Source organism: Rhyacophila brunnea, unplaced genomic scaffold (assembly GCF_057557595.1).
Source record: "Rhyacophila brunnea isolate RB1 unplaced genomic scaffold, BYU_Rbru_1.0 scaffold_1, whole genome shotgun sequence".
Classification (NCBI taxonomy): domain Eukaryota; kingdom Metazoa; phylum Arthropoda; class Insecta; order Trichoptera; family Rhyacophilidae; genus Rhyacophila; species Rhyacophila brunnea.
The window spans coordinates 57,221,160-57,293,248 of record NW_028232751.1 but is presented as its reverse complement, the minus strand read 5'-3'; the positions used below and the strand labels follow the sequence as shown (position 1 = coordinate 57,293,248).

General features: G+C 35.3%; 1 protein-coding gene across 1 annotated transcript; it reads left to right on the top strand.

Annotated features, from left to right (window-relative positions):
• Positions 1 to 12,708: 12,708 nt before the first annotated feature.
• S1P (membrane-bound transcription factor site-1 protease) lies at positions 12,709 to 40,898 on the top strand. The gene is made up of 17 exons (XM_085947520.1): positions 12,709 to 12,790; positions 12,917 to 13,231; positions 14,292 to 14,600; positions 17,056 to 17,158; positions 19,246 to 19,466; positions 19,763 to 19,903; positions 21,045 to 21,203; positions 22,176 to 22,263; positions 25,170 to 25,354; positions 25,817 to 25,981; positions 29,696 to 29,937; positions 31,418 to 31,623; positions 34,232 to 34,430; positions 35,560 to 35,764; positions 37,589 to 37,940; positions 38,931 to 39,131; positions 39,965 to 40,898. The coding sequence occupies exons 2-17, from the start codon at positions 12,980 to 12,982 to the stop codon at positions 40,237 to 40,239; spliced, it is 3,303 nt and encodes a 1,100-aa protein (XP_085803646.1). The 5' UTR covers positions 12,709 to 12,790; positions 12,917 to 12,979; the 3' UTR covers positions 40,240 to 40,898.
• The last annotated feature ends 31,191 nt before the right edge of the window (positions 40,899 to 72,089 follow it).

Sequence of the window (72,089 nt, the reverse complement as noted above, 5' to 3'; positions counted from 1 at the left end):
TGAATATTGTTTAGAGGTCGAAGGTTAACCATGAAAATATCTAAATTATCATTTTAACTTCTAAGTGGACCGTTTAGGTCAGTGTCTGCCAAACTATGTGCCAAATAGAAGTGTCAGGTGTGCCGCGAAGGAAGAAGCCCCCAAACGGTTAATTTTAAATAATACCTACACATTTAAATGTTCTTCAATTTTAAATAAATTCAACATCAGCTACATATTCAAATAAATGTTTGTCACTTCACTATCACTGAGTGAAAATATGGATTCTGATTTTAAGTGTTTGCTACTTCATACTGAACTAGGTTGCCTCTCAAAAGGAAAAGTACCTACTATCACGATTAAAGTACTATTGCAAAGAGGCGAGCAGAAATAATTTCTTTCTTCGATGCTGAGAATATGGGTTATGATTTTCTTCACGAGGACAATAATTATTATTGTTAGTGGCTGGAAGTAACATTTTTTAATTATCTTTTTGAGAAATTAAACATTTTAAATTTAAGCCTGCAAGGAACGAACGAAAATATCATTAAAATTACAGGAAAATTAAAATCTTTCGCTGACAAGTTAGACCTGTGGACCAGAAAAGTTAAAAACTCACAGCTTAATTATTGCTTCCCAGGTGTAGACGCTTCCTCAAAAAATTTTAAATTTTGTCAGTTTTAAAAAGTGCAGAGGACATTAGAACTCCTTTCTGCATAATTTTCAAAGTATTTTCCATCACTTGATTATCAAATAATGTAAAAGTGGGTTATCAATAATTCATTCGCAAGACGGTACACACCTGACACGAACAGAGGAGGATATTTTAATAGATTTAAAAAACGACCCTGTTCACAAAGCCTCATTTTTTGAACTAGAGTTGTTAGCATTTTGGATATCGCTTTGGAGTCAATATCCTCGATTGGCTACAACAGCAATTAAATATCTGTTGCCATTTGGATCGTCGTATCTTTGCGAATTTGGTTTTTTAGCGCTCGTGGAAATGAAATTTAAAAAAAACTCTGTGATTTGCGCCTCGTTGGGGGGCTTCGCCCCTCTGGGCCCCTCAGATGGTAGTTACTTAAACCCTGACGGCTATCATTATAAAACATGGAAAATGCTTTATCGTGTTGGCTGCCGAATATCTGATTTTCTGCCTACTGAATCTCTGAATGCTGGTTTTTCAAATTCGAAAGAAAATTTATTTGTGAAAGTAACCGAATCCAAAGGATTCAAACAATTTAACTTTTCTAAATATTAAAATTTATGAACAAGTAATGGACAATATGTATTTATGATAGCTGAAAAAATTTATGTCATTTTTAGAATGAATTTTGTCGATATGGCGAGCGAAGATCAAATCGTTGCACGACCCACCACGAGTAGTGGAGAGAGCCGGATTCGTTATCCACCTTATCGAATTCCATACGAATTTGTTGAAGCCGCGAATTGAGAGCTTCCAAGAGCTCGGCTCCATCATACTAACCTCATCTATGAAAACGATTTCGATGTATCTGAAACCATTGCGAAATGGATTCAAAGATTCGATATATAACCCGTGGTCCGTTTTGGACAGCGAGATTTGAAAAGCCGAATGTACAGTTATTCCATTGATAGCAGTAGCCGCTTTACCAGTGGATGCACAAGCGAAATACGAATTGTAAACATAATAATTATGGTGTTGACTGAATATGTTCTACGTCTCCATCTAAAGTTTCATTATGAACGTTTTTCACAACCCGCAGGCCCAGTTAAAAATATCTGAAGGGGTTCTGAATTGGCATTGTTGTGCATTCTATGCTATCATTCTATCTTCCAATATTAACTCTCGTTGCTCTTTATTTGTCATTCTCATCTATCGACAGTACTTTTCAGACGACACTACATTCTCTCGTTTTCGAATAACGGAGGATAAGTCTGACATCCGCAATAATTTTATGTCATCGTTGTTGGCCGAAAGAGACTGCAAGAAGTTGTTCGAAACTTGTTTGCCTTTCGGGTAATTGTCTTGTTGCCCTTGAGTCTCATTTTGCTCGTCAGTTTCGGTACACAATATTGTTTACAATATTCCATTGTTTTATCAATATCTATACCAAATAAATTGCGCCAATATTACTTCCGCTAAAGTATCGCGTGGTCGTCGCTCGTATTTGCATTTTATTTTATCCCGAACACCAAACTTTATTTTCAATTTATTTCTTCTTTAACACATTGAATATTGACTGACGACCCAATAAGATTAAAATTGCAAAAAATAAAAATATTATAAGATTATACTGAAACTTTTTAATAAACACGAAAATTGCAAATAATATATTCAAATTACTCTGCGGACCACCAAAATTCTCTCACGGACCACCGGTTGGGAATTGCTGGGCTAGGTACTGAAAGTACGTAAGTAATCGAGGCGGGGCGCGGGCTGCACGTCTAAGGTTTTTCTAGGTCTATTTTTCGTAACGCTTTTGCGTTGGAGGCCATCGGTAAAACATGTTCCATGTTAAAAACGAGAGCGGTTACAGATGGTAGATGAGGAGTCACCTGTTTGTTTAACTTATTTCGAGCCGCGTTTTGACAGAATTATTTCTAAAAAATCAATTACACCCTTCTCACTAATAAAATTATTACCTCATATGTGCATATATGTTGATAAAATATTTTTAAAAAGTTGTTACCTATACTATAATTTTCTTTATTCATATTTATATACTATTCTCGCCTTGAGAAGAGGGCGCTCTGCAAGACTGCTCAATAGGACAAAGACAGCTAGAAACACGCCAATAGTAGTTTCCACCCCAAAATAACCCCTCCCAAATAAAATAGATATGTTATTGAAATAATCATTTTATTGTATAACAAAAAGTATGTATGACGTATTTTACCTATTATTTATTGATTTATTTAAAACAGTCACATCGAGCTATTAACAAAATATAAATTCAAGACGTCCACAACATGACATTTAGAATAAAAAGTACGGATAAATTTAATAATTAATTAATTAATTTAATAATAAAAAACTTAGTAGAGAAAAAAACAAAGCAAAAAAAAAAACCAACAATGATTAAAATTAATAATACCTACAAATTAAACAATAAAATTGAATTTTAAAAACAAAATACATAATCCATCGCTAAAATGTCTAAATCTCTAGGATCCAAACGATCAGCCTAATATAACGTTCTGAATTATAATGTAGGTAGGTAGAGCATCTAAAATCGATATACTTACCTACTTGTATGTGATTAATGAAGCACGGAAGCACAATTTATAAAAAAAATACAAAATAAAAAATGACAATAATTATGGAAGTTAATATTTTTTTAAAGTTCATTTTATGTAATTGAATAACATAATATATTTTTTCGGACTCCTGCCACGCCTGAATCCTGCTGCACGGGTGTTTCGCACCCCCCCCCCCCCCCCCCAACACCCCCGCTATAATTATAATTAATGTATTCCTATTCACATACACATCAATCGTTAAGACACCTTTGTCAACAAAAACAAAACAAAATAATTTACATATATACTTATATATATATAATATATCTGTGTACTGTATATAGATAATTATTGACAATTAATAAAATATAAATAAAATGTAATACATGAACTGCTTCACTATGGATTTTAAAAATAACCACGTGTAAGGCTCGGTTTAGACACGGCAGATTCCGCGCGGAAATTGATAGCTGTTCAGAAAGACGCGGTTTTCACGCGGAGCTTCAGTGTTAACATGGAAGTCGAGGAAGCAATATGTTTATCAGTTTGTAAAATGGAGTTCTACCAAGTAAATGACAACCACAATAATTATTATAATATGTTATTAACTTGCAATAAACAAATGACTTACCATGGAGACCTTTTTTTATAACGTGTCCTCTCCATCTGCAAATATTTCTACTAATTCCTGCCAAGCTCGCTTTTTTATTATTTTATTACAATAATCTGGGCTATGGATATCCCAAATTGTATTCCTTTTCTCCATTTCATCAATAAACAATTCTGTGTCCAAGCGCTCCATTATCACAACACGTCCGAAACGCGCGGTTCCCATGCTCAACTGAGTGAGTATCTTGCGTTTGTATACAGCTGACTGATTCGCACATGCACGTTGGGTATACCCCGATTAACGGCCAACTTCATCATGTCGCGCTTCCGTAATGGTGTGCGCGCGCAGCTCTCAACTTTACCCTCTACTAAACGCTCCAAAAGAAGTATAACTTAAAAAAATATATATATTAAAAAGTGCAAAGGGTTAATATAATATATTATTTATAATCCTAATAAGTTACCAGCTACATACATTTATTCTCCAGAATATTTTCTAGTTTATACATAATTGTAATGCAGTTATATAGTTTATAGCGTAATAGGCAGTGTATGCGTGTAAGCCATTAGCTAAAAGCGGCATTTTCAATGGGGCGGGAAATCGAAAAACAATTAACGCAAATGAGCATAATATCATAATAATATGTACCTAACAACCAAATTAAATTTATCTTCCTAACGAGTCATTCGAAATAATCAAATGTATAAATGCACTGATTACGTCATGCATACATTACCTACGTCATAATTCGCCATATTTTGAATAATTTTGACTAGAGCGCTATCTTAATTTTTATATTCCAAGTACAATCCACTAAGATTTAAATAGATAATCCAAGAATATCTTTGTAATGACATTAAGCATCAATATGTAACTCACTAGTATCTATTACATAAGTGTCTAGGTACATACGACAAAAATATATTCGAAGCCATCGACAGGGGCATTTTTTATCCCAGTCATACATTGTTGTAAGCTATTATTTCGATTGGTTTTGAGTAAACCTCATGGCCCCCACATCCTGAAGCGGGCCCCTAGGCCAGGATCATTGTCGGGCCCCTCTACCTATCCCTAGGGTTAAAAATAGACGCTCTACAGAAACGTTTCCCAAATGGTATTCCAGGTAAAATTCAGGTAAAAAAAGGATATTCAGTGTATCTTAAACGATTTTTTTGTATTTTTCAATAAATTCATTTGTGTTATGAAGTTTTCAAATATCGACATACAATATTCAAAATTTACATCACACAATCACATACTTACCTGTTTTAAAATGGTAATTTTTTTTAGAGTAAAATAGCGCCACAGGCGACTTTTTTACCATTAGAGCAAATTTGTGATGTGTGTTTATCTCACTTATAATGTAGACGCGCAACGCGGGCCCCTCCAGGCTATGTCAGCCCCCCCTTGTGGGGGCCATGGTCAACCTAGATTCGAGTATGAAGATTAAATCCAAATAGATTGCTGGATCTCAACCATTTTCGAATCACGGCCCTTTTTATAATAACCAATTACCCTGCTATCACCCCACTACGCTTGTATAAAAGGGGATTTTTAATTGGCTGAAGAGCACCCAATAAACTTAATTTGGTACTTAAATTGGCGCTACAGACTATCCAGATCCATGACCGACTGCACAACCGTCCTCCAGATTTCTCTATCCGGAGGTTTCTCTTTCCAGTCTCACTCAGGCTCTCTGTGTGTAGTCCAGGGGCCATGTGCTTATAGGGGTTCAATCGTACATTTTATAGAGAGCGCTGGATCCATAGCATCTAACAACGTGATCGGCCAGCGCCATCTTTAGAACTAGATTAATACAGCCTGAACATATCTTCTTGCACATCAACGAGTGGTCCACTGTTTAGCTGTCAAAATCAGATCCCATATTGCTTGACATATTGATTCGCCCTTTCTCGTTTCAAATTGAATTTAAAAAAATCTCAAATCAAATATATCAACTATCAGTGTCATTTATAAATAATATACATTCCTTTTATTCATCAGCTGCCAAAGTCAGACTAGTCATTTACACAAAACCGGTGGTAATATCGACTTCCAAAAAATATGTAGCTTTGATTTATGCATTACAATTGTAGAAGGTGTGTTAATGCAAGTGTATTATTTATCATTTAACTCATCTACCAAAATCAAACCATTCCCTGTGTCAAGACAGCTGGAAATATCGATCTGTAATAGCATTTTAAAACTCGTATTTTTATTAACAGTGTATCCATGTACTAGTGCAGGAATATTATGGCTTGTAATGAATGAAACTGAAATCAAGTACCTACGTCATACGTTTGAAAGATTAATCTTCACATTCTCTAATTACACTTATCGCGTTTCTTGTGTAAATAAGTGAACACGACAGATGCGTCAGTATGAGAACTTAATGACAAGCAATGACAAGTCATCCATAGACAACAACGGGAGGGGCGGAAAAGGTAGGACCAGTCGTTGTGAATGTATCGGCTTTCTACTTGAGTCGGCAATAGATCGGCCCATCTAAGTTTTCGCGCCCTCAAGATATTGACTATAATTGAAGGTGTTATTGCAAGACAATGATATGCCACAGAAACATAGTTTGGAGATATGAGAAATTTAATGTTCTAGTTCGTTCACTAACAGGAAAAATTACTATCCTCATTAAAATGTTCGGTTTATCTCACATCTAATTATTTTGTTTGGAGCAGAAGGCGTGGGTGACTGGATATCAATTTTGACTAGCATGGCATATCATATTATTGTATATATTTTTTACGTTTTTTAAGTAAAACGTGAGTGTGTGCCCTGGGAATTGGCTTTATTCAAAATCAACAAATTCCTAATTAGGTATGTGGCACAGTGGCGCACCCAGGATTTAATATGGGGGGGGGGGCAAGTAGGAGAATGTAAATTGTGTTTTAGTTCAAATTAAGGGTACTTATACAGTGAATTATTGGCGATTTTTAATACATCTACTTTAATAATGGAGCTGTCTTTAATAATGGAGTATCGACACGTAATAATCAAAAAATATATAAGTAAGTTATTGAAAATGTTCACGGCCATGAAGTATAATAGCGCCGCAGGCGACTTTTTTACTATTAAAGCTAATTTATGATGTGTGTTTATCTCACTTATCTGGTCAACCCGATACGCCGGGCCCCCCACAGCCCGGGCCCCCAGGCTAGAGCCCTGTCAGCCCTCCCCAGCCATGACCTACACCACTCCGGAATTCGGGTGGACACCTAGAATTTTTTGACAGTTCCATTAGGGATTGTGTTTCTAAAAAAACCTGACATTAGTGTTTCGAAATTTTTGTGTTAAATATTAAAATCTAAGAAATTTTTCTAAAAAGGGTGCTGGAGAATTATTACAGATCATATTTTTGCCGTGTTGTTATTTGTCTAAGCCCAAAGGTATAGTTTATTGGCTTTCAATTTCAATGGTTAAAATCATTCTGATAATTTTCATGTTTGGGGGGTGCCAGGGCCCCTTGCCCCCCCCCCCCCCTGGGTGCGCCACTGATGTGGCATATCATTGTCTTGCGATAACCCCTTCAATTAATAAGGTTGAAATCGTTCGCAAAGAAGTCTTCTGAGAATTTTGTTTTCAAATACATACTTGGATAACCTTCTTTTGTTTCTCAGTTAGGCTTAGGGTTTCACACCCATACATAGCGATTGGATTCACGGTGACGTTATATTATGTATACTGTAAGTTTTGTCTTTTTGGACAGTTTAGTTTGGATCTGGATAGACTCTTCGGTGCGAAGAACGCTGCATTTCCACCTTTCAGTAGTCTGCTGGCGAGTTCAGGTTCATCTCGTTCTTTTCGTAGATGGTTTCCAAGTACTTTCGCGTTGTTTTCGAATGTTGAGTTACCCATTAATATGTGTACCTATCTACTGTTCCTCGACACTCTTAAGCATGGCCCCCACCAGGGGGGGCTAACAAGGCTCTAGCCTAGGGGCCCGGGCTCAAGGGGCCCCGGCGTGGCGGGTCGATCAAATATTTAAGATAAAGACACATCACAAATTTGCTCTAATAGTAGGTAAAAAAGTCGCCCGCGGCGCCATTTCAAGAGAAAGTTTTTCATTTAAAAAAAATGAGGTGTTACATGCAATTTGATCGTTTTGTGTTGATACCTACTTGACAACTAGATAATTCAAGTAGATGTATTAAAACTACATACAATCCCTAAAATAAACAGAAGGCCCTTACTTTTACCTCTAACACAATTTTGAAAACACTCCTGTTGTGCGTCACACATGCCATTAAACTTAGCGATAGGTAGGGGGCCCGCCAAAGATCCTGGCCGGGGGGAGGGCGTTTTATAATGTGGGGGCCATGCCATTCTGTGGTTGTAGGGTAAAAGTTCGTCACGAAATTAGAATTTTAATGCCAACGTGTTTACAAAACTCTCTTTTTTGTGTATCATAGATTTTGTCACATGTATGCAAAATAAATAGATAAGGTATTTTCATTTGTAGAAATAGCTTAAATTGAGAAAATATTTTTCAACTCTTAGTGAAATTACTTATTCAAAGCATTGAATATAACACAATATCAAAAATTTTATTATACATAAACAATGTAAAAGAATTTTAAAAAAAGACACACCAATTGACTTCTAAACAAGAGTATTTTGAAAACTGTGATTTATTTCAATACCGATTATCTCAGTTGAAACCAAATTTAAAATAACACGTTTACCCCGAAACTACAGAATTTTTAATAGGTATTATTAACATAATCGCATTTTTATTCACTTTACTTGTCTCGATTTGTTTAACATTTCACGTTTTCGCACGGGGTTTGCTACTATCTTTAAATTAATTAGCAAACATTACATTTGGTTCCATATTACTCGTCTGTTTGCTACTGACAATCATTACCAACACTTTTATAGTTTCTTGAAGACTAATTTTTATATCTTCCACCAATAACTGATTGTTTGTGTATATGGAAATTTGATTAATTGCATACCTATTTACTAAAACAGTTCATTCCCACTCTCAACCGAATACTCCGATAATCGGTCGACCAGATTGATCCACTGTCGATTTCCCGAATGCTATAATATATCATTCTAATATAATATATCGTCGTATATAAGTCGGGTTAGTTACACCATTTATAACCCATGAACGGCTGGACCGATTTGTATGATCTTTGATTTGTTGGATTTGTCTCCGCCCCGAATAGCATAATAACTATTAAAACATCTGAATAAATCACGGGAAAAAATAATGAAGAAAATTCATTTTCTCATACATTTCGTATGGAACGGCTTTTTTTAAGATATTTCGAGAACTGATTGACTGATTTCGATGAATTTTTTTTTGTTCGTCTCGGCCTCGAGAAGTTTCCTCGCGCATTGGAAAAGTGAGAAAATCATAAAAAAAAAACAAATCCAAAACATTCAAGGCGCATTGTAACGTAGAGTATTGCAATTCAGTGAAGTCCATCAAAAAAATTTACAAATATGTCACCAAAGGCAGCGATATTATGGGGATTTTTGGCGTTCAAACTCCCAATACCAACGATGATATCACGCACTATCAAGTTGGTCGATATGTGAGCTGCAATGAAGCGATTTGGCATATTTTCTCATTTCCCATTCATGAATGTCATCCTACTGTTGTACATTTGGCGGTGCATCTGGAGAATGGTCAACGAGTTTATTTCAACGCATCAAATGTTGCTCAACGTGCTGAAACACCTCCAGCGACAACATTGACCAGTTTCTTTTCGATTTGCCAAAGCGATCCGTTTGCACGAATGTTGCTTTACTCTGAGATGCCACGTTATTACACTTGGTAGGCTTCATCGAAGAAATTTCAACGTCGGAAACAAGGCGATGCGGTTCCTAATCATCCAGATGTGCGTGGTTTTGGTCGCATTTACACAGTTCATCCTAAGAATGACGAATGCTTCTACTTGCGGTTGTTGCTGATGAATGTTCGTGGGCCGGCATCATTTGAATCACTTCGAACTGTCAATGGTGTAGTGTGCCCAACATTTCGTGCTGCATGTCAATAGCTCAATTTACTTGAAAGCGATACTCATTGGGACATGACAATCGCTGAAGCAATTGTTTCTACATCTCCAAGTCAGATACGCACATTATTTTCTATTAATATTTCGACATGCTTTCCATCGAATCCACCTGAACTGTAGAACAAGTACAAGGATAACAATATGTCAGAAGACATTTTACATCGAATTCCTATCAGTTCAGGGAATCCCGATCTCTAGGTGAATGAGGAGATACATAACCAGGCTTTGCTTTTGATCGAAGACATGTGTTACCTCATGTGCGGCAGTTTGTTAGTCAAGTTAGGAATACCAACGCCACATGGTGGATTGAACGACGCTTTCAATCGAGAATTGCAACATGAGCGTGAATATGATCGAGATGCATTGAACCAATCAGTTCGAACGAATGTACCACTGTTGAACCCCCAACAGAAGGAAGTGTACGATACGTTAATGAAGGCAATTGGTGATGGAAATGGTGGCTTATTTTTCCTCGATGCGCCCGGTGGAAGTGGGAAGACATACCTCATGTCATTGATTTTGGTCACTGTTCGTGCGAGATCCGAAATTCCTGTAGCAGTTGCTGATTATGGGATAGCGGCCACTGCAAGAAGGATGCCGAACGGCTCATTCAGCGTTGAAATTGCCGTTAAACCTTCAAACGACTGAAAAACCGACATGCAACATTGCGAAACACTCAGCAATGGCCAAAGTTTTGGTAGCAAGTAAAATCATCACCAATGCACAATGGCGCACAAACGCGTATTGGAAGCACTCAATCGATCTATGAAAGATCTGCGCAATGACTCAAGATGTTTTGGAGGCGCAATGATTCTACTATCTGGCGATTTCCGCCAAACACTACCAGTCATTCCAAGATCGACCGCTGCCGATGAAATAAACGCTTGCCTCAGATCATCGACTCTATGGCGGTATGTAAAGAAACTTCAGCTGACGACAAACATGCGAGTTGCATTGCTAAACGATCCATCTGCCAAAGATTTCTCCTAGCAATTGCTGACTATCGGTAACGGCCGTGTTCCTGTCAACGAATCGAACAGATTGATTTCGTTTCCGCTGAATTTTTGCAATTTCGTCTCAACGAAGGCTGACCTCATCAACAAAGTGTTCCCGAACATCATTGCTAACCACAAAAATCACAATTGGTTGAGTGAACGAGCAATTCTTCACAATTCAAAATCAAATCGTTGGTCCACCGCATTCCTTCAAATCTATCGACTGTGTAACAAACGAAGACGAAGCAGCCAACTATCCAACTGACTTTTTAAACTCATTGGATCTACCTGGCTTGCCACCGCACAATTTACAACTGAAGTTTGGTTCGGTAGTCATCATGCTTTGAAATCTGAACCAACCAAAACTATGTAACGGAACGCGTTTGGGAAAACTCATGGGCAATGTGATTCATGCGACGATAATCAAAGGAATGTTCAAAGGTGAGGATGTTCTCATTCCGAGAATTCCGATGATACCGACCGATATGCCATTCGAGTTTAAATGAATTCAATTTCCGATTCGCCTAGCATTCGCCATGACGATCAACAAATCACAAGGCCAATCCTTGAGTGTTTGTCGCCTGAATCTAGAAAATGAATGTTTTTCTCACGGTCAATTGTACGTAGCATATTCACGGTCGGCAAACCATCCGCTTTGTTCGTATTCGCACCTGAAAACAAAACGAAAAATGTCGTATATCACAAGGTCCTTCAATGAAGGGAATCGACCCGAGTGCAACCCATCCAGCAAATAGTTTAACAGAAAGTAGTGCAACAATGCTACGCGAATCATTTCGATTCCCTTCAATAAAGCAAATGCCTTGCTGCCACGTGAATTACACTAATTTCAATGTACACTCTCCCAAAGTAACACCAATCAATACTTATGCATTTAGGTAGGTACCTATGCTTATTTAAATTGTTATTTATTTATAGGTAAGTAGGTATATATGTAATTTATAAATTTACCAGTTAAGTATAATAATATGAAATTTATAATTTACCTTTTTGTTAAATACCTACAAGTCTTAATCAGTTAATATCTTGGTATGTACCTATGTAGGTATATAACTAGTAAGTACCTATGGCAATTCAGATCCTGTAAAACAGTGTAAAACTTACTATCAGTGGCCAAGTTGAGTAAACCGAAGACCTATGCAATTTTTTGTAAATTCTGCATACCTAGGTAGATATTTGTTTTTAACATTAGGTAGGTGTATCTATGTATAATGAGGTCTCATTTTAAAAAGATTCTTTATTACTAATAACTAAGTATATGAAAATATTGATATGTAGGTAAGTAGGTTTTATTGAAGTTATATTGAAGTTTCATTGAAGTTAAGATTTTGTGACATTTTCGTATTATTTTGTTTAATTGTGTAAAAATAATTTAACTGCGTATAAATAAATATCATTTTAATTTGATTAGGTATGCATTTAATCAACACTTTATTAATTGTATTAAATATCTTTCTTCAATTAATTATTTTATCGTATTTTCTACTTACGTAAATTATTGGCACGCGGGATATTTTTTTTTGTTTTGTTACTCCAAATAAGTATAACTTCTAACGCGCGTACGTACACACATCAATTTTTTTTATAGATTTTCGTATAATTTAATAATGTTGTGACTGGTTTGAACTATTTTTAGGACCCCTTTTAAATTTTCTGACGAATCGATAGTGTCATTTGCATTTAAAAAAATCGCCGCTTATTGCATCATTTCAAATCCAAAGGAGTCCAATCTCTTTGCCTGTGAATGTCTTATTTATTAATAATTTTAAAAACCTGTGAAAATTAGCCGATGTAATTTAATAGGTAGGCAACACTTTTATTATCTATGCCTGTCTGACGTCTGAGTCAGTATATTAGTGACTTGGACCATTTCGAGTTTCATAAAAAATGAACGTAAACATAGCTTATGAAAGCGCCGAAGTGTAAGTATTTATAACACACACTTAGGATTGGGCTAACATCAAATACTTAATTTAAACTTATATATTGTAATATACACCCAGTGAATACCGATTTTCTAATTAACGGTATTTTTGTGGTTTTGACAGATGAAAAGGCGGCATGTTTTGGATATCTAATCAAAAGTAATTTTAACATCGGCGATTTGCAGAATGACGATGAGACTTATATTTATCATCTGTATGTTCTGGGGTTTATGCTTTTTTGCAAATAATGGAAATGCCACCGACACTAACGACCCTCTTCAAAATATCGAGTGTAATACCACCACCACCCAAGAATCGTTGATTGAATTCGAATATAATACAAACGAAGTTCACAATGAGTACATCGTCGCTTTTAAAGGATATTATAAAAGTCAATCCCGAGCTCACTTCATCGGATCCGCCTTGAACTCTTCAGGGGTCAGTATGCCTATATTCTACTATTTTTACTGTCTATTTAGATGTTAGGCCAAGCGCAGACTATAGTCAAGAGTCATGATTGTAGTTAGACAGTCTACGTGTTTAGTCCGGACTATGAGAACAAATGGAGATGCTCACATTGACAACGAGATGGCTCATAGGCAAAATGGCCATGCTGTCTGTTTTCCTTTGAAATGTATACTAGCGCACAGACTACGTCAAAGCAGTCTACTGTCCAACAAGAAGATTTAGACACAAGCCGGCAGGCACTGTGGTTAACTAAATGGGAAGAGCTTGTTAGTTTATAATGGAAGTGCGGTTAAAAATGGGAGGAGCTTGTTAGTTCACAGTTTTAACACGTAGCCAAGAAGATGTTGTTCGACAGTACTGGCTGCCTCCTTGCTGCCAGAATCATTTGAGTTGACTCATATTCGACTCTATTTGTTGGACCGTATTTACGGAAGAAGTAACAAATAAAAATTATACAATGAGGTATTATAAAAGTGGCCAGTTCTTTACAATAAATTGGTAAAAGAATATTCAGATGTTAAATTTTAAAAAAACATGGGAAGAAGTAATTCAAAATACTTGTAGGTGGCGTCCGTGTCAATTTGTATGTATGCAGTTCGCCGTATCACACTTTAATTTTGTATCGAATATTAAAGACCGTCCAACTTCTTTGGGTCGTATAGTACTGAGATAAAAATCATGTCTAAATAAAACATGTTTCTTGTCGGTTTACAGGAAGTCAGCGGCAAACAAATTTTGAAAATAGTTCTTACTGGATTATTCGTTAAGTTACATTAGGTTTTCATTCTTGAAGGAACATTGTTGTCTGCAATGCTCCACAAACAACACGTAATTTTTTCATCTCTTCGAAAAGGATACCATTCTTTGAGGTTTTTAATATCTATGTAAATTCAAACTTTCCGATAAGGAAGCTCATGGCGAGCATTGTAATACGTACAATTTACATATTACTGGTGGCGTCGCCTTCCTGTACTATACATAATAGTAGGATGTGCTGTTCATCCTGTTTTCATAAATACTTTTATTACAGATTACCAACTGGAAAATAGTGAGTCGAGATAATCCTGCCCAAGATTATCCGAGTGATTTTGATTTAATATTGCTCGATAACAGGAATAAATTATCAGGACTGGTTGCACTGGAAGATCATCCCATTATTAAACGGGTGACCTCGCAACGCATGGTGCATAGAACCATCAAGTATACCGACATAGAAAATGATGAGTACCCTTCCAATGGAGACACTTTTAATTTCTACAAAGGAGATGATGCAACACAATATTCGAGCACTAATCACAGAGGAAGAGCTATCAAATCAAGCGGTGACAGCAGACAAAAAGTAAGGATTTGGTGTAACTGGTGTAAGGTATCATAGAATATAAATCAAGGGTGATATGCATATAGGTCCTTAGTGACATTATAACAAGAATAACATAGGTATTGGGTTAGATTATTTAGAATGTCATGTTCAGTGTTTCAAAAATTTGTCAGCAAGACTTGGAACGGTTTCACACAGAAGATTCATATACGAATAGCGCAGATATTCGATACAGTTGAACCCCGATATACCGTTCTCACATAAATTGTTTTCCCGCACGGATCATTCATTTTTGAAAGACCCGCCAAACACTCATAAGAACAATGTTAAATAATCCCGCATTGACCGTTACCCAATTTATCGTTTTCCTCGATCTATCGTCTAAATATTATGGTCCCGTCACAGATATTATCCCGATTGACCGTTTTTGTTGAATACTTTTCATTTCGCTTTCGTAGATTTGTTTAGTGAATACGGCAGTCACTGGCAGCTCCATCCAACCAGCGAATCTTTGGCATGCGCCTCTTCTTCTACGCCCATTCATTGTCATTCATACGGTGCACATGTCCTAGCCATCGCAGTCTCCCAATCTTAATTGATTGAACTGCGCTGCAATCTTCGTACAGCTCAGCATTATAGCTTCTCCTCCAATTGGTGCCGTCCCTGATCGGTCCATGTATATGGCGGAGAATTTTCTTTCAAAAATGTTCAGGGCTCGTTCATTTCACAGAGTTAATGTCCAGGTGTCCGAATGCATAGGTGAGCACTGGCTTTACAAGTGTCTTGTAAGGAGTGCTTTTAGTTCGTCGAGATAGTATGCGGGACTTAAAATGTCTTAACAGGCCAAAGTAGCATTTATTCGCAGACATGATTCTCTTGTTGATTTCTTCTGTAATATCATTATTTCGAGTTACAAGACAACCAAAGTATATGAAACTGTCAACCGTATCAAACTTGTATGCACCAATATCTAACTTTGGTGCGCCTTCTCGTGTAGTGACGTAGACTGGCATGTATTTAGTTTTTGCCTCGTTTATTTGTAAGCTCATTCTTTTGGCAGAGGCTTCTAGTGCTGTGAATGCCTTTTTCAGCATACGCCAGCAGCTGCATAGGCTTAGTAAATATCGTGCCGCTGCCACGGGCATCGATCTTTGCATTCCGTATCGCCTTTTCTAGCGCAATATTTAAAAGAAGGCATGCCAGAGCGTCACCTTGCCTAAGGCCATTCAGTGATATAAATGGCTCGGATATTTCCGCTTGAAGCTTCACCCGGCAAATTCTCGCATTGCTTCGTATAACCGGTTTCGATTAATGCTATCATAAGCTGTCTTAAAATCGATGAACAGGTGATACGTGTTAATATTGAATTCAGTGGTCTGTTCTAGAATCTGCCTTAGAGTGAATATTTGAGTAACACATGATGTTGTTTGACTGTTGTGTTGCTATTGTCTATTAACTTCAAGGAATTGTGCTAGTCAACAAATGTCGCTTCGGTCTAATGGAGGTGCCACATTACAAAGTATTGAATTGACACTTCAAATACATCTTGTACAAAACACTAATATGACCAGTTACCATGTATGGCTCGGAGACCTGGAAAGACACTGACATTCAATCAGCCGGAAGGCAAATGGATCTCTTGACAAGATGGAATAATAGTGTCGAGTTGGATTTAAAGACCTTGATGGAAACAGGAGGGAAGCGGCCATTGTAGTTTGCCTAAAATAATCCCAATTTTCGTTAATTTTAATTTGTTATTAATAGATTTAATCCTGACCACTACACCAGTCAGTTTTTGACAGGCCTTGGTGGATTCGCTGCCAAGTTCTATGAGCTTGGACTTGTTACTCGGCCAACATGTCCATGTGGCATAGAACTACAGGATGCAAACCACATCCTCTGGGAATGTTCGAGAATGTGCTCCGAGAGGGAAGAGATGCTTAAGTCGGTCCGACCAGCTGTTGGCACATCGGGCCATCCGGCCTGGTCGCCATAAAAGCCAATTATATTGCATTTAAAAAATTTGTGGCATCTTATTGCGGACGTGAAGATCTCTTCACATATATTTTATTTTTGTATCTTATATATTATTAAATTCATTTATTTCTGTTAAATCTCCGTGCCTTTCTCTCCCATGGCACTTTTTATTAAATTACGCCTTTCAGTAAACTCAGTCAAAGCTCACTCCTGCTCCTGAGACATTCTCAGGTGTAAAAAACTGCTGATGCTTCACACCATACGTAGGGCCTCGTGATAAGCTCAATTACGACCGAGTGTGGTGCGGGGCGGGTTGATCTGGAGGGGTCCATGTTTGTGTTGTGTTTTTAGTTTTATTTAATTGTTTGTGTGTAACATTTTGTACTGTCCCGATTACATTACGATATCATGGCGTCAGTTCAATTATTTTACGAATAACATTAAAAGTCAAACTTTAACTGTGTTAATTGACGTTTACATTGAATTTTGAATTATTCAGGGTTCATCGAGTCGATACAGTTCAAGAAAGTTACTTCGATCAGCCCCCCGGAAAATAACTGCAGTTTTGCAAGCTGATATTCTTTGGGGCTTGGGAATCACTGGTAACTATAAATTTTCTATTAAACATTCATTTTAATAGGAATGGTGTAATCTATTTTCAATAGGTTTGTTCCTGCAAGCATGTGATGGTCATAGACAAAATGCCGCCGATTCCGAATGCCGTCATAGACAAAAAAGCAGATTCAAAATTCGCCCCTTATCCTCTGCCTCTTTGTCCACGTCCGCTCCTTAGTTGGAGCATATGGACAACATTTGTTGCCTTCAAGAATCTCTGTCACTTGCCAGTCTTCTTGCGTTTTTCTAAATCGTTGGAGCATCCCATATCTCCACTGTATCACACTGTGGAGGGTATTTAGGGGCCATCCAGTTGGCTAGAAGAACAGACCGGCCAGGTTGAAACTCTGTAAGTATCTGAAAGTGGCCAAGCCAGGACTAACATCGCTTCACTCTCAATATGATGAGAGGCTGCATGGCCCTGTATTATTTCTTAGTTTTAAATTTTATGTAAATTCATTTCCAAAATTAATTCATTATTAAAATAAATCTCTTAATACAAGCTCTACCTGTGGAGGCCCATATGATCTTCTTAAGATCGAACATGGTAAAAAAAAAATCAATATATACTTGCCATGTTTTCTTATTTTAAATGAAAATCTTTGAAATTCTGACATACACATCTACTGGGCTATATAAGATGTTTATTTAGATATCTCCATGAAGCAAAGGAAATATTCTCAGAAGTTGTATATAATATTATTGTCATTTGTCCTTTCATTTGTCGTCCCTATACTGTGCATTGTCTGCTTACCCCTACGGGACATCATTGATAATAAATAGTGATATGAAAGGGTTTATGTTGGTGGGTTTATTTACACTTATATTTAAAAACACGGATTCGGAGAAATGAAATATTAAGTGTATTTGGCTTTTCACATGAGATATAAAACATGGGTTGAAATACAAAATGCAATAACAAATTCGAAGGATGCTTCCTGACTGGCGGCTACCTACTCTCTATCCTTCGAGCCCCGTCGAGTCAAAAAACAACAGTACTTTCATCCAGTATTTCTATTTCACTTTCTCACTTTGATTCTTTTATTTAAAAATTTAAAAGTCACAACTACACACAGTAAGATATAATATTTTTCTTCCCAATTCTGTCGATTATAGGATAATTGATGGGGGATTTAGGTATTTATTGTGTTATTTGGTATCAATAGTCATAATCTAAAATAGCTTTATGACATGATCATTCGTTTATGTAACTTTCCAAGTATAAGTGCGAGCATGAACTGATTCCTAATTGTTTCCAACTATTTCGGTCGGGCATGATCAGTGTTGGGCTTCTGACAACAGAATTCAAACCAAAAATCCGCTTTGCACATGTGCCAAATAATGTCAGCAAACTAACTTGCGATAGTGGACCAATCTTGGTATTAATTAGGTTTACTTGTTTGTTTAATTTCTTTGTAGTAAAATTCCAATGGCTGGTTTTTTTATTGTATGATTTAACCGAGGCTTTCACTGCGACTCGCTGTCATATTGCCTCTTCTCATCTAGAAGAGGATCCGCCGATCGGGCCCTCACTCCAATTCTGTTAAAGAACATTACAATTCTGCCAAGCTCTTGCGTCCTACCCACCGCCAGAGTACCTTTCAATTCGTCGACATTCTCAAAGATATCTACAATTCGCAGCTGTACTCTGTGTCGTTCATATTTAGGGCACTGTACTGCTATATCTACAATGTCCTCCAAAACATTGCATTCATCGCAGGGCTGCGAATCGCTTCTTCCCATGAGGACATCAAATCTTTTACCCATTGTGTGTCCTGTTCTTAGCCTCAGTATCAGCTTAAGCTCATTTCTCTTCAAAAAAGACTCTACAAACCAGGGCACCGAACGATGGTAGAATGGACTTACTCCATTTCCCCTTTTCTAGGGATGCCCTGTGGTGAAAATCTATCCACATGTTTAGGTATATTTTCTTTATGGCCTTATTCCAGAATGGCTGATTTTATTATCACCATATTATGTTGGACAATTTAAATTCCGTCTTTATCTGAGATTTCTGTCTGAAATGTATAAATTTGGTATTTAAAACTTATTCTTGATTCTTGATTGTTTTCAGGTAAAGGTGTAAAAGTAGCGGTTTTTGACACGGGTCTTGCTAAGACCCATCCACATTTTAAGAAGATAAAAGAACGCACCAACTGGACAAATGAAAAAACCCTGGAAGATGGTTTGGGGCACGGCACGTTTGTTGCTGGTGTTATAGCATCCAGTAAAGATTGTTTTGGCTTTGCCCCAGATGCCGATCTTCATATTTTCAGAGTATTTACTAACAACCAGGTATTTGCATTTTTAAGTATAAAAAAATTAACTGAAATTGTTTTTTTTTTTACTAGTTTTTTAATTATATTTTTTACATATCAACTTTTGCATCATATCTTTATAAGGTATTTGAAAATAATACATCTAATTCAATAATATTGTGTCCATTTCGATTTTCAACCGACTCGAATCTATCAAACAAGATTTTCTCAAAACATACAAAACAGAACATACATCTGTGTATTACCCATTAATGTCTAAATTTTAAACTGTTCGCTTTTCAATGTTTATTAATTTTTCAATAAATTCTGTAGGTGTCATATACATCTTGGTTTCTTGATGCATTCAATTATGCCATAATGAAAAAAATCAATGTGCTGAACTTGAGTATTGGTGGACCGGATTTCATGGACCATCCATTTGTAGACAAAGTATGGGAGCTTACAGCCAATAAGGTAAGTAACTTCACTGTATTTATGAAGCGAAGAATACTTCATCAAGTGACCTCTCTCCGTTTCCCTTTAAATCACTATTGACAGATAGTGTTATATGTACCTTCCAAATAACATCCATGCATCCGGTGAAATAAAAATATGTAGTTGTCATTATTTTACAAAAATCTCCAAAAACATATGTTAAGAATATTCTTCAGAATAAAATCATGGACCAATTGGAATGTCTTTTGCCTACCAGACTAGACCTCTTAACGACTACTGACCAATGTTTACTGTTACCTACCAAAATGTGTCCATACACATGTTTTCATCCCCCGCACAGTCTCACACAAAAATATTGTAAAAGAATGTTTCCTTTGCCAGATTTTAGTTTTGTATGTGTGTGTTTGTGGGAGGGGGTGTGTAAATTTACTGCACTGGGTGACACCAACCCTTGTTACACCACTGCTCATATGCGTTGATGATCCACACACACAATAGAAAAATTAAAGGGATCGTTGCTGGTATCGTAATATACATCTATGATCAGTGACGTTTCTAGGCAATGTGCTGCCCTTAAACAGACTTAGAATGCTGTCTTCTTTCATTTTGCAAATAGGTTAGGTTAGGTACTTACCTATTTAATTTTTTATTTTGGGCTATCTTATATAGACAAATACAACAAAAAAAAATTAAATTGACACACAAATCTACCGAGAATTAGATCATTTCCACGAAACCTACTCTCAAACAATGGGTGGTTTTCGGTACGTGGAGGTTTGTGGTGCTGACAGGTTTGGAGGCACCCTTGTGAATATGGTGCCTGTGTGATAAACAACCATCACAATAAAATGTATTACAATAGTTATTACATTACCACAATAGTTGTATTATCAGGATTATTTATGGTTCGATCATTTTCGGAACTGAGATGTCTATACTTTCTAATGAAGTCACAGCATCGTCTGCTTCATGGAAAACTGCCACTGCTCTCAAAGCTTGTAATATTTGTTTTAATTCCTACATTCGCCGCCTTTTATAATGTACCGTCCATATGCAACGCATGACTTCCCTACCCCCATGAGCCATCACTGTACGATAATATCATTTAAGGTTTTCAATGTACCTACACTTACATTTTTTGTGTCTGCATTTATTCAAGGTAATAATGGTATCTGCAATCGGAAATGATGGACCATTATATGGAACTCTTAACAATCCGGCAGATCAGATGGATGTGATCGGTGTCGGTGGAATAAATTTTGACGATCAGATTGCCAAGTTCTCATCGCGTGGAATGACTACCTGGGAACTACCACAGGTACCCTTGTTTTATTATTACAGAACAAGTTTACTACGTTTGAGGAACGTAGGTCAGCAACCTTGTTACATACAGGAATGTGCAATTAAAGTTAACTCTTTAGGCAATCGATTTCTTATTCTAATAACAGTTTTTTTTTTTTTAAATTAAACGAATTGAATTACAATATTTTTTTAATTTCATTTAAAGGGGGCTTTTATGGGTTTCCCTAGGTACTTACTACCAGAGTTGAAAAATACAGCATTCTGAGAGCTCTTTTTGCGTAGCATACCTATTTACATAAGCATCCCGCGATCATATTAAATATAAGTACATATGTAAGTACATTGTTGGTAATCTATTTCACCTACACAAATGCACATGCATAAACATTTGTTTGAAGCAATGCGTATGTGTACAACTGCAAACATTGCTATCAAATTATTTATGTAGGTAGATTGGACAGTACACGAAACCACGTGTTGTTACTTCTGGTGAAAGAGTAAAAGAATACCACAATCATTTGCTTGCTTGTCGGTGCATTTTTATATAAGTATTTTGCATCCGCGGCAGAATACAAACACTTTTTTTTAAGCGCGTACACAAGGCAGGGGGGGCGTTTCGAGTTAAATTTTTCCTTCAGGTATGAATTAATGTTCATGACGCCCCTTGGCAAAGTGCCGCCCTTAAACAGACTAACCATACTAAGTACCCTCTTCATTTGTAGTTTCAAATTATCTTAAAATTCATTTGGTGTGTACTTACCTATTTTGTTATTATTTTTTTTGGATATCTAAAACACACAAATAAACCATAAATATAATCATAAATTGAATCAATCTGATGTCTCACGTTGATTCAATTTTTGGATTTGAAAACAAAAATAAACTGAATGAGAGAATATTGGGAATCCTGCATTATCGACACTTAGTGTAGAACGTAACATGCTCATATGTCACATTAACTAAAGTATATATTTGTCTCATTTTGCAGGGATATGGACGGATTAAACCTGACATTGTAACATATGGCTGTAGTGTGCAAGGATCAAGTATGAAAGGCGGATGCAGGTCATTGTCAGGTAAGCGCACAACCTACATTATTTTGGATTATCGTTTTTTGTAATTATGTTACTCATACATAGCAATAGCGAAGGGTGGCGGTAGGCTGTTAAGATCTGCCATAAATATTGCACATTAAACTTTGTTAGTCATACGTATTTGTTTTTATTAAACTAAAACTACAATTTATAGATGGTGTTGGTTAGTTTTTAAAAATCAATTAAACCCTGCCTAAACCAACAAACCATAATAGTTTTGGTTTATAATAGGCGATACAACAAAATTGTGCACACTTTTTCATTCATACTTATTTGTTTTCGTTGGATTAAGAATACATTATTACACATATTGTCGGTTCATATATATAAAAATTCATAGTCCTGCCTAAACTAAACTATAGTAGATAAAAAAATATTATTGTACCTATAAAATATTCAAAGGATTAAAAGGATAATTTTAGATATTATTTTATAGATAGATGAGTATTTTTTCACTATTATCTATTATGGCTTGGTTTTTACAGGGTTTCATTGAATTTTAAAAACTAACCAGCACCATCTGTAAATTGTAGTCTTATTTCAATGAAAACAAATACTTACGTATGTGTGATAAAGCTTGGTGTACACTATTTATAGCGGATATTAACAGCCTACCTCCACCCTTCGCCACTGGTATGTAGGTATGATGAAAAAAGAAAGATACGCCACATAACAAGAGATGAATCCCTCTGGGATGTTTCATTCCATTTTTATATTGTAAGTAATTTTTTCAACCACCAAAGAGATGTATGGATTGATGCATCAAAAATTGTATGATATCAATAAATTAATACTTACCAATAATATTAATACATTGTTTTTCAATGTGTGTCTGACTCCGACTCAGATTATGGACCTAATAGGTTGAGCAAGTGACTAACATCCATTCCTCGTAAAAACAAAAATCTGTTAATACAATACAGGTCCGGATAACGATAAATCCGAATGATAGAATTACTTCCATAATAAATCTTTTTAACCCTATCAAAGCATTACGAATCCCGGCTTCATACAACAGTGCGCGTTCTGATTTCAAGCATCAATAAATCGTAATAAATGTCAGTCAAACATACACAAATAGAGTCGTAAAAAACGGTGTCAAGTAAGTTTAAATATTATTAGTTTGTTTTGATAATTAATCGTGACGCTATACCTACATTAAACAGAACACATAAAATCAACACCAATGTTATACCTAATAATATTTTTTTAGCACTTCAATTTTCAATAATTAAGCTTTTCATGATATTGTCTAAAACACGGGTATACACATAACTGCACATTGCATTCGGAACACATTATATCTTGAATACTTTTTAGTTTTTGGTTTACGTTTTGAATTTGCACAAACATGACAGATTCTGCAAGGATGTTGTCATTTATTAGTGGGAGGAATTATATCCGGCATATTCAGGATCACAAATTGCTTCTCCCATTTCATCGCACAAATTAGCAGGGATATCCATTTTAAAATAATCGAACACGCAAAATATACGTAGCTATCACAAAAACGTTTTTAATTTTTTCGATTGTGTGAAAATGTTTATTCACTTAATTCAATTCACTTAACGTATCTTTTCTTTATAAATGACTGATAACTGGGGTAAATAAACAATTTTTGTCCGTTTTACATAATAGTATAACCAGAAAATAGTATTTAAAAATGTTAATCAACGAAAGAGAAATATTAAATCGCTGACTCGTATATTTAAATTACACCTTGTTCAAATTATTTTCCGAAACTATTAACTCATGAATAATATTATACTATCAGATAGACAATCTCCAAAAGCATTCTTTTTGTAAAAATGTTTTGTAAATTCACTTTGATCAATGTAACTTTCGAACATTCTATTTAACAGTTTACGCACCAAATAGTTTTTCAATCACTAAAAAACAATATAACATATTATATCGCGAACTCGTATCATTACAAACGTGTCAGTAAAATGTCTTCGGCGCACATGCACTGAGTAGCGATAAGGCGAATATAGGCGGCAAATTTGAAGTGACCTGATGATGGATATTTTTTATATCCGAGACACGCTCCCGAAAAATATTTATTTAAATTAGATAGAACAAAATTTTAGGCTATACATCGACAGATGTCAGGAGAAAGATGATTTCTGAATAAATAAAATGAATATTAAAATTTTTCGCACCTGACCGAAAGCAGTACTAGGCAAACGAAAATCGAAATGACTTTAATCAGCTGACACGCGGATAACTCGCGCGTATAGGCTGACTAAAGTCAGTTGCCGCGTAAGAAAGGTTAATAACATTTGTTTCACCTATGTATTTTAAATTGTACCTTTTCCTTATAATCATACGAAACTTATGATCAAAAAGAAATTCAGGTTATCGAATATCAGGATAACTAAAGTTTTACTGTATTAAGCTCAAATTACACTGACAATTTCCCTAGGCGATTGTCTGCCCAGATCGCCCCTGATGATGAAATGTCACTCGTTCACCAGAGTCGTGGCCAAGAATAGAATAATTTATATTTATCGCGCATAACGCAGATGATCAGTCACAGTTGAGTTGACGATTACCACGTGTTTCAAAAATTCAATGTTGAGTATCACTTGATTTAGGACTTGTGAGAATAAAGTTGAAGTCCAGTCTGACTCGACATAAGACTGGATAAATGTTACATTAACCACTATTTAAGAAAATTAATACTATTGACTGAAGGTACTTGATGGAATTTGATTTAAGTTTTTACTGTTCCATTTGAATATTTTTTTGCGACCCGGGTTTCGCCTTTTGGCGTCTTCAGGCACTAACCACACTCCAAAACCACACCAATGGTAAATGCACACTACATAAATTTGATTAATATTCATTTGTATACTAATTTAATATCGCTGTTGTATTGATTGAAGGCACGAGTGTGGCTTCACCAGTGGTGGCGGGAGCCGTTGCTCTCCTGGCCAGTGCAGTCCTAGATAAAGGTATCCTCACACCGGCCTCCATGAAGCAGGCGCTCATGGCATCTGCCAGACGTCTGCCAGGAGTCAATATGTTTGAGCAGGGACATGGGAAATTGGATTTGCTCAAGGCATATCAGGTATGAATAGTTTATTGTTAATTATAATTGTCATCATAGTGAGTTTCGAAAACAGATATTTGCGACGGATACTGGGTGTGCAGGTGGTATAACTTTAGGAGCAACAAGGAGATTAGAGAACGCACCAAGCAGCCTCTCATCACGATCAGAGTGAAGAAGCGACGTTGGACCTGGCTCAGCCACGTGCTGCGGATGCCAAAAGAGAACCTCAACCTGGCTTGCCTGTTTTTCAAGCCGATCGAATTCAGGCGTCGAAGGCCGCTAAATACTATCCATAGATGCTGGTTTGACCTAGAACGAAGCAAGAAAACTGGCGAGCGACAGGGATTCTTGCAGGCGCCGCGTGGTGTCCATATGCTCCAATTAAGGGGCGGATATGGCCAAAGAAGAAGAATAATTCTCATCTAAAAAATTATACTAATAATTAATTCATATATTTTATGAAATATCTCTAATTTGCAGATTTTGAAAGGGTACAAACCGCAGGCCAGTTTAAGTCCGTCGTACGTTGATTTGACCGAGTGCCAGTACATGTGGCCGTACTGTACACAACCTATGTATTACGGTGCCATGCCTACCATCATCAATATCACAATCCTCAACGGGCTCGGAGTTTCTGGACTAGTGGTAAATTTGATTAATATTCTTATATTCTTCTTTTGTCCGCCCTTTTGTTGGAGGATATGCACACCACACGGTGCCTCCAAGAATTATAGAAATGTATAATTTGAATAAAAAAACGTTGGACTTATTACAAGCATCATAAGATTTTGGTATTAAAACAGTTGACAGTTTTGTAACGTTTTTAGTGTGGTTGAATTGATAGCCAGAACAAAAGTAACATTTCGTAAGCTGGCGTTGTTGAAACATGCCATCTTTGTCATTTTTTTTAAATTTTGAATTCATATAATGATAAATAAGCATTTGACATGTTTGTGATTGTTTATTATCATTATGAATCAATTCTATTTTAACCCATACTACGCGGCAACTGACTTTAGTCAGCCTATACACGCGAGTCATTCGCACGGCTGCTGACTAAAGCCATTTTGAATTTCCGTCACCTAGTACTGCTTACGCCCGGGCGGCAAAAAATCAAATATGTATTAATTTAAAATATTCCAAAATCATCCTTCTCCTGACATCTGCATATATTTGGTCGAAACTTTTGTTTAATAATTTAAAAAATATATTTTTCTGGAGGGTGTCTTGGATAACCAAACATCAGTCATCACAGTAGTTTAAAATTTCCCGCGTATGTTGGCCAGATCGCGTTTCAGTGTGTGTGCGCCGATGACATTTTACTGCCGCACTTTTAAATATATGAGTCCGCGATTTAATATTTCTCTTTATTTATCATTGATTAACATTTTTAAATACTATTTTCTGGTTATACTATTATGTAAAACGGACAAAAATTGTTTATTTACCCTAGTTATCAGTCATTTATAAAGAAAAGATACGTTAAGTGAATTGAATTAAGTGAATAAACATTTTCACACAATCGAAAATTTCTGTATGGGAATAATTAACAGTTTTAACAGTGTTAGATTTTTTGTGATTATTTTAAAATGGATATCCCTGCTAATTTGTGCGATGAAATGGCAGAAGCAATTCACGATCCTGATTCAGATTATGTGTTGAGTGAAAATGGGTACTAAGATGATTCAGATACTTCCAGTGCCCCATCAGAAAGTGCTACTGCCGCGGCCTCTAATTTAAATAGTAATGTCTCCGTGGACTACTGGGCCTTTCATACCGGTTGTTCACAAATTTGATATCAGATAGCTCTAAACAAATAGATTTTTTTGAACATTTTTTGAATTCAAATATAATGGACAGAATCGTAATCGAAACAAATAACTATACAGAAGACATTAAAAAACAAGAACCGTCGTCGAAATCACGAATGCATAAGTGGGTCAACACAGACGTCCTAGAAATGTACATTTTTTTGCTGTAAGTATGTTGATGACTAGAAATCGTCACATCACAATAGAGGAACATTGGTCAACCGATCCACTCTTATCCAGCCAAATTTTCGGGAAAGCAATGCCAAGAGACAGATATACGTTGCTTTTGAGGATGTTGAACTTTTCGGATCCCAATACTCAAATTCCCGGAGATAAATTACATAAAATTAGAATTCTGATCGACCATTGCCGAGAAATATTAAAAAAACAATGATGCCGCACGAGAACTTATGCATCGACGAAAGCATAATTGTTTACAAATGTAGATTGCTGTTTAAACAGTACATTCCTTCAAAACGCCACCGTTTCGGCATAAAAATGTTCATTTTGTGCGATGTAGTGACTGGCTATATTTTAGACTTATTTATATTGCGGGGAAGGTACAGATATTATTGACGATCAGGGTCTTGCATATCAGGAGCTGTTGTAACAACGTTAATGAATGAATATTTTGTAAAGGGACATAATATGTGGACAGACAACTGGTATTCAAGCTCAGATTTATTTAAATTCCTACATGACAACAAAACAAATGCTTGCGGAACGGTCAGAAAAAATCGGAGAAATATGCCGAAATTTGAAAAATTGAGGAAAGGTGAAATTGAATCGAAAAATTGTGGCTCTGTTGGCAATAAAATGGCACAACCGTCGTGAAGTCCACATGCTAACAACTCTTCACAGCGAATTATTATCACCAACTGGTAAAATAAACAGACAGACTGGAGAGCCAATACAAAAACCTAGTTGTTTTATTCAGTATAATAAATTTATGGGATCGGTTGACAAATCAGATATGATGTTAAGCACTTTTTTAAGCTACATGCAAAAATCTATAAAGTGGTATAAAAAAGTAGCTTTCCACATAATAGATTTATTTTTATTAAATGCATACATTCTCTCTAGCATAATTACAGGGAAAAAACCAGGTCTTACTGATTTTCAGCGTAACGTAATTAGGCAGATATTTGAAAAATACCAGGTTCCATCCACATCCCACGTGCAGTAACCAGTTGACAAACCACTGCGCTTAGCAGCCAGAGCGATAGCGAAACATATGCCGGACATAATTCCTCCCACTAATAAACGGCAAAACCCTTGCAGAGTCTGTCATGTTTGTGCAAATTCAAAACATAGACCAAAAATTAAAAAGTATTCAAGATATATGTGTTCCGAGTGCAATGTGCTGTTATGTGGATAACCGTGTTTTAGACAATATCATGAAAAGCTTGATTATTGAAATTTTGAAGTGCTAAAAAAATATTATTAGGTAGAACATTGGTGTTGATTTTATGTGTTCTGTTCAGTGTAGGTATAGCGTCATGATTAATTATCAAAACAAACTAATAATATTTAAAAGTGGGGTGTAAATAAATAATTTGTCGAAATTTATTAAGTGATTTGGGTAGCCGGTAGACTATAAGAATACTGAAGTGTTTATCATCTGTCATCGACGCACTTGTCCAGCGCCGATTCATCACTGTCATGGCTGCACTCGGATAAGCCGGCACTTTTTCTATGAAGCAATCTTGTTCGTGATTTCTTATCAGATTTAGGTGACGAATTTTTATTTTTAGAGTCGCATAAAATATTAGGTTTGGTCATAATCATTTTTGAACTTGTCAATGATTTTTTACGACTCTATTTGTGTATGTTTGACTGACATTAATTACGATTTAATGATGCTTGAAATCACAACGCGCACTGTTGTATTAAACCGGGATTCGTAACGCTTTGAAAGGGTTAAGGCCATGCATTAGTTGAGGCACGGTCTAAAAAGATCGTTGCTAGGCGATGCGCGGACTGCGGGTCGCGGGTGCAAATGACACCTGTCAAACGAAATATTATTTTTCATATAAATCCAACATACGTTCATTTTATGTTCTGTTTATTGTTCTATTAGTAACAATAATAATATATTCATTGACATGTTTTCTTTTAAAAGTAAATGGGTAACGTTTTTAGTCATCTTTACACGATTTTAGAATTAATTGACCCGTCGCCATCACGCAGCAAAGTGACGTGCTTCTGACTCGAGATTCTCTCAGTGAATGGCAGCGAGTCCAAAATTTCGTCGCGCCTACAGTTGGAAATTATTTGGCGTTTCACTGATGCGTCACCTTAAACAAATTGACGATTTATATCTTGACAAATAAAAAACAATTAGGTATTAGTATGTAGTCTTCTCAATCAAAGATAATCCATGTAATATACCATTTATCCAGGATGTTATGCCATTTAAAGTTAAAATTACATGAATTCAGCAACTCCATAAATTGGACATGGAAAAATGCTGCAATTTTTAGCATTTCACTGACATAAACATTGTAATTTTTATTTTATACACACTGATAATTTTAAATATTTACAGACTAACGTTCAATGGTACCCATATGTCGGTCAACACGGGAAAATGTTGCAAGTGAGCGCCACATACAGTCAGATGCTGTGGCCATGGTCTGGCTGGATCGCAATCAGCTTGACAGTATCTTCTTACGGCTCTGCTTTTGAGGGAATCGCGCAAGGGCATTTGAACATTACCATCGAAAGTGTCAACCCTCCGTCTGAAAATGGACAGACAACTTCCAATACGACTTTACAACTCCCAATCAGGTACTGAGTTATTAGTTCACTCCTCCAGAATTATTGAGGCTTTCGTAATAATACTGGAGTTTATGTTTGCTCAAGAATCTTCTCTTGAAAGACCTCACAGTCCATCAATGTCATCTAGGTACTAAAGTCGTTCTTCAAAGGCTACGCTTTGGACATTTCTATTTAGATATAAATCTGCAGATGCCTTATTTTACTTATCATTTATATTTATTATGTCATCATGTAATAAATATAAAAATGACTACTACAGCGTGTCAACAGAATTGCTGTAATAGGCTGATAATGCAAAATACACACATTTACCATTTCAGTGTTGCAATGTTAAAAACATATTCTAAAATATCGACACCTACGTATAAGGCCGTAACTGCAAAATGGTACTTTTCAGTAGTACGATTTCAATTAATTTTAATGACACCACAACGTTATTTTTTAACGATGAAATCGTAATATTTTTAGTTGATTGATATATTATATTGATTGAATTTTTGTTTTTTTTTCTATTATCATTATTGTATTATTTTTTAAATTATTTTATAAAAGGCAATCAAGTCAAAATAGCCAAAAACGCAGCTACGGCCTTTTACTCAGGAATTGTCGATATGTTGTGAATATGAATTTTGCATCCACGATTGGCTTAGTTGGTAGATCATCCGTCTCTGATACAGTGGGTTATGGATTTTGACCGACGAATGGCAATAAAATCCATGTTTTTTTCAATATGTGCTAGATCCAGTGCAAGAAAGTGAATGGCTTTTATGATTACGTTCCTCATAAAACGTTTGTTAATTTATCCTCCACTCTTTATAGGGAGGGACCCAAATTATGCAACGTTTAACAGCAAAATGGTAATATACTTTTTATAGATTTTACAATGTTAATTATATAAATACAAGACATTTAAGTGTCCTGACAACCTTTATGGGGACAATGGGATAAAATGTTGTAAAAACCGCACATACCCCGCAAATACATGATGTCTGTCCACCCTGCTCACATCATTTTTATGCCTCGGGTTACGCCAGATAAAGACAGGGTTTCAGCATGAGCCGTAATTGATATATTCATCATAATAACTATAATTGAGGTGCTGAGGATTAAACGGATATAAGTGCACCAGTGACCGAGAAATTCTTAATTTTTTTTTTAAATGAAGTCTTGTTCTCAAATGATCCATTATTACTATTCCATGAAAAAAACTTTATTTTTATTGATATTTTTATTATTTCAAGCCAAGTTAAAGCATTCAAATTATATACATTCCTATGAAAATAATAACAAATTATAATATAATATGAGATAGGTATAATCCAATGTTAGGAATAAAATGAATTTAACTTTTCATACAAAGCAGTTAAATCTTTAAATCATGCTTCACACATAAATAAGTATTTGGTGAAAACTCCTCTTTACTATTTTTTTAAATATATCACATGTATTCGTTTAATCCTCAGCATCTCATTATTATATGATGTTTCAGAGCTAAGATAATACCACAGCCCCCCCGCTACAGAAGAATTGTGTGGGACCAGTTCCACAGCCTCCGCTATCCGCCTGGCTATTTTCCGCGGGATAATCTTAAAGTGAAGAATGATCCACTGGATTGGAATGCCGATCACATCCACACCAACTTCAAAGACCTGTACCAGAATCTCAGGAATTCCGGATATTACGTTGAGGTCTTGGGTGAGTAATCTTATTGCGTTGGCTGGCTCCAAAGTGTGTAGAGTATTTCGAGAGGGAGTCTTAAAAACTTTTTGTATTACAATACTTGATAGCGCTTTCACAATGTTTGTTGACCTAATTCATATGCGATTGTTTATTTGAATATCCTTATTCAGTGTATTCAGCTGTTTATCTGTCTATATACAATAATTGATGCGCTCTATTCTTCCACAGGCATATAGCTACATGTGTATTATAATGTTAATATTTTGGTTCCAACACAAATCGAACATGTTTTGTGTTAAGAAATGGTCGATGTATGACATGTGTTAATGAAACAATAATATTATTTATGCATAAAAAATTCATGGTTTATGTTGAAATGTTTAGGGTTTTGATAGTGTGAAGATTGTTATCTACAGAGGAATATACAACTAGAAAAATCAGCAGCTAATTTAATCATTAGTCTAAGCAACCTTTTTTTAGATTCACTACATTACATATTTATAGAGATTAACTATTTCTTTATTCAACGAATAATTCACAAGATTTAAGAATGCACCATTCTAATTATTGAACATACATAATTTTGAAAACACTCATGAGAAAATAATATAGCCAATAGAAAAAAATCTTTTTTGAAAAAAGTAAGACACCCGGCAGGAATCGAACCTATGTCTCTTGGGTATCGCGCCCTGTGCGTTACCACTATGCTACGACTACCATGCTTAATTGCGACAAATTTTAACCATTGGCCTTTTTTAATACCTGCTCATAAGCGCTATTTTGATACCTCAGTAAAACACTAACAACTATATCAGGAGGATGAATTAGAGCTGCCTATCAAATGAACTAATCCAAAATCAAACAGGAGGCATACGGGTGCAAGAATGTTGCTTATACAGTACACTCTCAGTAATCCGCCACCCCAAAAACCAGACAAGTGTCCAATTAATGAAAACGGCGGATTTTAGTGCATACATACATAATATGGTAAAAATTAAAACAGGTATTTCGTAAAAATAGTTTTTTTGAGAAATTTGTACTAGCAAATTACGGTTTTATTTATAATCAAAATCAAGTACATATTATTTACTAAATAATACATGTTTATAAACTAAGTTTATTAACTAAATATTAAACAGTAAATCACTTGACTCAACCAGTTGTTCAGTGAGGCAGATATTCTTGAATGGCTTAGGATTCCTGGCTTTCCCTATGACCAAAAGCTTCATTTTGGTGTTCCGGTCGCATTGGAGCACGGCATAATTATTGTTATGCGGTCCTTGGGCACTTTCCTCCCTGGTACATTACTTTCTTCGCGATGAACGTACATTTTACGAAGGAGAAGTTTCCATAATAAACCTGTCTAATCTGCGTTGTATACTTGTACGCGGCGGACTACTGAATTTGACAATCGAATAGCGGCGAATTATAGAGCTTGATTTTGTGCTTTCAACTAGTAAAAATAACGGTGGATTATAGTAGTTATCGGATAATCGAGCGGCAGATTACTGAGAGTGTACTGTATTAATTTTGAAATTAATCGATTGATTCCTGTAGATTAGTTTGCAAAGAGAATAAAAAATTCTGGCTGGCGAAAGATTTGCTTATTTGTTTCAATCGGAATTACATAATTCGCACCGTGAGTGTAAAATTATAGTAAGTACAAATGACATATTTTTAAGATTTAGGGCTTAACAGTTTCATTTAGCAACAAAAATAGAGTTTATAGAATAAAACGGCAATATTTGGATTATAGAAACATCATGCAATAAGCGCCGGCTAGACGCTCATGCTTTACCACAAGCTTACCTGTGCAAACCGGTTTGTATCAGGAAGCCCGTGTGTATGGAAAGGAAAACTGTAGCTCGCGTAAACCGAAAAGCGCTGTAAAAGTAGTTGTCACAAACTATGCCGTGCAGGCAAGTCGCTGCCGTCTAGCCGGCGCTATATTCATTTATTAATTTCCATATTTATTTTTTTTTCGACCATGTCTGATCCAAATAAGATCATAGGGCCTCCACAGTGTGGAGGTTTGTATCAACAGATTTTGTTTTTACGAGAAATGGGTGTCATCCACTTGAAAAACAATATGTGTACTTGCCAGACCCAGGATTCGAACCTGGTACCTACGACGCTATAGGCCGACGCTTAAGCCTTTTACATATAACTTACTACAAGTTGTTTTACATTTATATTCCAAAATCGAAAAATTTGTAATTACTATGGTTACACACTCACAGTGCAAACTTCATTCAGGTTATCTGCCACATTCAGATGTATATTCATTTGCGCGCCAGCAGCTATTGTCGCTATAAAATTGAATTTGCTACTTTTATTTATATGTATAGCAATTTTCTTTTGTTCTTCAGTCACAATAATTTGAGACACTTAGCAGAGAACTGATACAAAAAAAAACATTATTAATTAGAAATCACTTAGAAATAGTAGTGGGGGATGTGACAGATTGAAGGAGTTCTTATTTTGATCTATAGATTTAGTCCAATTTTCTTTCTGTTTCATTTATATTATGTACATAATATTTTATGACATTGCGTGCGCGATTTATTATACATAATATTAAGTATACTAAATGATTATGACATTCTTTCATACATTGTTTCAGGATCCCCTTTGACGTGTCTGGATGCCAGTCAGTATGGTACTCTGTTACTTGTTGACCCAGAAGAAGAATATTTTCCTGAAGAAATTGCCAAACTGAAGCGAGATGTCGATAATGGTCTCTCAGTGGTAATCTTTGCCGACTGGTACAACACCACAGTTATGAGAAAAGTCAAATTTTATGATGAAAACACAAGAAAATGGTTAGAGCCGCATAGAAAAATATTTATTAGATTAATCTTGCATCTAATGAAAAACTATATACAATTTTCCAGCAATGAACCAGAAAATATAACCACTAATAGTTGAATCACAATATGTATATTATTTAATGTAATCGCTAGCCCCTTTTAATAATTTCTTTAGTTCATAAAACTATAATATTTTTTAGATAATATTCTGTAGTAAGATAGCAAAACATGATATGTTCGTTTTTTGGCAAATTGAGTTATGTATACCTGCAGACTCGGCTCAGTGAGATCTACAAGATATCAAAATATGGTATGTCTAGGTATTAGCCGGCTCGAACATCTAAACTCGTCTCGTCTGTAGTACAGTCATAAATCAAATCTTGTAGGAATGTCGCAAGCATCTTGCATATTTGACCGTGCACATAGGAGCCTAGCGACAGCGACACGCGTAACCTCTCGAAACGTGAAAGTAATCAAACACCAAAAATGCAATTAGAGTATTAGATGTAGAAACAGTGTTTATTATGTATTGGTACCGCAGAAATTGAAGTAGTAGGCAAAAAATATTGGGTTCATCCATCAATTATGCACATCTTCTAGTATACACGGCTATTTCTTATTTTCTTGAACGTTGTTGCGCTCTGCCATTTTGGACATGTCTTCCGAGGACCGCCGAGGTTGATGTCTGAATACGAATGTCCCGAATATCCGACTTAGCTTGTGCGTATGCGTAACCGCAACTCGGGCGGCGAGTGATTTGTAGGTGACAGTCACATACAATTTATTCCAAGTAATACCAGATGTTTTTTTCAAACTAAAATGTTACATTCCACCAATGTGCGGAGCTCCATTTGGTAATGTGTGTTATGTGAATAACAATTACGTCGCATCGACGTATTCGACATGTTGCAGATGAGACGAGTTTATATGTGTGAGCCGGCTTGTAGGTTGGGAGAAATAAGCTGTGTCAATATGTGATTTGTTCATTTGAATATTTTTCGAAGTTTAAAATTGTTCCTGAAAAGTAATTTTGAAAAAGGACATATTATTGTGTTTTGCTATCTTACTGCAGAATTATTATAATCCTGGAATTCCAGTATTTTTAATGTAAAAATTATTTTGTAAAAACGGTTTGTCATAGGTGGATGCCAGAAACTGGAGGAGCCAACGTCCCCGCTTTAAATGATTTGTTGAGTGTTTTCCAAATAGCTCTTGGTGACAGAGTGTTTGAAGGAAATTTCCAATTGGGCGACCACTCTATGTATTACGCTAGTGGTACACACATTCATACATTCCCTCTGGAAGGGATCTTAGTTTCTACTCCTCTAAAAGACCAAGGGAAACAAGTAAGTACTTGCTGACTTCAAAAATAAATCACTATTTTCTTTTCCATGACATTGACTACTGTACTAATGGGCAATGCACATGAAGAATTAAAGATATAATCGATATAACAATATGATGCAAACAAATTTCATTTTTTAACAAACAATATGATTTAAAAATTAATCCTACTCACATCGCAATAAGGGTGGGTGCATGTTGTAAATTCACATTCATATCTTTAGAACAGTGTTCTCCTATTATGTTCAAAGACACTGTATATTCGTGGTGTTACTGCCAAAAGTTGGTAAGTCTCGAGATCATGTTATGGAATAATTGCAATTTGAAGTTTGACATACCCTCTAAAATCAGGAATAATGCTAATTTCTTTGTGCTTTATGTGCATATTCTATATATCAGACGACCTTGAATTTTTTTCTAGCATACATCGTCGTTTCCACGGCAAAACCACTTATCAGAATATTTGTCACTTTCATGAGAAGGAACAAAACATCACAAATAGTTAAAAAAAAAAATAAGATATTATATTTCTGTTATTATGTTATGATATTAAAGCGTTCCTATTGGTCCCTCCATTAAGGCCATGCATTAGTTGAGGCTCGGTCTAAAAAGATTGTTGCTAGGCGATGCGCGGATTGCGGGTCGCGGGTGCAAATGACGCCTGTCAAACGAAATATTATTTGTCATATAAATCCAACATACGTCCATTTTATGTCCGTTTATTGTTCTATTAGTAACAATAATAATATATTCATTGACATGTTTTCTTTTTAAAGTAAATGGGTAACGTTTTTAGTCATCTTTACACGATTTTAGAATTAATTGACCCGTCGCCATCACGCAGCAAAGTGACATGTTTCTGGCTCGACATTCTCTCACTGAATGGCAGCGAGTCCAAAATTTCGTCGCGCCTACAGTTGAAAATTATTTGCCTTAATGTGTTTTTGCCTGCTGCTGTAGGTAATGGCATTCAAAACTCAATTTCACATCAAGTGGTTTTGCCTTGGAAGCGACGATATTTATATATAGACATTTAATCCGTTATTAATTCTAAATACCTAAATTATCAACTTACCAACTTTTGGCAGCAACCCCATTACAATAATGGTGCATATTGCAAATAGTCAAGTCAAATTCATCTTTTTTACTTCTGCTAACCTGGCCATTTATTATTATGATATTGTATCCAAACCAGTGTCAATTAGTAAGTCAATGATGGACATCCACAGTATGAATTATCGTAGAACCCGTTGTGTCCATCTTCTTATCATGATCATAGCACATGATAATTGAAAAAAATAACATGTGAATTTGACCACTGACCCATTGAACAAGACAAAAGTTTTTTAACCTCACCTCCATGGCGGGTGCCAAGTTTTTAAGTAAGATTTACTAATCTACCGCCCTTTTATTTGGTATATATTATATAAAAGTAACTTACTTTATTATTGTGAAGTGCGTAGAATGGCCATCTCTATATAAATACAAAGTGGTGGGTCGCGAGTTAGAACATGTGCCTCGTCATAATGCATGTTGTGTATTTGATCCGGTTCAAAAATCCAATGCGTTGGACGAATGGCCAACACCTATTTCTAATATAAAATCTGTTAATACAACCTTCACTCTAGCCTTAGGAGCACACATGCTATGTAATTTAGTTTTAGTAGAGTGTCAGTTAGTCAGTGTGAGTTAAAATGTTGGAAAGTGACATATATATATGTGATTAAATTCCATTATAATAGTAGAAATAAACATAATATAATATATTCTAAACTGTGTTCATCATATCGCAATTATAAATCAATTGAACTGTTATTTAATTTTAGATATTGGTTTTGGAAAACGGTGATGCTAAGAATCCAAATAATCATGATGAGATTCTTCCTGTGCCCATACTGGGATTCCTGCAGACCAACTCTCACAACGATATCTCCAATCAGATTCAGCAAATTGACAATTACACCGCATTCAATAACCAAACAGTCTCTATGTCCATGAAGAAAACCGCAGGTCGCATCGCCATTTATGGAGACTCAAATTGTTTGGACAGTAGTCATCTCGAAAAGCCTTGCTTCTGGATGTTAGATGCCATTCTGGAATACACATTAACTGGCCATTTACCCAAGTTATTTGTACATAATAGCATCCCTCATGGTGAGGTCAACATAATCCCATCAGGTAAATATGTTTTATTTTAGCATGGATACATGCTTTTCTCTTGACCTCCCGGGGAGATTCGTTACGTTAAATTTGGCAATGTGTGTTTTGTGAATAACGATGACATCATATCGACACGTTGCAGACGAGACGAGTTTAGATGTGCGAGCTGGTTAAATGTGTATTGTTACTTTCCTGAACTAAAAAAAAAATGTAATTAACCATTTTAGAATGAATTGTCCATATTTGAGCATAGTACAGGCAGTCCTCGACTTTCATACATTGTTGGTTCCTGAAAATGTGTACGAATGTTGAATATACGAAAGCAGAAAAATGTAAAAACAACCATCAAAAAGTGTATTTTTTAATATTTTGGACAATGAGGAAATAAATTCACAGGCAGCTTCTTCAGTAAATTTAATATTGTATAAAGAATACATCCGTTTAAATTTGTCGGACCAGCCTTTACTTTCTTGAAATTCCTTGTTAGAATCTTCTTTTAATCGAGTCTTCCAATCTTCATGCAAACTAAGAGTCTTAGCTTGAATAATTGGTACATCTTTTTGATGTTGATCATCAATCCATGACGACAAAGATCTCTCCATTTTATCCATCACTATGCTGTGTCTTTTGGAAACAATCTTTGACTACAACAATGTTGACTGACTTAAGTTGAATGAATGGCTGATTGCAATAAAAGATTTGCCGCTTTTAGACCTTCTAATTATTTCCATCTTTGTCTCGATCGTATGAAGAGAGTCCTTAATTTCTTTTTGTTGGTATTATACAGCAGTTTCTCACTCATGTTTATAAATTTATAAAGGTGAAATATTTCAAGGAGCAAAAGGAGGAGAGAGGAGCGACTGTATGGTAGCATACAGTTTTGCATTATCGAAATTTTAAGAAATGTTTAAATAACGAATTGCACGAAAATAGAACATACTAAAGTTGAGGACCGCCCATACTTGTTATTAGGCACCACAATCTTCAATGAATTTCAAATGGTTTCAGAGCTGCCACAGCGCATGGAAGGTAACCGACTCCACTTGTACTCACGCGTGCTGGAGAATACTTTGGGCGGGGGGACACGGCCTCTTCCCACCTGCCCTTCATTGGAGATCATCGCCGGCATCCCCCTCAATGTCTCCTCATCGATCTCCTCTTCGCTGTACCGGCCTCATCATCTTTTATCCAAAAGTGAATATTTTAATGGTACGTTAATCACCTGCATTTATTTTTCCGACAGATTATTGGCGATACATGGAGGTAGACTGTGGAGATTTGACATAAATAGTGTGCACTAAACTTTGACAGTCATACTTATTCTTTTCATTGAACTAAGAATACAAATTGCAGATGGTATTAGTCAGTTTTTAAAATTCAATTAAACAACAATGAAAATTATGAAAATTTTAAGAGAACGATATCAATACCTTTGTGAAAAAAACAAATTATTTAGGGAATGGAATATTACTTCTTCTTTTTCATCAGAACCTCATGACTGAGGATTTTGACCCGGACAATTTGGCTGTCGAACAGTCTTCTAAATGAGTTGCCCCCTCTCCTTTCGGCATTTTATAACACACAAGGCCTATGTCAGTGGAACTCATGAATTGGTGCAACTATTTGAGGCATCCATTATTTGCTTTAATTTTCTGACACGGTATCTCTAAAAGACAAAACAGCGCGGATGATACAAATGGACACTCAACGATCCTAATAATTATTGAAATGAAGTTATAGCTGAAAGCAAGGTGTTCACTACTCGACTTAAAGTGTGGAGTGTCCGGATATAAGGAATGTACCCCGAAAAGTGTGGGGTCCACGATTGAAGCGTCAACAGACGATAAGTAGTAGGCGGGGTAAATGTGGAAGTCAATGGCACCTGGTAGATTTTGTTAAATCTTGCCCCTCCCACCCGCAAATTATTATAGATATTTTTTGGAAGTGGACCGACCCCCCCCCACAGCATTTTCATGTGAGCGTGCCTGTTTGTCACACATGTAATGGAAAACTTTTAATGCATAAAGTATAACTTGTTTCAGCCATTCCGTCATCGGGCTCTCTGGAAGGAGCGGACAGTGAAGACGAGGCACTTTGGTCTTGGCGGAACAAGCAAAGCACCAAGTTCTACGCCTCCATTAACTCCTCGGATACTCCTTTCACCAGGACTTCCGCAGCACTCTTCTGTCTCTCCCTAGTCGTTTCCTACATTTACATCTGGTGGTATTTCAAAAAATTGCCCACAAAACGAATCAAATCCAGTATAATATCAAGAATTTGGGGATTTTTCTTTATGAAGTCTACAACTCAAGTCTGAATTATTATTGCTCTTAAGATATGTTCATCCTGCTGTAAACGGTACCTAATACCGAATAATGTATGTACTAATTTATTTTATATGTAAGCAGGATTATAATATTACCAGCCAAAGTTAAAAAGTGACCTTCAACTAAAATTCAATATATCAATATACAATGCTTACTGATATATTTTTATTAGACCATCCACTAGCGGTTCGCCATTCAACAATAATAATAATACAAAAATACGTTATCCATAATTATTTCTGACAAGTATCCATCAATAATGTCATATTTTAGTCCTAACACATTATTTGCTCTATAGGTGGCAGCACTGAGCTCAGAACTGCCAATTTTGTCAGTCAATGGCTTAGCTTTTTGCCTGCGCCAGGCACAAGAAGTCGCACCAACATGCGTTGACCGACCCTGACTGCCCAGCGGGCAAGTACGCAATGGCACAGGAGCGTAAGCGAATGGATTATTCAATTTAATGATCCGGTTCGGTCAGTTAAATGTGGGCAAAGGGAATGCTACAACGGTGGAGCTGATCAGGACGGTGCTGGAGATGGACATCGATTTGGTCCTGGTCCTGATCCTTCGGCCCCAGCCTGGATGCATGGTTTGCATGTTCGTTGCGAATCCCGCTCTAATGGTGCTACACCTTTTCTACTTGTCGAGTGAATTCTTTGCCGTACCGGAGGTCTCCGACCAATCGGGGAACTCCGTCGTGGTGGTTTCTTCCTACTTTAAACTCAGTGTAAAGATCCTGAAATACTTCGGAACAGATCAGTAAAATCCTGATTGCATGCCGCAGCAAACATATTATAGTGGGAGCAGACGTCAACGTTCAATCGTGGCTGTGGGCCCCCGGGATCCCTGGCCGGGCCGGGACAATCCGACGGCTGTTGATGAACTCTTGGCAATTTACGACCTGACGGAGCTGAATGACCCTAGTGGTCCGGCCACATTCTCCACCAACAATGGGGAATCTCACATTGATGTCACCTTGATATCGACCAGTGCTGCCGGACACGTCATGGACTGGATAGTCCTCATTGACGCGTCAGTCAACTACCACCGTCTGATCATGTTCGCCTATGAGACCGAGAGCGAGTCACTGTCGAAGCGTTTCATAAGCAAGGGAACCGACTTGGAACACTTTGACTGCGAGTTTGCTGAGGGACTGAACAGGATGGCCTCGCGGCCCTCCAATTGAAGGACATGTACGTTGGGGCTAAGGACCTCACGAATCTCATGATTGAAACCGCGGAAGGCACTGTCAGAAGGACGACCCTGAGACCGCCGGCGCTCGCACCCTGGTGGAAGCCAAGATTGGCAAGCCTAAGAGATGCGATGAGAAGGGCCTGAAGGGCCCCACAAGCAGCGTGAAGATCGCTGGTCACCTACAGAGCCACTAGACTCAAGTTCTAAAAGGCAACCAATAAGGCTAAGAAGAAACACTGGAAAGAGTTCTTCACTGAAATGGGTGACAATGACCCGTGGCGGCCCCCCTACCACGTGATAAAGTTGGGCTCGCGGCCCGGCAAAGTCATGTTGGCGATACGGCGCCCTAACGGATCGTTCACCAATAGCTCTGAAGAGTCCGCCACAGTTCTGCTGGATGCTTTTATCCCACAGGACAACGAGTCGCTCGACATTGACAATGACCGATTTCAGCAGGTTCACGTCTATGCGCTGCTCCCCTTAAACACTCCGCGGTCCGTAGCCACTACCACGTCCGAACTAGGGATCCTGTTTGCCAGCCTCCTGACCGGCCAAGCCCCGGGGCTTCTTGCCTCACACGAGATCACGCAACTCTACAAAGAATGCATGAATAGCGGCATATTCCCCGACTGCTGGAAGAAGGGCCACCTCACGGTAATTCCCGACACCGGCAGTCGCCCTTCTTGTGACCCAAAAGCGGATAGGCGTGGTGGCCCTTAGTTCTGGCAAAGTTTCAGCTGAGATAGATCCCCGGGGACCTCTTTGCCTTGGTTCAAAGCTACTTCAGCAATAGGGAGATAATCTATGACTCCAGCCCACAGAAAGACCACCATGGGGTGCCCCCAGAGCTACGTCCTGGGTCCTCTTTTATGGAACATACTGTTTAACGATCTCCTGTCCCTGCCACTGCCTCTGGGCTACAGGCTCATTGTGTACACAACGACTTGCTCCTGGTTGTTGGGGCGTCGAGTCGGCCTGGACTTACCTGTAGCTAAGGACGCCTTAGGCAGAATCCTTAATTGGGGGTTGCTGAATAAGCTGACCTTTGTCCCAACCAAGACGAAAGCTGTCCTTTTCAGGGGCAGTTCCCGGGTCAACATAACTCGACGGCCACCCACGGTTCGTTTTGGCCAGACCTCGATGCGTTTCTCCGAAAGGGTTACGTATCTTGGAGTAATTCTTGATGACAAGCTGTATTTCGTTCACCACGCTAAGACGGCCGTCTCTAAGGCCAATTCGGCCTATCAGAGAATGCCCCAAATGGCGGGCAGCTATTGGGGACAGGCCTAGAGCCCTTATACATACGGCGCAATTTTCATGGGAATTGCCGGTTACGCCTCCAGCATTTGGCATTACCAAGCAAACTTCTTAACTCACGTGAGACGCGTACTACTAAGTGGGCAGCGACTTGCACTGATCTCTCTTACCAACGGTAGAGTTATGAATTAAACTGGAACTTTTGATTCTGAGATTGCAGTCTCTAATTATGACCCTCTTGGCATGCCGCACCCATAATTGTTATGGCTTACCTTATTGTAACAAGGGTAATCAATACGCTTTTTTCATTAGTTGCTGGTCACTTTACAACTTTGGTTGGAATACTATAGTAATTTTCTATCTTGAACTGGGCCAAAGAAACAATGTATATTTTAATTGTAAATATTGTACATACTTGTTTTATATGTTTGTTTTTTTGTTATGGAATGAATGTAAAAATTACCTCACCATTTTTTTATATTCTAATGATACGTTAAAATGATTGAATTGGATTTTGGACTCCAGGCAATCACATTTAATTTATGATCATGGAGATATTGAATGAAATGGATTATACTTATACTTATAATTTAATTAAAAATAACATTTTATCAATGAGTTTTAACCATAGAACACAAAATTAATTGGAACTGGCTTACATGACAGGGTGTGGTATAACAGGTTACAGATGTCGTGTGTGGGAAAATATGAGATTAATTTAAACATATTGTGTTGAAGAATATGTCATTTTCAATAGTTACATCTCTCATAATATGCATTCAAGTAGATATTTTTCGCATTCAATATTTGAGGATAATCTGCCCACTTTGTGTCACTTGGTTTTATAGCCTAAGTAATAAAACAAACTCTGCTTCAAATTTATTAACAACCGGTAGGGTAAACCAGTTCCCATTAATTTTGTGTTCCCTGGTTTTCACTCATATATTTTTATAACAATATCTATTGTATGTTATTTATTAACTATAAAATAATTAATTTATTATTGCTTTTTTTAAATAAAATAAATGTCAGTGATTGCCAATGAGTAGCATTGCACAATATTCCCCTGCCAAAAGCAAATTCTGTTAGAACAATTTATGAAAGACTCAGCCTTAGTTGATTATGACGATAATGTGATAAGTGTAGTTTGATGATCTAAGAGCGGGAATATACCGGCAACATCGTGTTGCTGCTGCTGGCAGCAAACGAGCTGCCGATCAACGCAACAATGCGGCAGCTTATGTTGCTGTGATTGGCAGCAAATGTGTCAGCGGGTGTGTATCGGATTGGAATGACGGTCCGCAGAACTAGGCGGAGAGAGAGGTGGAAGGAGCTGTTGCTATAACTGGCGGCCAGCGCTGCCAATGTATGTTTGACGCGGCAACTCAGCGGTTCCAGGCAGCGTGTCGACAGCAGCTGCCAGGTTTTGTATGAATAATTGGGGATTTCCGAGTTGCGACTGCCGGCAGCAGCAACATGATCTTGCTCGTGTATTCCCGCTCTAATGCAGCGGTCGGCAACCCAAATGCATTGGCGTCCCACAAAACAGGTACTTAATTTAAAGTACTGGACAATCTATAAAAATAGTAAATCTATTGTAAGACAATTTTATTTGACTATAATAATACAAGCTACATAAAACATCATAAAATTTACAATATGTGGATATTTAAACATTAGTGACTCCCTTGCGTTTCAATTTAGGAAACTAATACCTCAATATTTGGATCATAGTTTGAAGTTTTTAATTTTATGCACATTTCCAAAATTTCTGCAGTTATACGATTTCGATATGTACGGGTTTAAAATATTTCATAACTGAGAATGTTTGCTGACAGTAGTACGTTGTACCTACCGAAAACGACTGAATGAGAGAATGCGACTTTTTTCATACAATGAAATCTGTTTGGGAGTTCATTCCATGTTTTGGTTGGCAATTGTCTTCGTTTTTCGTAATTTCATCTCTGGCAGTTTTAAAGTCTAATTTCCAAATTTCAATTTAATTGGTTAATTCGATTAACTCTAAGGCCACCCTCTTACTCAAAAAAGATAAGACCGAAACTCCAGTATCTAGCTAATGTATTTCAAAGGCGGCTCGCTGACGGCAAGACTGGAATCTCTGTTTCAAATCGCCCGCAACTGAAACCGAGGAGACGCGACATGCTAGTCTCCCAGTCTCTCAGTTACCAGCCACCCATTAAGCAGTGGTACCAATATCTAATAAAATTCTTCTTCTTCTATAATAAAATTGGTAGCACTGAACTGAAATACACAAGCAATAACAAGTCAAGACGTCAAAAGTTAAATATGGGCGAACCGATTTTGAATTTTAAATATGTGGCAGATGTTGAGAAATACTCCTGCCTGTATAATTACAGGCTGCCAGAATATTCTCATAAAGATATTACGGAAAAAGCTTGGAATGAAGTAGGAAAGACAATGGGTTTGACAGTTTGAGGTTATGAGATTATTGGGTTTCAGTAGCGTGCGAAGCATCAAGTCATTGGCCAGTTCATGAATTCCTCAGCAACCAGTTTGTCGGATTTTAGTTTCTGCGTGAGAGGATGGCCTAAATCAATATAGGTACTCAATGTTCAAAAGTGTATCATCACATAATATAACGGTACAGTTTTTAAAGTAAGTACCGAAAATTTTAATAAATCGTCATTTTCGAGGCATGCCACCAAAAATCCTTTTGCGTGCCACCTAGTGCCACGCATGGCATAGGTTGCCGGGCACTGATCTAACGGGATAAATTTAATGATATAGGTATATAACATTCATATGGCGGCAGCTTGTCAACAACACAAGAAACAGAAACACTAAACACACAGTCACACTGACTATGTCTGGTGTACCAGTCTATTATTTCCACTTTGTTTAGTTTATTTATTAATTATACCTGGAAGATGTTAACAATCTCATTCAATTTTCAGTACCATTCATTTTAAAGTATTTTCATCTTAATATATATGTAATAAATAGATATTTGATTCAAATTAAAATTAACTTGGAAAAAGGAATATTCATACATGTTATGCTAAAAGTTGAATTATCATTTCCACTCGTTTTAGTCGGTTTTATTCATATGCAGCGCTCAAAATAGAAAATTTTACGAACCGAAGCGCTCGATAATTTTCCGAAAATATTAACATAGCTATCTAATTTCATTCATATTTTATAAAAATAAGTGTAAGATTTTTTGTTATATGGCCTATCTCTCAGATGGTCAAATTAATTTTTCCACGAGATGGAATGATAATTTTGCCGATTTCATGAACCGGAACGACGCTCTGATCATTTCGAGCCCTGTTCATATGTTATACATAAGTACTTGTAAATAATAATATAGTTATATAAAACTTTTTTTAAATATATTGTCATTATTAATTACATAGTAAATTTTCATTTGTTTATTTTTACAAATCAATTTGTTTTATTTACTTAAATCCTATGTACATTATCATGCATAGTGTGCATCTCAATTTTGTCCCCTATTGGAGTTGTAAACATGAACATCTATTTTAAAAACTGTGGGTTCAAATCCTATGGATACCTAAAATTTCTATGTGTGTTATCATATTATACAATATGTGCAAAAGTCACTATTTTTTGCATAGATAAATGAACACTACTCTTCAAAATATTATGCCGCAAAAGGGGTATCTTAGAGCCTATCCAGATGACACGTGTCTCATCGCGATACGGTGCGAGTGCATGTGGAGAGCTCAGTGAGGTCACCTATACCTCGACTCGCGCGAGGAGTGACATGCGGCGTTACATGTGGACGGCTCAATGAGGTCACATGTACTTGGAATGGGCGCGAGTCAAATCGCACTATCTGGACAAAGCCTTAGCAACTCAAAATTTTGTGTAAAAAATGTGTACGCATTCTAGTGCAGAGAGAGCAATACATTACAATTGGACGGAGAGCGTAGACTCAGGTCACTTTTAAATTCCTGATAACATTACAACTACACCTGCCCATCTGCATGAATAACATATGCATTGTACAAGGGCAATACAAAATAAAGAAAAAGAGTATCTTTGATGACCGCCACCCTTCACTAAGAAATTCTTCCAACAGAAAATCAAATTAAATCTCATAAAACTTTTATAGAAAGGAGTGCAAGCGAATGTAAGTATAAGTATATTTTTTTAATAATATTATCTACTTTGCACAATTTACATACAACTTTTGAGTTAGATAATTTGTGCTGCTAGCCATAGAAACACATGTATTTAATTTAGTATATATCGTCTCTGTTCTGGCAGAACACACTAACTGAAGAATACTAGTTTTGAGTAATTTGACTTTGAAGTTGTTAAAATGTTTGAAATGGTCTATCATGTGAGTTTATTAAGTAGTCGTAAAATGGATGACTTTAAAATAAAGACTGTTTATTTATTAAGAAGGTTTCCAGACGGTAAAGTTTGAAATAAAGAACATTTTGGTATAACTAACTCAATATGTAATTTTTTCGAATTAGTGTTTTCTGCCAGAACAGTGACGATATGATATCAATACTTGTAGCACAGGGATGACAATGGGCACAATGAAAAAAAAATGAATTCGTTTTTTTCTTAAGAATAAATTCCTGGGGGGCATTTATTGGCATTCCACACAGAGTGACCGAGTCTGTTAGGGCGAGCCTGCCGGTTAGTTCTGTGACATATTTTCTCATTCGTTTGATCAGAAGTGTGATGATAAAATTACCATGACTAAAAAACTTTATGCTTGTACTATAAAAAGGAATCACTAAAATCGAAGAGTATTTATCTTGGGGTGTTTATTATAGCATATTACAGGACTTCGAAATAGTTAATGTAATGTACATAGCAGTGGCGAAGGGTGAAGGTAGGCTGTTAAGATACGACATAAATAGTGCTCACTAAACTTTGTCAGTTATTCGTATATGTGTTCATTGAACTAATATTGCAATGTGTAGATAGTGTTTGTTGGTTTTTAATTTCAATTAAACCCTGCCTAATTCAATACATAGTTGATAATAGTCAAAAAATATTCATTTATCTATAAGATATCTAAAATTATGATATCATTATCATACATAATTTTAGGTATTTTATAAATAGAAGAATATTTTTTATCGATTATGGTTTAGTTTAGGCAGGGCTTAATGAATTTTATTAAACTAACTACTCCAACTGTAATTTATGTATTCGTAGTAGAACAAAAACAAATATGTATGACTGAAAAAGTATGCACTATTGTTGTCGGATCGCCCATAGTATGGGTGCCAAAACTATTATGGTCCGGTTTAGGCAGGGTTCAATTGAATTTTAAAAACTAACCAGCAACATCTGCAAATTGTATTCTTAGTTCAATGAAAACAAGCAATATTGCAGTTCGATGTCACGCGTGTAGAATATGTAACTATTGTGCGATAGTTTAACTGATTTGCTAATTCTTACATTGTCGAAATAATGCTGAGAAGACACGAAGTCATTGACCACTACAGACCCAGGATTCAAACCTGGCACCCACGACGCTTAAGCCACGCGGCTATTGTGGGTGTGCTTTGGCACGGTGGTTTGACATTTGGCGTAGTGATATTATTAATTTAATAAAAATGCCACAACTTCATTAATTCATATTAGTCAATATGGATGCAATGTGCTAAGAAAGGTCCTCGTCTATGTGATGACATTGTCACCTCCGAAAGGGGGGGGGTGATGGATGAGTGCTATGGACCCCCCTGATGATGTAATGTCATGTCAAGTCACGGTGGTATCGTCTGCTTCTTCTTTCGGGGACATGTTTATGTTGATTGACAACGCGGAAGTACAGGCGAAAACAGGGCGTTTATTGTTCGGAATATAAATACAGTAAAGTACAGCGTACAAATATTTAACAAAAATATTTTAAAAAAAATAAATAAATTTAAAATGGCGGCGGACGCCGGCGAGCGCGGCCGGCGTCCTGAGAGACCAAAAACCGAATGAATCCCTTTTTGGAGAGCAGGTCAACTCTAGGCAAGAATAAAATAAAACCTCTAAATTCTGTCACTGAAAAATTACAAAAACACTCTGCATATTATGTACCTGGCTTATTTCTGAGAATTTCGCTCACCACAGAAAAATAGTTAGCTAGACCTTTTTTAGGTACCTGCTTTGAAAAGGGCTGTATTTCTTTGCTAGGTAGGTACATATTGTGAAATATTTGAACTAGGTACAAATACATATTTTTTTTAAAGTAATCTCAAATCAGATATTCTAGGTGCTAGGTACATTGTATGGCTGGGAACTTTGCTTTCAATATTTATGTAGGTAAGTGTACGAATTTAATACCTATTGGTCAAAATAGGATGAAGGCTAACGTAGGTAAGAATATTAAAAAATGATATTAATAATTACTATTTGCTTACGGGCTAGAAATTTGCCTCGCAGTCGATCTGTTCATGTTTGCATGAATCAGCCCAATGATGATTCAGGCCTCATGGCCTTGGATCCTCTGAGGATGCCATGGCTTAGGCGGTATCAACATGTATGTACCTACATGGATCGGCCATGTGCATAGCATGCCGGAGGATATACTGTCGAGGCTATGTACGCATCCCTTGATGGCAAGAGAAGACCTGGATGGCCGAAATTGAAATGGCTGGCTGTGCCACGGTAGATTTGAAAATGCTCAGTCAAAGCGATCGTCCATGATGGAGGAAGTTTTTGAAGGAGGCCAAGACCCACCAAGGGTTGTAGTGCAATAAATGATGAATTATGTACCTACATACATATATGTATAAAAGAATTATTTATCTCATATTATTTTGTTTTTATAATCGTACCTATTGATTCAATGATAAACAGTAATTTACTAGGTAATAGTAACATTCAATAACATTAAATTTTACAAAGGTACAGTTAGATCTTCTTCAACGTTACTGATTTCAATAAATCTCTAAATTAATAAAATCCCTCTGTCTGCCACAAGCTCTATCACTACCACCCAGGGATGCTGTGTCTCATTCTACACAGTCAAACTACTATACTCTTACTCAGGGCTTTTTTTTTAAACAAAGGTGCCGGAACTCACTTCTTGCGAAACTTCTTACCTACTAAAGAAAATTATATTCAAATATCATTTAAAGCAACTTTGCATATACCACGAAGTACATAGAAAATTAAACAAACAAACATAATATATACAAATAAACAACTAAAGTTGTAAAACATCTTATATTTGAATAAAAGTACCTATATAGTGATTTCCATGGCCCCCACATCCTGAACCGGGCCCCCAATCCAGAATCTTTGGCGGGCCCCCTATCTATCACTAAGGTTAAAGGCAGTGTGACGCTCTATAGTAGCGTTTTTCAAATGGTATTCGATGTAAAATTAAGGATATTCAGTGTATCAAAAAACATTAACCAAAAATGCAATTATTACACAATCACATATTTTAAAATGCTAATAAATACCTTGAAGGAAATTAGCGCCGCAGGCAATTTTTTATACGATTAGAGCAAATTTGTGATTTGCGTTTATCTCACTTATCTGGTCAATTCCCCAGGCTAGAGCCCTGTTAGTCCCCCCCATGGTGATTTCCAAAGTTTTGTCCAATTTTCGTCTGGCAAAGTGTCTTGATTCCTTTTCTTAGTGTTAGAGTCTATGGCCGAATCTCTTCCTCTGAGTAACCACCGATCAACGTATTTTGAAGGACCAAAAAGTGTCAAAGGTGGTCCGACGAGTTTGATGAACAAAAGTCTAGAAACTGTGTTGGTCTTCAACGAAGCTCTTATTGGGGTAATAATTTGATTCATTTGCGAAAATTCGTGTTCACATTCACTTGAAGAAATGGTAATAGAATTTAATGCATACCTATATCAAATCCAATAGTTTTCAAATACCTTTGTCTTTTTATATGAGACAATTTAGGAAAATTAACTTGTACTATGTAAGCGCGAATATTGTTTCGTCTTTGAAAATTGCTTTTGAAAGGTTAAAAATACCATGAAAAAAGGTGCCGGAACGCCGTTCCACCGCGTTACATTACAAAAAAGCCCTGCTTACTCTATGTTAATTTGATCCTCATTATTCCTTTTGGTGAGTTGAAGAGTATCATCTTGGTGACCAATGGAGTCGCCCTTCATTCATATGTGAGACAACGTGGGAATCATCATACAGCGTGTAGGTTATGACACCCACACAGAGGGGGCTGACAGGGCTCTAGCGTGGGGGCCCGGACTTAGGAAGGGTTCAGTGTGGCGAGTCGACCAGACAAGTGATATTAACATACATCACAAATTCTCTTGAATAGTAAAAAAGTCGCCTTTTCTTCAATAATGTTATTATCTAAAATTAAGTGGTTGTACGATACGATTTTTAATTGTGCATCGATACTCGACAACTCCATAATTCAAAATGGATGTAAGTAATTAAAATACACAAAAAAAAACACTAAATATAGGTACACATTAATTTTACCGCGTACACCATTTGGAAAACGCTACTGTGTCACACTGCCTTTATTTTTAGCGATAGGTAGGGGGCCCGCTTCAGGATGTGGGGGCCATGATATAGGTATAGCTCATACAAAATGCCCATGCAAAAAATACCAATAAAATCTTCAAAACCCATGCAAGTGTTTGTGTATTCTTAAAATAGATTAATTGTTTTACATGAAGAAATCAACCGCGAACATACGTTTCACCTGCATTTCTTGTTTTGTAATAGGCATAGCCGTTTCATACCGCTGAATCGCTAAGGCGTGGCCTGAATACGAGTGCTTGCATTGGTGCACTTAATACTCGAGAGAAAGAAAACCTAATCGATTTTTCTTCTGGTGTCCAAAACAAATAAAAACATTGCCTCAGTTTTCGATATCACTGGAGGAGGAATATACATCTCTTAGTTACAAAGCCATTAACTGAATGTCCTCATTTTCGACTACATATTCATGAGAGTGGGTAGACCTTTTCAGCTATGTCAGTCATAAAAACCGAATGGGTGTGAATGTAGCGCTTCGTCTCTCCGAAACAACGCTGAAGTCACGGATATCAAATCAGTGACGTCCCGTGGGGGTAGGCAGATTGAGCGTCGCTTGGGGGCGGCAGTTACCCGAAGGGCGGCAAATCGAAGAGAATCATTTAGTACATATTATAGAAATAGCTACCTAAACGTAGTAATAACGGAAAAATATTATTTCCATTCAAAAATTCAGCTCACTGGTTGGTAACAAAATATATTAATTACCTACTATAAAAGTTTTAAGAGGACTTTATTTTTTTTGTCGGGTTCGCGATGTCTTCTTTACTTCCGTTGTCCATGGGCGTCACGTCCATGGTGAACAGCAATGATACATGCAGATTAGCAAATAATATTTGAATTATAGGTAGGTATTAGATACTTACATAATTTACAATTTATCCAAATAATATGTATGCTAGTTACTCTCGAATTTTGGAATATGTCAGGCGTATTTTTAAATGTACCTATCTGAAATCGTAGACTCGCAATATTGTCTATTAAAGCACAGATGGCATTTAAATTAGATTTATTGGTATATATCTTGTTAGTAATGTATCCAGACAACACATTTCTTAGATATTGGAGTCATGAAAAAATGATAAAAGTACTGAAAGTATTAAAAAATGTGGCGGCATTTTGGCACTGCCTAGGGGCGGCATCTTGTCTAGGGACGTCACTGTATCAAAATATTATAGCAAAGAAGCCGAGCAACGCCGAAAAAAATCAAATCGCTTCTGCGTTTCTCCTATTTTCAGTGGTCAGCATGTGTAAACAGGTTGAGAAACACTAAACTGTCAAACAAATGTTTTAACAGCCCCCCTCTTGGTTGTGTTAATTTTTAGAGCGAGATGGGCAGTTTTGACGGTTAACTTATTGTAATAATTATAATACTTCAATACATACGAGTACATATTCGACTTACGAGTACCTACGTGGTGTAAATGAGAACTCTGCCATTCTTAGTAGTATTGATTTGTGTGTCCCTGATAAATATCTTAGGAATCGGGAGCACAATTTGTTTGTTCTCCCGATGAGCAGAACTAACCTGCCATTGGTGATGCCAATTGGGAGGGCAATAACTCTGTTCAACCAAATCGCTTCGGATATTGATATATTCCACCTACGTGAAGATGAGTATAGGTGGACGCTGTTTTATAAATTCTTAAAATAGGGTCCACTTAGCTCATTCGGTGTGCTTCCATGCTTTATGATTTATATTTTTTGAATTTTTTGTACCTTTTACTTTACTTTTCATACTGTTTTTGTGATACTGCATATATTTATTTCTTCTTTACACTGTTTCTTTGTTTTTAAATGTCATGTTGTGAACGTCTTAAATTTATAATTTGTAATGTTCACGGTATGTAAAAAAAAAAAAAAAATTGAATTTGAATATGATAAACTACCGTCAACGTCGACAGTACTTGTGTATGGAATAAACCCACAGGTATTCGTATCGTACCAGCATACAATTAAGTATTGATTGTGCCTAGGGATTGCAATACCGAATGAATATATCAATACCGGTATTTCGGTATTTCTTATTGAATACCGGTATTAATACCGGTATTCGTCAAAACATATTATAGAAAAAAGAAGTAGGTACCTATCAATAAATATAACTATTAAAATCTATTTGAAATACTATATTTTTTTGTAATCTACCTACATTTATTATGTTGACCTTTATATATAGATGATAATATTTTAGAACTGTTAATTTTTACAAAATACTAGTCCGGGTAGAGGAAAATCTCTCTGAAATACAACGTTTGTTGGATGTACTATCAACGTTGGATCAATAGTTATAGAATATGGAGACATTTGGGCCCACACGCTTTAGAATGCGGGGGCCATGCCCAGTATACACAAACGCCACGAATGGTGATAATGATTATGTTTATCTCTCACCAATACTTTCGATAAACACCTCACAAAACACTCCTTTTACCTTCAGATTTTGTTGTCGATAATATTATTGTCTTGGAAATAGAGAAGTAGGTATGTTGTCTGTCTATAATATGTGATTATGCTATAAATAGTAAGAATAGACAAGCAAGATAGACATAACATTACATTATAACCTAAGGTATGATAGAAATTGTTGAGTAAGTAGATATTATATACTATGAATAACAATAAATTCCAAAAACCTTACTATAATAACATTTTTTGTAAAAAATCCTGACTCGAAAAAATTTGACTTAAGTGAAAAACGCAACTTTGCGAGACGAATGTATTTTCCGTGTTTACCTACTCTCAAATATCCGAAGCCGTCGGTCGCGGGTTTAACTCCGCGATTGAGTAAAAAAGTAATATAGTTTTTATTTCAAGTAGTGTTCAATCCAGTGCAAAGAATCAAAAAGTTGAGCGAATAGTTCCATTAGATTTCACGTAAAAAAACTTTACCATACCACCTAGGGATTTTAAAACCGGTATTCAATTATTTATCGATACCGAAATACCGGTATTTTTGGTATTATGAAAGCATACACGTTTACGTTTTTAGAAAATGAATTTAATGTTATTTTTTCATTACTTCATACGATATTGTTTATTGAAATATAGTGTATAAGTTTTATGCTGCCAAAATGCAAATAATATATTGACTGAGACCAGCAAAAGATAAATAATATTACAAAATCCCTCAAATATGCCTAGAATTGTCGCGATACATTAACATACTCGTATTTCGAAAAAGAAAACATTCATGGCAAATATTTCAAATTATTCTATAACAACTATTGATCCAACGTTGATAGTACATCCAATAAACGTTGAATGTGAGAGAAATTTTCATGTACCCGGACTTATATATAGTACCTATTTAAAAAAAAATAGCAGTTCTAAAATATTATGATAATATACATATTTATAAAGGGCAACATAATAAATGTAGGTAGGTACTTTAGGTTGCTATAAAATAGTGTATTAATAATTATATTTATTGATAGGTACTTATTTTTTATATAATATGTTTTGACGAATACCGGTATTAATATATTCATTCGGTATTGCAATCCCTAATATCACGCGTTACATTTATTATAATGGTATACTATTCATCGTAAAAAATCTTAATCTAACTTCCATTGTAAAATGATACCAATATTTATTTCGATTCTCGAAAACAATAGCGCCTGAACACGTGTATAGATTTACTGGCAGCAATAGTATGTAAATTAAACTATCGCGATAATAACTGTTTACACTCAAAAGTGCTGCGTAATATGCCAATACCATTCTTCAAGCGTAAGCATTATTAGTGTCATTGTCATTGCCATGCACGTGTACATGAGCTATAACGCACTTGTAACAATATAGTGCAATGCACGGGATGAAAAGCGCACGCCTAGAAATCTAACAATTAATTAATATAGTAATCAGTATATTTATTTATAACAAGAGAATCATGTCTGCGAATAAATGCTACTTTGGCCTGTTAAGACATTTTAAGTCCCGCATACTATCTCGACGAACTAAAAGCACTCTTTACAAACACTTGTAAAGCCAGTGCTCACCTACGCATCGGAAACCTGGACATTAACTCTGCGAAATGAACGAGCCCTGAACATCTTTGAAAGAAAATTTCTCCGCCGTATATATGGACCGATCAGGGATGGCACCAAATGGAGGAGAAGATATTATGATGCTGAGCTTTACGGGCTATACGAAGATTGCAGCGCAGTTCAATCAATTAAGATTGGGAGACTGCGATGGATAGGTCATATGCAGCGTATGAATGATAATGAATCGGCAAAGAGAGTGATGTCCAGCAATCTAATATGACGTAGAAGAAGAGGGAGGGCAAAGATTCGCTGGTTGGATGGAGCTGCCAGTGATTGCCGTATTCTGGGGGTACCAAATTGGAAAGCGACCACACTGGATATGGACAGGTGGAGGGAGCTGTTGGAGGAGGCCAGGACCCACACCGGGTTGTCGCGCCCCTGATGATGATATTTCTTTATTGTGTTTAAGCATATGTCCACTTATTTCTGTATTTTACGTGGGATCAGTCGTGGATGATCGCAAGTATAATAATAAAACGTGAAAGAAACAATAAAAAAAGCAAACACGTTGTTATTTACTCAACAAATAACATTCTTTGAACCAGACAAATAGTATTTAAAATAAGGCTTCAAAGCAATTTTATTTCGTAAAACATCTCACCTGGCACGTTTCATAGAAACACAAGAATAAATTTTATATTATTATTTTTCTATCCACTTTTATAGCCTCCCACAATCTATTTATAATATTATTTTATATTTTTTAAATAAAACTTCTTTAGTCGTACTAGCGTAAAATTGAAGTGAAGGAATATGAGACCACAATTCATCACGATATATTATCAAGTATCAGGGTAACACGATATTAAAAGTGATTACATATTCGATTCGAATGCGATGAGTTAGATGTACTTAAAATTAAGATAAAATAATTTCAATCAAACTAATTTTCCTGTCACATTAAAGAATTATAACACAAATTTCTCGGTGTATTTATGTGAACGGACAAACCATTTTAATAATCGTTACATTATATTATATTTTAATCAATCAGTAAATTGCTCAAATAATTGCATTCATTCTGATTGTATATGTTATGTACTGTTGAATATGCTCTGCTTGAAAGACAAATAATTTTAGGGGATTTATTTTAAATACAGACACTGGTTGTATATTTGAACAGATTTTTTAAAGAGTATATTAATCCAAGTAAATCAATTACGATCTTCCGAATGACCTTTACTCGGTATTTAAAAAATAGTTGGATCAATTTCAATAATTGTGATATCCTATAGCGAAAATCCTTAGAGGCATTTGCTATTAATTCTTGCACTCGTAATAATAATAAAAAAATGGTGTGTGTACTTATGTACGGCGTTAGAAGTTAAACTTCTTTGGTGTAACAAAACAAAATAAGCCGTTACCTGAGTCTATTAATATTTAAAAAAAAAAGTTGATGAAAACGTACGCAATTCATCTGTGTCTCATATAGCACAATATGATAATTATTGTAATATAATCATTGTATTGGACCAAAACTCATATTTGCCATACAGCGGTTATAATCGATTCAGAAGTGCCCATGATGAATTAATAACAAATCAAATTTTAATATATTTTTTGAATTATTTATCAACTCAACATTCACAAAATTTATTTGTTTATTGATATATAATTTTACTCATAAATAATACTTACATAAATATAGCCTCAAATCTTGATACACAATCTTTACAATGAAAAATAAATATACACTCAAAAATAAATAAAGTTTTATGAATATAAATTAACAGTTTAGAATGTAAGTCTCCAGAAATTTGTTTATAAACATATATGATATTTATTATAACACAATATTGGTTATGTTTATAACACGTGCTGTTTACTTGGTTGTATTGAACGACTATGTACCCCGGAAACCGAAATGAATATATTCATAATAATAAATAATGTGATGCATCGGCGCGCGCAACTTCCGTCACACGCCAAACGTGTTACATCGACGCGCGCAACTTCGTCATACGCCAAAAATACATTCTGATCGGTTTTCCCAAACGTGTCAAAAGAAGTATAACTTTAAAAAATATATTAATATTTATAATAGAGTAACTTGGAGTCATATCGATCAAGGCTGTATTCTGTTAAGACCAAATGTTTCGTTCAACGCGTGCGTGTTACCTGTGCTCTTGTATGACTATGACCACATCCTTTGGGAATGTCCTAGAATGTGCTCTAAGAGGGAAGATATGCTCAAGTCAGTCCAACCAGCTGTTGGACCCACCTTGCCGTTCGACCTAGTCACCACAAAGGCCAATTTTATTGCTTTTAAAAAAATTGCCCCATCTTATTGCGGCTTGAAAATCTCTTCACATAAATTTTGCTGTCTGTACCACCTAGCTTCGTTTTATATTATGTATTATTCAATTACCCTTCTTTTTGTTAATAATTCTTCGTGTCTTTCTCTATCACGGCACTCATTAGAATCAGTCAAAGCTCACTTGAGAGTGTAGGGATCTTCCGTCTTGGGTATCTGCTCCTGGGAACCTTACCAGTGTGGAAAACTCCTGATCATTCACATCTTCTCATCCAAATGTAGGGCCTCTTGATTGCTCGATTGATACCGAGTGTGGTGCGAGGCGGGTTGATTTGGAAGGCCCTCTGTTTGTGTTGTATGGCTGTGAGATATGGCATCTTACTTAAGCTTCGAAGTTTTTGGCTTTTGAGCTTTGATAATCGATGTCTCCGCCGAATCTTAAGCGTAAGTATATTGATACGACTTGAATTCGTGAATGGACACGGCAGCCCTCGGTGATTGAAGTAATAACGAAGAAAAGCTTCACGTGGCTGGGACATGACATGTTGTGTGGGAGTGCGATACTTTGCATCCTTGTGGCCCTACCTCAGGGGTTCCGTTGCCGTGGCCAGCCCTCCCTCATCCAGAATGGTAGGGGGCGCTATAGTTGGAATGGACGGATGGACGTGGTGCAAACTTATACTTGCCCTATTTCCCAATGCTGAGGCGTGACAGAGTGAAAGAAGACGAAGAAGTGTTTACATAATAAAATAGTTTACTAGTTTTAACCGAGGCCTCGCAGGTCGTATAGTTGAGTCACATTTAAGAAGTTAGATGTATGCCACTTAGAAATACGAGGGTGGGTCAATAAGTCCTTAGAAAAGCTGACAGGTGGCGCGAATTGTACTGTAAGCGGTTTGTTTTCATGCAGCGGCACTACCGATTCAGTATGCAGCAAAGTTTCAATCAGATCGGTCGGGTTGTTGTGTGTTTCTCGTACATTTAAAAAAAAAAAATTGCTTGTGGAAAATGGAGAATATTGAGTTTAGAGCTGTTATTAAACATTTTAATATAAAAGGGTTAACAGCAAAGGAAATAAAAAATGAGTTGGATTTAGTTCACGGCATATCTGCTCCTTCACTTGCAACTATTTATAACTGGTTAAATGAATTTAAACGTGGTCGTACATCAACAAAGGATGAACCACGCTCAGGACGTCCTGTAGAGGTGACTACACCAGAAATGATCAATAAAATCCACGATATGGTGTTAAGTGACCGAAGATTAAAGTTGAATGAGATAATTGAGGTTACAGGGATCTCAAAAGGTAGCGTCATTTCTATTTTACATGACAAATTGGGCATGAAAAAAATTTCTGCAAGATGGGTGCCGCGTTTGCTCACAGTCGACAATAAACGCAATAGGGTGGTGGCCTCTAAAGCCCTGTTGTCGCTCATGCAACGCAATCCGGATGAATTTTTTCGTCGCTTTGTGACTGTAGATGAAACATGGATACACCACTATACTCCCGAGACGAAAGAACAGTCAAAGCAGTGGATTGCGAAGGCAAACCATGTCCAAAGAAGGCGAAAACCGTAAAATCAGCTGGTAAGGTTATGGCTACTGTATTTTGGGATGCACGTGAAATTATTTTCGTTGACTATTTGGAAAAAGGAAAAACAATAACAGGGGATTATTATGCATCTTTATTGGACCAGCTAAAAAACAAAATTGAAGAAAAACGGCCTCATTTAAACAGGAAAAAAATCCTCTTTCATCAGGACAATGCCCGTGTTCACACATGTTTACGATCAATGGCTAAAATTGAAGAATTGAAGTTCGAATTGGTCGACCACCCACCGTATTCGCCAGATTTAGCCCCCAGTGACTTTTTCCTTTTCCCAAACTTAAAAAAATGGCTAAGTGGACAACGTTTTTTTTTCAAATGAAGAAGTCATCGATCGGACAAATGCTTATTTTGAGGACCTTCCGAAAACTTATTTTTCTGACGGTTTAAAAAAAATTGAGAAACGTCTAACCAAGTGTATTGAGCTCCAAGGAGATTATGTTGAGAAATAAAAAAAAAATACAAAAATAAAAAGTGTTTTAATGCTTTTTTCTAAGGAATTATTGACCCACCCTCGTATGTTCCCGAGAGGTAATACATGCATCAATAAAATGGGCACGATTAACACATTTGAAGATAATTCTAAAGATACTGATTATAAGCTATGTCTCTGACCATTGAAATGTGATAAACATCTTACGAATAATTATTGACCTAAGAATAAGGTAGTATTTTTTTGAAATACGCCATTTCTATTGGTATTTCCCAGTGGTTACGCTACAACATACGGCCGTAGCCATAAATTGACAAACGATAAATGAAGTATGGAGTATCATGCTAATGAGTGTGTTTAAACATGTATCTAACCGAAAAAAAAACGATTTTTTCCGGAAAAAAGGATTTCAAGTTATACATATTTATATTTTTATAAAAATCGTTTTATAAAATTTTAATATAAATATTACGAAAAATATTAAAACGATGAACGAGAAAAAATAGTTAACTCAATAAACTAAATTTTAATAATAAATATGACCATAAAAATAATGTAATAATAACGTAACTTATGACATAAATATGTAACAGATTCACATTTTTTTACAATAATTGTAAGTTTATCTTTGACCTATGTTTTCAGAACATATTTATTAATTATTAATACAGTTGAAATTGTAAATTATCTAAAAAAAAATCTCAAGTTGCAAGCTTCGTATTTTCTGCTAGATTTTCTGTTGGCATAAGGATCCCCCCGCGACTGGCGCGTTTGGAGTAGTTGACCATTCGATATAATTAACGTGTTATTTAAATGTGGTACTTAAAAGGTAAGCAGTGATTGTGTTAATATATGTAGGAACATATTAATTATTGTTATATTTTCACCTTATTAGGTAAGGTGCCTATGTTTATTTTTACCGTTATGATACTCGTATCATGGCTTCACAGATTAGGTATGAGTTATCGATTACACGTTTAGAAAAAAATACATGTTGTTTTTCTAGGCTAATGACTCAATAAGGGGTCCCGACAAAAACGCCCGAACCAAAACCGCCCGGACATTATCGCCCAGACATCGCCACCAAATCAATTTAGAAATGAGAGAATTTTTATTTTTACATAATATTGTATTTTAGAGACACAAATAAAAAACATAAGAATAAAGATAATAAAAAAATATCAATTATTTCAAATAAAATTTCAATATTTTATGCTAGCCTTCTTAAATATTCTTAATTAGAAATACTACCATAAAAATACATTATCTAAGTGTTAAAAGCTAGTGATTTTAATTTATTACTCTACTAACAGCTGCAACGGATTAAATCTCAAATTACACTGATTATCGTAAGTATGTAAATTTCTATCGATACGCAATTCGAAAAACCAAAAAAGCTGTTGTTTTATATATTTTTGTATTTTTTGCGGACGGTTTTGCCTAGGCGGATCATTCCAAGTTTAGAAAATATTTTAATATTACTTTCATTCTGTGGGTGTTCATATTATGCTGCGCTCAAAAGCGTACCTATAAGTTAGTTTACTTAATAATTTTATTTTAATAGACTTCACAAATTCGCGAAATGACGCCAATTAATTTGGCCGCCATAATCCATTATATTATTATAATGATAAGAGTGACACATGTGCCGTTTATTTATTGCGATCTGACTTCGAAATATAGGTATAAGTAGGTATTTACACGTTGAATGAAAATCAACAGGTTGCTATATTACAGTGCGGTGCCGGCAGCGAGACCAACCTCTTGCCAGACTACAAGTCTCGTTGACAATGAATGGGCGCCACTGTGCACTTTTCTCCTCACTACGTAAAAGACTGACAGATACGGGATGGGGAGTAGGGTTTTCAATCCCGGAATCCCGAATCCCGGACTTGACTTCCAGAGATTTTTATGAATTATGTATAATTTAAATAAAGTAAGTAATTCATTTATCAATAAATCATATTCTCATTAATTTAAGTTTTTATGCATTCATTTTCTTCCATTTATTCATTCAGAAAAAGTACAAACACCTTTCCATTTTTTACAATATTTACAAATTAGTTATGTTATTACCTCGTATCCATTAATTCATTTTCACATGAATGAGTGAAAATTCTAATTGAAAAATCTTGATGTAACTTTTTAGTAATTTTACTATACTTGTTTTTTATTCATAGAACATTCAACAAAAATAACTACAGTGGAAGATGCACTCACTATTCTTTATTACCATAATTGAATTGGTACCTAAGTCAAAACCAAAAGAACTACTCTCTGTCATTTACTTATTGATCTTATATGTACATAAAAATAATAACACAGTTCGATGTATTTTAGGTACTACATTATAACTTACAGTACAGGTTACAGTTACAGGTATAGTGAACTACTTTGATTATTGTTTAAATTAAAAAAGAATAAAGTTATTTGGTATAATTTAAAATTTTCATAGAGTGACTGTTATGCATTTTAAAAATGTGAGCGAAGCCCTTTTGCTACTTACCTATTCAATTCAGGATTCAATTCACACATCTGTTAACTTATTTTTCTGGTTTTACACAAATCCTCCCAATATAGTGTTTTACCTACAATATAATGTTTTTTATATACAATATAATGTTTTACCAATCCCGAAATCCCGGACATAAAATTTTCTCAGGGATTGCAATCCCTGGCGAGAGGGGGTTACTGATTGAACACTCCCATAATATAATAAGTAAAAAGTTTTCGCAAGACGCGAAGTTCAGTCGAGCTTTCGTCTTCTCCGGATGAACATCCCTCCGTCGCGCCACCCTGCCCTACTCCGACGTTCTGTAGTCCGTGACATCGTGACAAATAATAATATTCAATCGTTTTTTACGACTCCAATGGTCCAACGAAATCAGTGTTGAGTTGTGTTACCTAGGAAGAGTTGTGGGAAAGTGCCAATCGGAAATTGTTACCTGCGTAAGTCTCTTTTGATTAGTTGTATTGGTGTTATAAATTAGTTGATATTATAGAATAATATAATAAATTAATTTAATTCAAAAAAACTTTTCTAATCAATTTTCAAATCACATAATATGTATGAGTGAAAATTGGTATAACTATGCAACTGCTTACAAAAAGTCATAAACATTTTCTTCTCGAATTCTGATTCCGTTCCATAAACGTATGTATATAATAAACTATTTTTTTTTATTGAACATACATAATTTAATAGATATATAAGTACCTACTAAAAAAATCTTTTAAAAAAATATAACGCAATTTGATAAGCATTTCTATAGATGTATAAATAAAACTACTGTAATTATTAGATATGACACATATGGGTTAATTAATCGATAAAGTGCATAAGCGGGAATCTAATGGGTGCGGGTTTAGTCCCGTCGGGTGTCGTATTTTTTTAATTTTTTTTTCTAGAAGGTATAGGTATAATATCTGGGGTATTTTCAAAGTATTATGACGTAAGTGTATAAAATGTTATTATTTTCATATCAGCAAATCTAATTTCAATGTTTTGGCTTGACTTGTACCCCGTCAAATACTCAAAATACCAATTTAATAAACATGAAAGATATAAATATTTTATATAGTTATATAAATTTTATTACAGATATTGGATAACATTAAATTTCATGAACTCCTGTGTATAAATTATTGATATAATTTTTCTAGCAAATATTTATATCTAATCTGTACTAACCTGAACTGATTTGAATCAGATTTCATTTACATTATATTGAAAACAAGTAATCGCAAAAATTCATCAAATGGATTCTTTTAATCTTCAGGTTCTTAATAATTACTGTACATAATATAGTGTATTTTATTCATTTTTTTGGCATGTCTAAATACATAGTAGGTACTTACATGATACAATAAAACCTATCACGGATCAACTTACAACCATTTGAACTATAGTTTACAATACTATCAATAATTGTATCGATACTCTATAATGTATATCAGTGGCGAAGGGTGGAGATAGGCTATTAAGATTCGACATAAATAGTTTACACATGGTGCTGGTTAGTTTTTAAAATTTAATTAAGCCCTGCCTAAGCCAAACCATAATACTTTATGTATCTTATGGGTGATCCAACAAAAATGATGATTGATAGTGTTGGTTAGTTTTTTTATTCATTAAGCCATGCTCATACAAAGCCGTGATCAATAAAAAATATTCTTCTATATTTAAAATATCTATTCAATGCCGTTATTTTATATATTTTATAGATAAACGAATATTTTTTGATTATTATCTACTATGGCTTGGAAGACAGGGTTTAATTGAATTTTAAAAACTAGCAAACACTATGAACAGATTGTAGTTTTAGTTCAATGAAAACAAATACGTTTGACTAACAAAGTTTAGTATGCACTATTTATGTCGTATCTTGACAGCCTATCTCCACCCTTCGCTACTGATGTATATTGTATATAATATGTGGCGCATTGTCGAACATTTTTAATTTTTTCTTTATAATAGCATCTCATAAAAATTAATAATCTATATATTTAGATCAAGGGTTTTTGTGATATTCTTGTATATTCACTCCCATACTCCACCCTCCCCCCCTGAATAAGTGGACAAATCCCCCATCTAGATATGCGCTTCCCAAATAAAATCATATATTGAGATAGGAAAAATAATTGCGTATTTAAATATATATGTAAAAGCTTCACAATATTTTGACGGCGGTAGCTTTCGCATTATGTATCCGTGAAAATGTGTTGGCGGTAGATAGGAATCAAAATAATAAAAAATAATTATTTTCAACTTAATCTTATCGGGTCACAGATTATGGGGGCGGATAAACTGTACTACCTAAGTACCCACACTTACCATTTCGTGGAATCTGGAATACAACATTATCTGTTTCAAACCACCAAACTGAAAACAAAATTTGCATTTGGTATCTGAAGATGTTAGATGTACCTATGACCAGCTACCTACATGAAATTTTCCATTTTGAGCATATTATTTTTCATATAAAATATACTTCACACTTTTTTATGAGTAAAAAATAAGACTTTTATATAAAAAAAATCAATAACATGTATTTTATCACATAATTAGCAACCGTAGCTACCTCTATCATATGCATGCCCATATTATGGTCTTTTTTAGAATCGAACATATTTTTTGGTATAAGTCTGTTTATTGAAAGACAGGCAGGAACAGCGGCAATTTTCATAACTGACTTGGGCAAAATTCATGAATTATTGAAGAATGATAGCCTAACCTAACCTAACAAATAATCCAGTATATCGGCTATTTTAAAAATTTGTTTGCTGACTTCCACTAAACAGACAAAAGGCGATTTTTTTATGAAAAAAATCAATAACATGTATTTTATCACGAATTTGTTTAAGTTTTATTACTATGCACTTTTTACTTCAGGCATCTGCCTGATTACCTAGGTACCTCGCATATAATTAGATCAAATGATATTCACTTGCATTAATATATTATGTAGTAAAACAATAATAAATAAATAATAGGTATATGTAAAAAAAGTATTTTTAGAATATATTAAGTGCTTACATCATTTTCATTCTAGAGCTGGAGTGCAAAGTTATGAATCGTATACTTCTACTAACTCGTAGCAAACTCTGTCATATTGTGCAGGTCCATATTATGATATTTTTAGAATCAAACACAGTTTTTTTTTAAGTTACTACTAATTTGTAACAAAAAAATGTCAAGATAGATAGGTTGTTTGCTATTCGTCAAAGTTTATCGTCGTAATAGTTTTGTATCAATCTAGTTTCAATTGTTTACAATTATTATCAGTCGATGATCATTATCAAGAATTAAAAAACATGATTTTTAAAAGTCTAGACCAGGAATGATTAGTAGTTCTGTCAACCATCGACTAATGTAATAAAAATTTATATTCTATCAATACCTAATCCAATTATTCCATTGAATGTTTGGTAACCTAAGAAACATTTAACCTTGTATATAACTGCTTTTAATGGCGATCTATTAAAAAAGGGAGTTCTTTGAAATAACCTACTTAAATTATTTATTATTTGTATAGATAATTATATACATTATATTATTGTAAGAATATTGATGAATATAACAATGCATAAATTTGTATATAAAATAATAAATAACTTAAATAGGCTGTTTCCAAGAACACTTCTGTAAAATATTTCAAATGTGAGTTAGAATAAATAATTGTGCATTCAGCCAACGAATGTTCTTTTAACGTGTTTTTTTGTTTATTTGATTCTAAAATAAATTGATAACTAATAAGCATTAGTATTTTAAACAACAACGTTGTTTATTGGATATAATATATGTGTCGACATGTAATTTTCATATATTTTTAATGTAGTTTATGTATATATTTTATAAATTACGATTACAAAAAACTTTTGTTACAAAAATTGCACGTTGTTATATTTTCAGATACATAAAATATGGTCATTTAATAGTATGAAAAAGTAATAAGTAGTTGGTGTATTCTTCAATGTGCCGCTAAAATTAATAATATAAATAGTGTGCCATGATATAACAATTTTTGGAAAGTACTGCTCTAGATTGTAATGGTCGTATACCTACTAGGAGTGGGTACTGTCAATAAGCCCTTAAATAATTATTCTCCAACGAATGAATTATTCTTGACTTGACTTATGCGTTATGACACCTCCCCCATATTAAGTCGAGAATATATTATTTTAAAACCGTATTTTCTAATAAATACAATTCCCGACATCTAACCGAAAAATGAATTAATTTCTAGGTTACCATTTGATTATGCACGTAAGTTAACTGTACATTCATTCATCGATGCTCTGTGACAACTTACTGTTGATTATGATATCAAATACATATACCTAGTGCAGTGCTTCTCAAGCCAGAGGCCCCGCTCCCCGCCTCTTCCATTGAACTGGGAAATATTTATACCTCATTACTAATAATTACTTGTTATTTCAATATAATCGTAAAGTTAACTCACATAGCAGGTAGCTAACTATTACTATAAACGAAATGAGCATTCCTGAATGCACGTCAGTAGAAAGTGGAAAAAGAAAAGACGACATTCTACTATTAAATGATTATATATATAGAAAAAGTAATCTTTTCTTCCATTTTAAATATTGAAAATTAGGTAGGTAATGCTTTCATAATATTTTCTCAAAAAATTACACTGGGTAGTTCAAGTTTTTTTGTTGTTTTTACTAGTATTCTTCCAAATTTTTAATTAACTATTATTTTTATTCAACGAATAATTCACAAGATTTAAGAATGTAACATTCTAATTATTAAACATAAGTAGGTACATAATACAATATTATATAGTACATAAATACAAAAGCCGATCGCCAATATAGTAGCTCAATTTAGAAAGCGCTTCACTGAATATTAAAAAGGCCAATAGTTAAATTTTGTCGTAATAAAGTATGACTCCTTTAGCGTAGTTTACTATGTGCGTGGGCGCGGTACCCGAAAGATGCAGGTTCGATTCCTGCGGGGTGTCTTACTTTTTTCAAAAAGATTTTCTTCTATTGGTTATAAAATATTGTTTTCAAAATTATGTATTTTCAGAATTTTTCTTCGATCAAAACTCAAAATTATTATGATACATATTATATCTACGTTGAATGTCCACTGTTTTCTTTCCTAATCAAGAATATCCAATTCTCTGTTATTTTTAATAAAAAATAATATATAATAATCAATGGTAAATAATGTAGGTAGGTACTTGTATTAGACACTATAAACTTTTTTTACACACTAAGACACTTTTTTCATATGCATGAAACCGTAGTATGAAATAGTTTGAGAAGCACGGTATTATAGTGGATCAATACCTAGCTACTTTATAATAAATATTTTTACTGTTGACATATGGTGCATCCCCCCTCCCCACTGATAAAATAAGTTAAGTGAGTATTTGATTAACCGACTTGATTAGAATTAGATAAGGATTTTGTTTTTATCAGCTGTTTGTTCATGGGTTCCCACTGAACTCCAGCCTACTTTTCATTTGCGAATAGTCGATACGAAAGACCTATTAAACGTTTAAATTGACTTTAAAATATAATAATAATAATATCGACGGGAATTTGCTAAACACAGGTAGATACAATCAGGGCTTTAAAAAAACAGAGGTGCCGGAACTCACTTCTTCCCAAACTTCTTACGTACTAAAGAAAATTATATTCAAATATCGTTTAAAGCAACTTTTCCTATGCCACGAAGCGCATAAAATTAACAAACAAAATATATAAATAAACAACTAAAGTTGAAAAAAATAAAATTGTAAAAACATTATATATTTGAATAAAAGTATATAGTGATTTCCATGGCCCTACATCCTGAAGCAGGCCCCCTACCTTTCAGTAAGGTTAAAGGCATTGTGACGCTCTATAGTAGCATTTTTCAAATGGTATTCGAGGTAAAATTAAGGGTATTCAGTGTATCAACAAAAATGAACCAAAAAATGCAATTACACAACCACATATTTAAAAATTTTGATACGCCTGATTACATAAAATTTGTAATGTGCGTTTATCTCACTTATCTGGTCGATCCCCCAAGATAGAGCCCTGTCAAACCCCCCTCCCCCCCCCTTTGTGGGGCATGGTGATTTCCAAAGCTCAGTCCAATTTTCGTCTAGCGAATTGTTCCGATTCCTTTTCTGCCGAATGTCTTCCACTGAGTAACCACCAATCAACGTATTTTGAAGGATCGAAAAGTGTTAAAGGTGGTCCGACGAGCTAATTTGATGAACAAAAATGCCGAAACTGTTTTAGTCCTCAACGAAGCTCTTATTGTGGTAATAATTAGGTTCATTTGCGAAAATTTGCGTTCACACTCACTTGAAGAAAAGGTAATAGAATTTAATGCATACCTATATCAAATGCGATAGTTTTCAAATACCTTTGTCTTTTCATATGAGATGATTCAGGAAAATTAACTTGTACTATAAGAGTGAACATTGTTTCGTCTAATTGCTTTTAAAACATTAAAAATAACGCGAAAAAAGCCGCCGGAACACCGTTCCACCGCGTTACATGACAAAAAAGCCCTGGGTACAATCAATATAATGCAACGATGCGAATTATTCCATCGGCAAGTAATTTCATTACGACGTGAGAAGTTAGCGACATGTATAAATGATATGAACTTATTGTCTTATTATCGTAACTAGTATTTGTATGAAGATAACTATTGTTACACCATTAACATATAAAATTCTTAATTAACACCATTAACATATTATACATTTTTAATTAACTGAAAATTCCGTTTATTTTGAAATTGTCGAGTAAAGCTGAATCAGCCAATGTTACTATTTAATATAGGTATATAATATCACGTTAATTGCGGATATCTTTGAGAATGTCGACGAATTGAAAGGTGCCCTGGTGCGGTGGGTAAGACGGAAGAGCTTGGCAAAATTATAAAGTGCTTTGAGTGAGGGCCTGATCAGCGGATCATCTTCTAGATGAGAAGAGGCGATATGACAGCGACTCGCAGTCAAAGCCTCGGTAAAATCATAAAAATAAAAAAGTATTTACAATTAATCTTTTCGCTTTATAAGGGTGAAATCGTTTACTGTCGTCCAACACGCTAATACTTCATTAAACAAATAATACTTCCACAGCTGACTAATACCTGTTTTAAACGATTTAAAATTATTTTAACTTATTAATTTTAATTTAATTAATTTTTAACATATTTTTCAATCCAAGATTCAACATTATCTTTAATTATATATACGCAATTACGGCCATCTCCAAGACTGGCCGTATACAAAGTTTCGTGTCAAAACTTAGTGGTTCTCCTTCGTAACTGTCAAAATCAAAATGGATTTAATCTTTATCGAAAATTATTAATTTAACCAGATTTTTTATATGTACTAGTATTAAGTAGTAAGTATTAGTATTAAATCATTTGACCTAAAGCACAAATTGAGAGTATTGTAAAACTATTTAATGACTATTGTAGCTAACAATGTATATTTTAAAATAAATAATTATGTATTACCTAACTTTTAGCTAGGATATTGTGAAAAAAAAATTTTTTTACGCCGAGTAATGAAAAATATGAAAAGGTAAAAAAATAGACTAATTCATCGCATCTAACAGTCCCACGATGGGTTATTATTCATTTACAATATTTATTAATAATAATTAAATACAGTTGAAATTGTAAATTATCAAAATAATGTCTCAAATTGCAAACTTCGTATTTTTCCGCTAGGTGCCTCTGCTGATATTCTGCTGGTATAAGCATCGCCCTTAAGCGTCGACCTATGGTCGACCTATAGCGTAGTGGGTCCCAGGTTCGAATCCTGGGTCTGGCAAGTACACATATTGTTTTTCAATTTATGCATGACTCAGAGCATGGACCCAATAGGTTGAGCAAGTGGCTGACACCAGTTTCTCATAAAAAAACAAAATCGGTTAATACAAACCTCCACCCTGTAGCGGCTCTCGTGGTGCAGTGGATAAGGCGCTGGCCTTCCACCCGAGAGTTCTGGGTTCGATTCCCGGTCATGACAAAAACATTTATGTGTTTTTATCAAAGCCTGGGTGTTTGTGATTGTTCAAAATTACTAACAAACCACCTTGTACGAAAAAGCAAGGACATGGTTATTAATAATTAAAAAAAAAAAAAAAAAAAAAAAAAAACCTCCACCCTGTAGAGGCCCATATGAACATTAATTTTACTAATGGTTTTGTAAATGCGTTTCAAAAGGTTTAAAAGAATATTATTTTATGTAATAAAAATTCTTTATGCAGTCATCAAATGTTTAAAATAAATATAAAGGATAATAAGGCTTCAAAATTATATAAATAGATTATCTAAAACGTTTAAGGAATGTCCAGGGTTATGCTCTGAATATACCATAAAAGCTCCATTTTGACCTACGCTGAGCACGTAGGCCGTTAAGAGAATATCAGTGGGCCTCCACCTTTCGCAACTGCGTACTGAGCTTTGATGAATTTATACGAATTTTGTGTTTGCCGTACTTAAACTATACTTATATATATGAAATTTTCATTTATACCAAGCGAAAATCTAAAAAATGTCGATACGTGTAAAAACCATACATTTTAACAGAAATATATGTAAAAATTAACAACAAATACCTACCTATATTAGGTCAACTGCATTCAAGTTTCGATTCATGTTTGAAGACGAAAGTTTTTTCTTGTAGGATAGATATAGAGAATTATTAAAGAACATACCTTTTAGATGAATAATTGTTAAATTATTATTTTATATACGCGGAGATTCGGAGTAATATACAAAAACATAAAATAAAGCATGAAATTGTTGCATCGTGTTTTAATTCTCACTAAAATGGGTATCGACCTACCTGCATTAAGTACCTGATAGTCAGAAATTTGATGCACATGAGAATAAATAAATTAAATATCTAGCGTTGTTTCAATACATTTAAAGCTGTTGAAGGCATCAAAAAACGCTACAAGCCTGATGCGTTTTTGAGATGTATATTATGTCACCGCTAGACGCGATATTAAAATTATTGTGTGCATAAATTCAAATGTAACGCAGAAATGTTACTATTACTATTTTATGGTAATTTTAGATACGAGCGCGCTAGCTGACCGTATCAATTTACTGATATTTTTGATCTGACAACACACAAAACATATAATGAGTAAAAAAGAAAACAGTTAACGATTCAACAGTATTATTTTGAGCTAGGTAATTTAAATTAAGTAGAACAGAGGACCCGCATCGAAAATATTACATAGTATGCTTCTCTTTTGCATTGTATGTAGTTTCACGAATAAATAATTAGGTGTCCAATATTTTAACACGATTATACCGGAATTCATGAAACACAAGTGCTTTAAATCCACCAGTTGCGAGGGGTGGAAGTAAGCTGTTAAGATTTGACACAAATGGTGCATACTAAACTTTATTAGTTATACTTATTTGTTTTCATTCATTGAACTAAAAATATAATTTATAATATATATAAAATAAATTTTAGTAATAGTTAGTTTTTAAAATTCAATTAATACCTGCCTAGAACAAACCACTGTGTTAATTGTACCCATTTTTGAATAATAAAATACCTAATTCTTATCACATTTGGAATCACAGAGATTATAAATTTTTTTATCGTAAATATTTTACTATATAATATATTTTACCATATAATGTTAACATTAATTTTACTAGTGGTTTTATAAATGCGTTTAAAAATTAATAAATCTAAAAAATCTTAACACCACTGCACATGGATGTACTGAAATATGACTATATTCTAATACATTAGATCTAGAGGTTTAAAAGAATAGTATTTTATGTAATAAAAATACTTTATGGAGTCGTCAAATGTTTAAAATAAAAATAAAGGATAACAAGGCTTCAAAATTATATAAATAGATTATCTACAACGCTTAAGGAATGTCCAGGATTATGCTCTGAAAATACCATAAAACCTCCATTTTGACCTACGTATAGCACTTAAGCCCTGCCCAACCAAACCATAATCGATAAAAAATATCTGAAATTATGTATGGTTTAATAGTAGGTATAGTTT

Bases quoted from the DNA above. Each gene is read 5' to 3' on its own strand.
- S1P (XM_085947520.1), top strand. From the start codon at position 12,980: ATGACGATGAGACTTATATTTATCATCTGTATGTTCTGGGGTTTATGC. The intron at 25,982-29,695 runs GTAAATTTGATT...AAATATTTACAG, and splicing joins TCGGAGTTTCTGGACTAGTG to ACTAACGTTCAATGGTACCC. The intron at 39,132-39,964 runs GTACGTTAATCA...AACTTGTTTCAG, and splicing joins CAAAAGTGAATATTTTAATG to CCATTCCGTCATCGGGCTCT.